Source organism: Drosophila subpulchrella, chromosome 2R, assembly GCF_014743375.2.
Source record: "Drosophila subpulchrella strain 33 F10 #4 breed RU33 chromosome 2R, RU_Dsub_v1.1 Primary Assembly, whole genome shotgun sequence".
Classification (NCBI taxonomy): domain Eukaryota; kingdom Metazoa; phylum Arthropoda; class Insecta; order Diptera; family Drosophilidae; genus Drosophila; species Drosophila subpulchrella.
In genome coordinates, this window is record NC_050611.1 from 3,299,635 (window position 1) to 3,370,996 (window position 71,362).

At 39.6% G+C, this 71,362-nt stretch overlaps 6 protein-coding genes across 8 annotated transcripts in view; 2 read left to right on the plus strand and 4 right to left on the minus strand.

Annotated features, from left to right (window-relative positions):
• Positions 1-1,398: 1,398 nt before the first annotated feature.
• Positions 1,399-6,234, minus strand: LOC119551467. The gene is made up of 2 exons (XM_037860820.1): positions 6,101-6,234; positions 1,399-3,069 (listed from the first exon to the last, which is right to left on the minus strand). The coding sequence occupies exons 1-2, from the start codon at positions 6,102-6,104 to the stop codon at positions 1,676-1,678; spliced, it is 1,398 nt and encodes a 465-aa protein (XP_037716748.1). The 5' UTR covers positions 6,105-6,234; the 3' UTR covers positions 1,399-1,675.
• On the minus strand, positions 4,121-6,237 carry LOC119551468. Of its 2 annotated transcripts, XM_037860821.1 has the most exons (3): positions 6,101-6,222; positions 5,617-5,649; positions 4,121-5,072 (listed from the first exon to the last, which is right to left on the minus strand). In XM_037860821.1, the coding sequence occupies exons 1-3, from the start codon at positions 6,102-6,104 to the stop codon at positions 4,216-4,218; spliced, it is 894 nt and encodes a 297-aa protein (XP_037716749.1). In that variant the 5' UTR covers positions 6,105-6,222; the 3' UTR covers positions 4,121-4,215. The 2 variants fall into 2 exon arrangements, with proteins under 2 accessions (XP_037716749.1, XP_037716750.1); XM_037860822.1 differs by lacking the exon at positions 5,617-5,649 and having other exon boundaries at positions 6,101-6,237.
• Positions 6,238-7,576: 1,339 nt separating this feature from the next.
• On the plus strand, positions 7,577-9,431 carry LOC119550130. Its single transcript, XM_037858626.1, has 4 exons — positions 7,577-7,715; positions 8,004-8,395; positions 8,829-8,990; positions 9,058-9,431. The coding sequence occupies exons 1-4, from the start codon at positions 7,595-7,597 to the stop codon at positions 9,355-9,357; spliced, it is 975 nt and encodes a 324-aa protein (XP_037714554.1). The 5' UTR covers positions 7,577-7,594; the 3' UTR covers positions 9,358-9,431.
• A 13,946-nt stretch (positions 9,432-23,377) lies between these two features.
• LOC119550664 (polycomb group protein Psc) lies at positions 23,378-38,830 on the minus strand. The gene is made up of 5 exons (XM_037859510.1): positions 38,007-38,830; positions 35,300-36,138; positions 32,001-32,091; positions 27,628-27,831; positions 23,378-27,512 (listed from the first exon to the last, which is right to left on the minus strand). Exons 2-5 carry the CDS (start codon positions 36,078-36,080, stop codon positions 23,873-23,875), a joined length of 4,716 nt encoding a protein of 1,571 aa, XP_037715438.1. The 5' UTR covers positions 36,081-36,138; positions 38,007-38,830; the 3' UTR covers positions 23,378-23,872.
• A 21,751-nt stretch (positions 38,831-60,581) lies between these two features.
• On the minus strand, positions 60,582-61,291 carry LOC119549516. Its single transcript, XM_037857628.1, has 4 exons — positions 61,232-61,291; positions 61,020-61,175; positions 60,793-60,960; positions 60,582-60,737 (listed from the first exon to the last, which is right to left on the minus strand). The coding sequence occupies exons 1-4, from the start codon at positions 61,289-61,291 to the stop codon at positions 60,582-60,584; spliced, it is 540 nt and encodes a 179-aa protein (XP_037713556.1).
• Positions 61,292-67,925: 6,634 nt separating this feature from the next.
• The window catches only part of LOC119549874 (protein suppressor 2 of zeste), an 11,401-nt gene continuing 7,964 nt past the window's right edge, over positions 67,926-71,362 (plus strand). Inside the window, exons 1-2 of one of the 2 annotated variants that reach the window (XM_037858173.1) lie at positions 67,926-68,256; positions 70,923-71,145. In XM_037858173.1, coding sequence (XP_037714101.1) covers positions 70,974-71,145 — 172 coding nt within the window. In that variant the 5' untranslated portion in view covers positions 67,926-68,256; positions 70,923-70,973. Of the gene's footprint in view, positions 68,257-68,585; positions 68,661-70,922; positions 71,146-71,362 lie in introns of those variants that run through there. The other variant, XM_037858174.1, reaches the window with a different exon arrangement.

Sequence of the window (71,362 nt, forward strand, 5' to 3'; positions counted from 1 at the left end):
CTGAAATAGGAACATTCATTAAAAAGCTATGACCAAATAATAATCAATGTTTTGCAATTCAATCGAGATTACACACCACTTGCATCAAATCAGTTTTCACTAATAAGAAAATTCTGACGATCCTATCTAAGTTGAAAATTTTCTTAAAAATAGAACGAACATTTATAAATTGAAACAAGGGAGAACGCTATAGTCGAGTACCTCGACTATCAGATACCCGTTACTCAGCTTAAGCGACCAAAGGGAAATGGAGATATGCAAGCAGCAAAGCGAGATTTAAATGCGCCACCTACCGGCGGAAGACAGATTTAAGCGTTGTGTGCGTTAGGGTAGGCGTGACAAATTCATTGTTCAATAGAATAAGTTAGCCGCGCACTTTGCTCTCTCTGAGCGCCGGCAGTGCTTTTCTCTTTGCCGCTAAGTTCGGCCGGCAACTATTTACATACACACACATACACGCGTAAAAACATTTCGCACTGTCTGGCTCTGACGTCATAGCTTTTTTTCTTGGGAGGTTTGTGGGCGTTAGAGTGGGCGTAGAAAAATTTTTTTTGGGTCAATCGATAGGTATGGACAAGACTAATACATTTCAGTTAAAATTTTCTATCTAACATCAAAACTGTAGGAGCCACAGTTTTGGGCGGTTTGTGGGCGTTAGAGTGGGCGTGGCACTCTACTGAAACAAACTTGCGCTGCGTAAGAAGCTCAGGAATCTGCTCGCCAAATCTCAATAGCCTAGCTCTCATAGTTTCCGAGATCTCAGCGTTCATCCGGACAGACGGACAGACGGACAGACGGACAGACGGACAGACGGACAGACGGACAGACGGACAGACGGACATGGCTAGATCGACTCGGCTAGTGATCCTGATCAAGAATATATATACTTTATGGGGTCGGAAACGCTTCCTTCTGCCTGTTACATACTTTCCGACGAATCTAGTATACCCTTTTACTCTACGAGTAACGGGTATAAATATTTGCAATATGCTTGAATCAAGTTGAATTGGCGTTATTAACAGTAGTGTATACCTATCAAAAAGTTGTTTATTAAACTCAGTTTAACTTTTCTCGTCTCACCATTTTGTTTTGATATTGAGAACATTGAACCCAAAATGTACTTACACAGTTTTTAAGACTGAATGTTCTCAATTCAAGAACCATGTTCTTAAATATATGCATGCAAACTTGTGCATGCAAATCTTAGAAATACTTGCATTATTAAGCTACTGTAAAGATAAAAGGTTTTCAAACCCAATATGAAACAGATGATAATATCTAAACGGCAGTTGTTTAATAAATAACATGTAAGTACAAAACGTAAACAATATCGTGAACAACTTAAACAGTGAATAACATATGTGTTTAGTGAAGTAACAAATGTAAAAAGTGCATAAGTGGGGTAATAGATAATAAATAGTTTTATTTACTTAATAACTTTATACAGGAAATTATTTGGTTCTGGCTAGGTTCTTTGGTAATTCCGAGGTAGCTGCACGTGGAAAGTTTTAAAACTTGGATATGTAGATAGCATTTTAAATTGATATTAAATGTAAATATTTAGTAGTTCAGCAGCTTTTAAAGTTAAGTATAATATAGTGTCATTTCGTTGCATGATTTCGTTGAGTTAAGCTGCTTTCGGATTTCATATTAAATACGATGATATAGGTTGTCGTCAATACACCAAGCGGATGGCCTGTTGTCTGTGAAAAATGTCACTCCTAACTAGGACTTCGTAGCTGCTCAGCCGGATCTCTTGACCTCCGAACGGGATTTGTAGGCATCGGTTGTAGGTTTCAATCACGCCGGGAGTGAGACTTCCGCAGTAATGACCCCGTCCAATGAAAAGCGGCTCTCCGCCAGGGGTCCTTCCGGCCACAACTGCTCCGGGTGGAACATTTCCGTCGTAGGACGGCACCCAATGGTATTTGTCCTTGCCCACCAACATCTGGTACGTGGGCTCAACGATCTCACGGCCTCCGTGGGCTATATAGGCACATCCACGGCTGGGAACCGCCTTGCCGGGAACATGGACACCTCGGTAATAGGCTCTGCACACCAACAACTGCTCCATGTTGCTGTCGTGACCTCCAACCACGGCATCTGGGGAGTAATAATATCCCGGTTCAGCTGATACCCAAACGTCATAGTTGTTGCCATAGCCATAGGCATCATATGCCGGAGCACCCGCACATTCAGCCGGAGTATACGAGGAGCATCCTGCTTCGTAGGGATTATAGGTGGAAGCTGGTGTATAAGATGGTCCTACGGGGACGGATACTGCCGTGACCTCTGCGGCCACATAGGAAGGTGCTGGCGCCACGGAAACCTCTGCGGGGGTGAAAGATGCAGGGGGAGGCGGCATCACCAGAACTCCTCCTGCAGGCGGTGTTGGAGTGGGACGAGGCATCACCATCACACCTCCAACCGGAGGCAGAGGATCCGGTGTGGGTGTGTAGGCCGGAGGCCTGTCAGTCAAGGGAAAAGGCATGGCACCCATATCAGGATAGGGATACGGCTTGGCAGCCAGAGGAGGAGCCATCGCCGGCGGAAAAGGTGGTGGCGGCGGGGTGAGCGGGCACTTTTCCGGCTCTTCTAGTGGCGGAGGAGGAGGCAGTTGCCAACCCGGAACCACTCGACGTTCCTCTACAAGAATCTCATAGGAATCAAGGCGACGTTCGGCTCCACGAAAGGCAATGAATAAAGCACGATGGACGGAGGAGATCTTGCCGATGATCAGATGACCCTCGTAATGCCCACGACCTATGTACACCGGTTGGTCCAGCGAAGTGCGACCGCAGAGGACCGCGTTCTCGGGGATCACATGGTCGTAGCACTTGATCCACACCAAGTTCTGGCCGCACAGCACCTCGAAGATGTCCTTGGGCAGGGCCTCGCCCCGCTGCGAAATGAACCCCAGCTGCTTGCTGGGCACCACCTTGCAGACCAACATGTCGCCCTCGTGCTCCGCCCTGCCCACGTAAATCATGGCGCCGTCCTCATCGTTGCCGCCCACCACCGCCTCCTCGGGAAGGGACGAGTAGGCCGAAGATTGCACCCACTTGTAGGCTGAAAAGTAAATGGATATAATTAGTAAGTGTACTAATGTATGTAAAATACTAAATCAAATGCAAATGCAAATCATTAAATTTAAGATTACACAAGTCCATTATATTCAGTAATATTAAAACAAATATTTTAATTAATTTTTAATTATAATAAAAGTTTTTAAGTAAATATACTACTTTTTGACGAAAGCATTAAAACAAACATTCTTCTTTTGGAAATAATTATGTACCAAAAATCAGGTAATAATTGAAAAATTGTTAATTGATAGCTTTTTTTAATAAATGTATGTGTAACCAATCTTCAACGAAACAACATCTTCAACAGCAAAATTGTATCATATGTAGATTGTACACACAGAAAAAAAATTTGTGTGTCAAAATTTTGTAACTTAAGGAATAATGGACTATAGATGGTCTCAAAGATGTATCTGCCATTTTGTAACAAATATAAAATGAACTGAATATCAACTGGTACAGTCTGATATTTGCTATTTTCTTAGAGTTAATAAGAAGATAGGGATATTGTAAGGAAGTGACATAAAATACAAACCGTCTTATCTTAGCTCAAAAATATTGTAAAATTCGATTGACGCAATCATTAATTAGGTAATTGATTAGGTATAAATTATAAATTTTGTAAAATTCGATTGATGCACTCATTATAATCAATCTTCTACGAATCAAAATATAAGCTGTAACAAACCTACATATGGACTGGACTAAACATGGCCTTAAAAATGTGTATTCCATACTAAGGCAAAAGTGTTACATAAACTAAATATTATTTGGTATAAGCTAAAACTGCCTTATTAGAGGTTATAATAAGATAGGGATATTATAAGGAAGTGACATAAATTATAAACCATCTTATCTTAGGTCATAAATTATGTAAAAGTCATATGATACAATCATTAATTAGGTAACTGATTAGGTGTAATACCAATCAATAAGTGTACTTGTAGATTTAGAGTGCACTCTCCACATAAATACATGGGTAATACTACCAGATAGGGGGATTTGTAAAGTTTTGAAGAACACAAAATGTAAACAGATTTCTTGGGTGTTGACAGTCGGTTTATTGGGTGGGATTACAGTTTGATCTGGGCTAAATGCTTATGGTATTTATAGGGATCCGTTCCGTTGGGGCTTATTGCCTGCAGAGGACCTCGTACGAGTTGATGCGGATCTCCCGGCCACCGTAGGGGATATAGAGGCACCGCTGGCTGGCTGAGATCAGACCGGGAGTCAGGCTTCCCTGGTAGTGACCTCGTCCGTAGTACAGGGGCTCTCCGTTGCGGGCGCGACCCGTGGAAACGGCGTTATGGGGAATATGGTGGCCGGCATGGGCCCAGACATATCCGCCGCCGGTGAGCACCTCGTAGCTGTGCTTCTGGAACTCGTAGCCGCCGAAGCAGACGTAGGCGGTTCCCTTGCTCGGCACCACCTTGGCGGGCAGCATTTCGCCCTCGTGCATCGCCCTTCCGGCGTAGATGGGTGTACGATCGGAGTCGTGTCCGGCGATCACTGCTCCCGGAGGCGTATAGCTGGGGGAGGCAGCCATCCACATGTCATGCTGCTGCTTGATGAGCACCTCGTAGGTGTTGATGCGCACCTCCTGACCGCCAAAGGGCACATACAGGCAACCGTGCGAGGGATGAACCTTGCCCACCGACAAGCTACCCGCATGATGTCCTCGTCCCACGTAGAGGGGCTCTCCTGTGCGGGTCGTGCCACTCCTCACCGCATTCGGGGGCACTCCGCCACTGGCACTGGGCACCCAGGCGAATCCGTGGCCCACCAGCACCTCGTAGTGGGTCTTCTGGTGCTCCGCACCGCCGTAGGCCACGTAGGCGCAGCCCTTGCTCGGAACGACCTTGGCCGGAAGGTTCTCGCCCTCGTGAAAGGATCGACCCACATAGATGGGCGTGCGGTCCGAGTCGTGGCCACCGATCACCGCGTAGGGGGGCAGGGGGGAGTGGGGAGACGAGTGCACCCAGGTGTTTTCTGCAAGGAGAGAGGCGGTAAGGCGATAAGCTTGGCACCACGCGATAAGATAACCTATCATTACACAGAGAGAAAACTGCGAGTATAGCTGGGAAAGGCTTTCATTATTCATAACTCATTTAGATACTTGTCAAACAAGTAGTTTACATTTTTTAAATGTATCTGTTATTAACTAGTTGGGATACTAATTTTTCTGGTTAGTTTGCTTTATATGCACTAGTTGTTCTTATTTATCTGTTTGTCAAGTTCGACTAAAAGTATGCAAGAAGACTTTACTTAAGTCCGTATCAAAAGCTAAACACTTAACGTCATTTTAAAATCATTGTATAATTAAAGTAGGATAAAAAGTACATATATGAGATTGAATTACCAGATAAGACTGGAATGATTCATTGTAATTCATACTCTGCTAGCTTTTTCTCTGTGTAGATATATGGCTTGCTGCTCGATTTTTTGATTTGGGTGGTCTGGGGCGGGGATCAAGTGGGATTTGGGGTTCACAGAGGCGTAGGGTTTCACCCTGGGCTCACTGCACTCGTCCTACCAACGGTCAAAATTCCTCCTGGCTGCACGGCGCCTGGAAGAGTGCAAAGAAAGGCGGAGAACCATAAAAGTCACTCAATGCTCTTTGCATGGGGGGGGGGGGGGGGTTCGGTGTCTAGTGCACTGAGAAAAAATAACAAGGCCACCACAATTGGTCACAAATTGTGTATTTTTTCGCCCGTAAATAGGGTTTTTTTGCACACACCAGTACAAAGAAATGAAAAATAATCTTATCATATTTGTGATGATGTGCATTTAGAAAGTTTTTAAAATTTCTGGAAGAATTTTTAGATATTTTAAAGTAATAATTTCGTTTTCATTTGGTTTAGAACCTTTTATAAACACACTTTTTTCAAAATATCTACATGCTTCACCACCACGTACGACTGATTCAATTTGGCCTCGGACTATCTTTATTTTTGCAGGTGAATATTGCAATTTGTGAGATTCTTTTTCGCATTTCAGCGCTTACTCATTCGACTTACCCATTGTGTGTAATTTAATGATAAGGGGTTATTCCACCTGGGAAATTGTATCTGATATATATTCGCTTTCTTTTCCTCCACGAAGCGTCTGCACAGACTGAGGTTGGTCTTTTCACTAAAACGTTGGATCGCAGTAGCCTGGCGTTTAAAAACAGACCTAGGCCGATTTGTCACTGCCTCTTATCGGCGAGCTTTTATCTATCAATTCGTATTTGTATTGAAAAACAAGTGCAATTGATATGCGGTCTATGATATCTCTGTTATTTACTTCCAGTCACGAAAGCTCTATTTCCAGAAAAGCATTCCCTTTATCGGTCGAGAATGAATCATAGCCCCAAACAGGCGGTTCTTTTTGAGGCAAGGAAAACGACACATGTGGACATTGTTACTGTTTATATTGATGTTGGCTCTTAACAGGTGGAACCCCAATTTAATGAACCCATATACAATATGACGCCTGCCAGAAGCGCCGAAAAATCCCCCCGGTGAAATGTCGATAAGGGGCACCAAAAAAATCAACACCTAATGATTTTAGGAAAATACTTACTGATCGAAGGACTCTATTAAGGGATCGTAGAAATTTTATTTGTTATATTGTACAATACTAATTAAAGTTTTAAAGGTTTTCTTAAAAAATTGCATTAAAATTAATAGGACTTATATAGGTAATTCACCATCCATCTTAAGACTGTATATGCTTTTGAATTGTAAGCCTTGTTTTTGATTTTTCTGTGTAGATATATACTTTTCCAATTATTATTTTCTTTGTATATAAGGGCAATAACCTCTTTGTAATACTCATGAAACGGATTGCTTATAATTAAAATTCTTTTTTTAAAATATCATTTCCAACTATATATAAATCTGAGTCAATATGGCGCTGAAGATTGTAATACGGGCAAAGTTCTTTAGTAATTGACTCATTTCGTAAGGAAATGGAGTGTCTTTTTTAGCAACAGATGCACATAAAACTAAAAGTCAGCTGATTTCTGACTACTAAAACCAATATCGATTCATAATCCAAATAACTACCGACATAGTTGGACTTATTTTTGTTCTAGAAGTAAATTCCTTCACTTTGAAGTTGATCCATGGACAGCAACATACGTGTACATATACTTTTTTACGAACTTATTGATCAAGTTTATTTTTGACTGCCGGCGATAAGATTCGTAGGCAACTGCCTATAGATAAAACCAGCAAGGTGTACACAAAGCACAAATATAGGTATAAGATCGATTGAGTAATTGTCGTTGCCCTTCCTGTTAAACACGAAATTTAAATTGTTTTGGCCAGGCTAAATCAACCAAACGCCGGTCTGACACACCTGCCAGTTGGTCGCAATGACGAACCCCTTCTTAAAATGTGAGGATCCCTTTGTGAAACCCACATACATGTACTCATAGTCCAAGCCAGTGTGACTAAGATATCTTATCAAAGTCGGTTAACACTGTCGACTGATAAGAAGGCACAACAGCTTTTAAAGCGCAACCGATGAGGAGCTGGAGAACAGTCGTTAAAGTCAACCCGAACAGAGCGGAGCCACCCAGTTTATATCACTACGTTCCAGACCTAAATCAACCAAGAAACACACACACAAAAAACAACATGGGAGGTGAGAAACTAAGTGAAAAATAGTTAGTGACTAAGGTTATTCCTGCGAAAACTCAGTGCCATAACTAGCAAAGTGTTATAGCGGCCAAGGTGTCATCGATACTCCGCTCACCTGACAACCGAAATCCCTTAGAGCTTTGGAAGCTTTCCATAGATCCGGCGGTATCACCCCCGGCTAGATAACGAAATAGACAGAGTGGGTCTGATTATTGGGGTACAGTTGGGCCTCCTAGTTGAGCTAACTTGTTGTCAAATCTAACCTTGTTCCAAATATTCCACTTGCTTGCAGACTACACCTGGATTAGCACCAACGTTTACGGAGCCCTGCCACCTGGCGCCATCCTTGCTGGCCACGATTCCGACCAGGATCCCATCTATGTGGGTCGCGCCTACCACAATGGCGAGATGCTGCCGGCGAAGGTGGTGCCCGGCAAGCAGCAGGCATACGTTCCCTGGGGCGGCGAGGAGATCAGCAAGCACGACTTCGAGGTCCTCGTCGGCGACCACTACTCCTGGATCCCGGCCAGCGGTGGCTTCGTCCCGCCCCACGCCATCCGTGTGGGCCAGACCGGCGAGGGTGAGCCCCTGTACGTGGGTCGTGGCTACTTCCAGGGCAGCCTCACGCCCGGCAAGGTGCATCCCTCGCACCAGTGCCTGTACATCCCCTACGGCGGAAAGGAGGTAGGTTCAACCCTTAGTTTAATCAGCGGTCGTCAGCAGAAGCAGCGCAAGCGGCCCGCGGGACAGAAAATGGCTCTGCTGACGCTCTGCCACCGCTCTGCATATACATACTGTACTGGCACTCATACTTCTACAAATTTGAGCATTTCATTGTATGCTCTGCTTCTGTTGGCGACCACTGCTTTGAATTTTAAACCTATTTCTTGTTACTAAAAATATCACAGGACAAACAAGTTAGACCATTTAGTTGCGATTTAATACATCATTGCTTTTCTACTACTTCAGACTTCTTCATATTTCTTTATTGCCTTGATTTGATGAGCAATATTATTCTCTTTTATCCTTATGATAATAAATAAACATTTATATTTTCATAATTATGAATACTTTACCTTACGATCCCCAAAATCTAACGATTCCTTTCTAATTTCAGCACCGCCTTGAGGCCTATGAAGTGCTGGTCCAGCCGGAAACTTGGGTGGCCTCTTCCGGACGCGGCATTGTGCCCGGAACAGTGATTGGCGGTCACGACTCTGATGGTGATCAGATCTATGTGGGTCGCGCCTTCCACGAAGGCGATTTGCTGCCAGCCAAGGTAAGTGGCTTAAATGCCAAGGCTTAAGGTCCTGTAAAATACATAAATATCCTCTTTTATCCACCAGGTGATTCCCAGCAAGGGCTGCGCCTATGTTCCCTATGGAGGCGGTGAGGTGGTGAAGTACGACTACGAACTGCTGGCCGGCTACGGATACGGTTGGGTGCACGACAGCCACGGCAATGTGCCCGGCAACGCCGTGCTCTGCGGTCGCACTTCCGACGGAGAGCCCCTCTTCATCGGCCGCGCCCACCACCACGGAAGCCTGACCCCCGGAAAGATCCACCAGTCGCACCACTGCCTCTACATCCCCTTCGGCGGCGAGGAGGTCCGCCTAGACCACTACGAGGTCCTGGTCAAGGGCTAGACTGCCCCCGCTTCGTAGTCCCCCCTACTAATTTATAGCTCATCTTGTTTCATTAAAAATTTCTTCCCACTGAACCTCTATGTCGGCATTTTTCAAGGGAAAAGGTCATTATGTTTATTATATAAATAATAAAGATTTACTCCTGGTCATGGAATTTTTAAATGCTGCTCAGTCCTAACTTAAAACTAAATAGATAGTTTTATAGATCTATCTGGAAGATAGGTATTGATAAACAAAGTCTTAAAAAATGGGGGGCTAGACAGACTTTAGAGTAGGTTTGGCTCATTCGGATAACAAACTTGCTCTGGAACTGAAGCTAAGAAATCCTAATCTGAAATCAGCTCTTATATAGATCGACTCGGCAAGTCATGAATATACAGACTCTACGAGTAACGGGTATAACTATTCTCTGTCTGCTTATAAAGACGTTTTAATACCCAGCTTAAGCTTGAGCAAGCAACAGTATTTAGGTCAACATAATTTTGTTAAATACTTGAAAAAAAGATACAGATAGATACAGAAATTATTGCGTAACATCTTCATAGCCAATATCTTCAAAATAAATACTTCGGTAGTTTTTTACCAACCAGTAATTCTTCCCGGTAATTCGATGGCAGCCAACAATAAGGACATCATGTTGTCTTTACCTGCATTAAGCTGAATGATATCTATGAAAGGATTGGTGATAGCTATCGGTGGTCACGTATATGGGTACATCGAAAGCCACAGCCTCGGCTAGTTTCATCTCGTTGCCAAAAGGTATTTTCAAAAATCCACAGGTAGTGAAGCTCATTGTAACACTTGTCCCGGATAGGAATTCCTTATTATAGGAATAAGATTTCCCGGTGGCAAGACCAACATTTTAGTTTATGCTTCGGAATTAACTAACAAAGCAGTCTTTAAGTTTTTGTGGGACGGTATTAGTGGGTATTAACTTTCCGGTCTGCACGGCGGCAATGCTGACCATCCAGGGCTCCTGTCCTTGCGAATGCCCAGCAGCTGCTGCAGCTTCGAATAAAGCTCTAATGAATGAGGGGTGACTGCGCCCCTTAACCTACGGTCTACCCGTTTGAAAAGTTTCGCGTGATTAGGCGAGATAAAGGTCGAGCAACTGGAACAAAACTATTACATATGTAATTGGTAGGGAATATACAAATATAAATTAATATATCAAGGCTTAACAGCTAATTTAACAGCTAACTGGTTTCTGCTAGCCAAAGGTGTCCTTTCTGGACCTTATTCTTCTGGAATATATTATTGCTCCTTGGTCTTATCCGCGCAGATCTTACAATGTTTTAGCATGTAAGCATCCCAATATTAAATAGAAACTTTGCCTTAAACAAACGCCACAGGCTTAGAAATATTGAAAATCAAGGTTTGCTTTAATTTGTGAATTAGTTTTTTCAATTTATCCTGCGTTGAATATCTCAAACATGCGCCTTCCTTTGTTAAAGAAGTTTTAATATCAAACAAAGTATTGGTGAACTTAAAAAAACGTATATATTTAAGATATTTTAAAGTGTTACTTTCCGCAAAATATAAAACAATTTAAGTCATTAAATAAGGATGTAGATAGAGATGCTACTATACATACGAAACCCAATTTATGACAAATAGGAAGTTCGCGTCAGTCAAAGTTCATTCACCCACTCCACAAACTAAATCACACCGGTCTACTCCCTGTCAGTAATTGTTATTCTTATTGCAAAACTTATCATACATTTAAATTACGCGAGTACAAAAACAACATGAAATAATGATAATAAAGAAATATTAAATTAAAAATTAATATTAACGGTAATGTACAATACTCTGGGGCACCAAGTGGGGAATTAAAAGTTACATTAGGATTTTACGCAAAATAAAAAACGATTGGGGTATCAATTGGCAAGCCAGCACCCTGTGGTTTAGCCGGAATCTTTATATTACATTTCTCTTAAATTAACTAACGCCGGCCAATTCTATCGAAACTGCTACTAACTAGTTTTACTTAATAAATTTGTAACATCCAGATGGAACTGAGGCAGTTTTTCTCGACCAAAAACAAGATTTAAACGCTTGCTTCCGTTAACACCCTGAGTTATGCTTCACTTTGTAGAGCTTTTTCTGAGCTTTCCGATAATTCTCTACATGGGGTGTAGATGCCATGTAAAGATATACCCCGAGGGCCGAATATGTATCTGTTCGTTGTTTCCATGCTGCACACTGTCGCTCTCTCGCTCTCGCACATTCTTTCCCTCTTACTCGCGTTCGACTTCGGTGCTTGACTGCCATAGGTCGGAAAAGAGCAGCTCATTTTATTGGTAGCTGGAAAGCAGGCCCCTCCTCATTCGTGCAACACAATTGGCCTGGCCTTCTGTGGCGTGGCAAGTTCTTCGGCTTGGTGGACGTGGCCAACTGAATGTGGCAGGTTACCAAGACGAGGCGGTATCTATTTTATCAAATTTATTACATTGCATTACATCATACATTATGTGATTGTTTTTGACAATATTAGGAAGGAAAATAACTTAAAACACATTTTTATTGTTATTCATTTAATGAAACCTTTTACAAAATGTTGGCGATGCAAACTGGTTTTTTCAGGCCGCTTACCTGGGCTATGAAAATGCCGTCGCTTTTACCGCTTCCATTTAAACAGGTTATAACTAAGTGGAAAACACTTTAAGACGAGGTTGTATAAGCAATTTAAACTTTAAAAACTTGTAAGCTGGCTGTAGCACACTTTCAAAAAACAAGTCAAAGTTCTGGGAAGAATTGGAGTGAACTGTTTAATATACCCGACCGATCCAAGATCCAGATCCAAACCATTTTTGTCATTAAGAATACAAGTCGAATCATATTAATTACAATTAATAGTATAAAAATGTTATATTCTTGCTTTAATTCTGCACACAATAATACTTTCTTGATTAATTTGACTAATGCAAATAGTTATGTGAATATGAAAAACAAAACTTTAACGTTTAAAGTAGTTCTGTATGTACTTGTTTCACTTTGCTTACCATTTAATAGTTAAACTACTATTAACTCAGGAATAAACAGTAAACTAACTATGACAACCTAAATTACCCTAACTTAACTACCATTTAATAGTTAAACTACTATTAACTCAGGAATAAACAGTAAACTATCTATGACAACCTGAATTACCCTAACGTTACCCTTACTAATATTAACTCAGTCACGTTTAGGATATGTGCATATTTTGGTATTGCTATAGTATACAGTAACATAAATTAACTATGTCAAATAGTTACCCTAAAGTATAGTTCCCTGACAAAAGTATGACACAACGTCTTTTCAAATTGTCTGCGTTGTGTTCTTTATAATTCTCAACTGGGTATAGCACTCCGTTCACCAAGACTACCAATTCAAACACTGAAAAGTTAAGAGTTTGCTTGAAACATTTATTCTTAAATCCTTTAACATACTTCCACACTAGCTGGAAGTCAAGTGCAAGTCACACCTTAAAGAGGTGTAGAAAATCAAAAATTATTCCTTTATTTCACTTATAAATAACTAAGCTATATTGACTTATATTATAATTTTATCAGTTATAAAAAAACTATAAAACGTAGTTTGCTTACTTTATTTTATGGTTTTGATAATCATACACATTGTTATTTAACTACAATCCATATGTTGGGCCCATTCTACTCATACTTTAGTGTATTACGTAAGAGTTACTTTTAACATTTAACTGTTATATTGGTAAATTTGACCAATTAGGCTTTTGTGTGCATGGGTTAACTAAGAAAGACTTGACCAATATACAGTAAGGACTTAGTGAATAGAAATGAAAAGCAAAATTCAAATAATCGTAAAATCCGATCTAAAAGATAAGATTAAATAATCCAATTTAATAATTTTACCTGGCTATGGATTTTAGCCCTTCTTGTTCAACTCGTTTAATTTGAATATCAGACACGACACCCCAAAATCTACGCACCAGCTTTTCCATTCCCTGTCAATTTCAGACTTCGCAGCGACAGAGTCATAATTTTAAAGCCATATATGGAGTTTGGGATGCACGAAGACCCACCCTCGTCACATACCCCTCGGCCAATATAAATTCTTGTAATTTAATTTTGCTATTGCAAAGGAAGCACACTCACATACTCGTAATCCTGCCATCCAAGTGAAGTCCCAGTGAAGAGATATTAAAAGGCAACTCCGATGCTATCGGAGACCCCATTGAAGCCAGCTTCCTTTACTTTTTGCTGCTTTTTTGCCGCCAACCCTCGGAATAACTGTGAAAATGCTCGGAATTCCGGGGCCCAAGCAACAATAACAACGGGGACGGGACGACTATCAGTTTCTGCAGACGAGAGGAATGACAAAATTTCGCCGCTGGGCTGTCACTGTATCTGAACCTCTACTATATCCATACATACATACCTCCATAAACGTATCCGTATCTCGGTATCTGTATCTATTTGCCGGGCACAGCGGTTAGCTGGCAACGAATGAAGCCGTTCTGGAGATGGGGTCTACCAATATGTACGATTTTCATATGCCCACAAGTATATAGGGGAAAAAGTCCTATGTACAACAAAAGGCGATACAATTAGTTGAAAAGCCCAAGTGCGATTCGATGTCGGTCTATCTCTGTGCTGAGCGAAAGGGAGGGTTTTCAGCTCTGCCGACGTCGACGGTACTAGGACGTAGTCTTCTGGGTCTTTTTTGTGTCGTCCAGGGAGGGGGTGAGGGGTCTTCATCCTGCTTTGTTAACGAACGACAGCGCAAAGCGAAAAACTGAAAAATGTACATAAAATGGAAATGAGAGGCTTTTGTTAAACGCTCGGTGATGGGCGTTTCGGTATATAAATCGACACCGAAACCGAAAACCTTTCTCGAATTTAAAACCCCGGCACTCGACGCCTACGTCGATCTGGGCAGCGACGCCAGCGCAGGCAGCGCATGAAGCTGTACACACGAACAAATTGCGACGTTCCCTCAAGACCTATTCGAAATTTTGCTGAGTCTAAGGGGTCCCAACCCAAAAGATTATAAAACCATTTTCTTTTAAGTAAGAAATCTTTAAAAAAGCTTAAGGAAGAGTTCTGATTGATATATATATAATTCTGGATAGGTTTAAAATCTGGATCCATTAAAACCATATGATTTTTGGCCCAAAACCAACGATAATATACATAAATTAATTATTTTTTGGCTCTGTAGTTCCTTACCTTTAGACACAAAATATGATATATGTCAGGCCACCAAATAATTATATTTTTCACAGTGTAGCTAGCTTTCCAGACAATCTTTGACGTAATATCAAAATACTTTAAAAAATAGTGTCATATGATCCAGGCTTTACTAATTTCGTAAAAGTATTCTTAAATATTGGCTTTGGATTATCTGGTACCATTATGATATGACATTAAGTTATCCAATTTCTACAAGTGTAGCCGCAGAGTGAAGATTTCGACTGCGCTTCTTCTAATTAGTTTTCGGAGTCTAAAAATAAGTTTTGTGGAACTACGGGGCAGCGGGTGCGAATGGGGGTTAGAGTGATATAGTACATATTTCTCATCTGCTGCGTGATAATTCAATTAGGAATGTGTGAATCAGCAGCAACAACAAACAGCGCTGCAGCAGCGTTGCAGCGGAAGCGCAGGCGAAAGAGGGAAAGGCAAAAGAGAAAGGGTGGGAGAGAGGGAGAGAGTGTCTTTGCTCAATAGAAAGGCCGGAGCAAAAAGGAATATGCGGAGAGAGAGAGAAAGAGGGGGGGCAGAGGAAAGGAAAACCATCCATGTCCATGTCCATTCCATGTTGCATGCAACCCTGTTCGTTATTTTTTTTTTGTCCAACGTGGATGTGGCAGGAACAGAAAGTTGTTGTTGCCTTTGCTGCTGCTGCCTTTGCCACGGCAACAATTTATGTGCATGTATTTGTGCTGGTACATAAAAATAGCGGTCGAGGCAGCCACGACGCCGGCAGAGCGAAAGCAGCGGCACAGCAGAAGCAGAAGCAGAAGCAGAGGCGGAGAGGCAGACGCAAATACTCTGCGGAGAGGGGGTGGGGTGCTGCAGAGTGGAACGCAGAGAGTCAGAGGAGAGTGAGGAGGAGGGAGAGGGGGTCGAGGGCTCTATGTGCGCAGCTTGTGCGCCTCGAAAATACATATTTCAGCATGAAGCATGGGCATGGGACATTAAGTGCTGGCAGTGGCGCAGGGCAGAGGGGTTCCATTAAGAGGGTTTGGTCTAGAACCTTCTGAGAGACCATAGAATAGAATAACGCTAACTGGATGTTATAAATTTATTTGAATCACTAAATAAATTAATTTAAAAAAAATCATTTTTTAACCATACTACAAAATAAACGTACCAACTATTTTCTTTTTTTTTGTCTTTGAGTTCAATTTTTTTTGTTTTATATTTTTTTTCAATGCCTAATCTACTTAATAATAAGTTTTTTCAAATTTGATATCCCCAAAAAGTAAACTTTTTTTAAAAATTACGTTTCATATCACTTCATAACTTAAAGTAAGAGTTCAATCCCTATACCTTATTTTGAAAGTGATATTTTACCACGAACGTTATGTTCCCCACGCCGCCCTCTTAACCTCGAAACCCCCTGATACCCCGCCCCTGGTCAAGTATCTTGTATCTTGCAGTTTGCTGTGCATACACAGGCACATGCGACTTTGTATGTACAAAATGCCATGTACAGCATTCGGTGTAGGTATGTATGTGCATATGTGGCTGCATGTACGCTTGTAAGTATGTGCTCAAGAGTGCGATAGTGTCGAGGACGTTAACGTTGAAAGGCAGCAACAACAAGAGCAACCAAGAGTTCGGCAACGGTCGCATTACCAATTTAAATTCCCATCCAATGTCCGCACGTAACGTAACGAAATCGGCGGCTGAAAGAGTATTTAATGAGCGTTGCCAGCCCAACGCGATATATTCGTGGGTCTTTGTTGCTGCCCTCAGATATATATGTATCTGTATCTGTACATGGGCTTAGAAGTCTGTGTGCGCTATCAAATTAGGTTCATTTGCTGCCTTTGGCAGTACCGCTGCCGCTTCTTTCTTCTTTCCTTTCCGTGCCACACGCTTTATACACTTTCTGCCGCTCCAGTGGCCAAAAGCACCCTTCTTGCAGCTCCTTGGATCCGGATTCCCGCTCCCCGCCTTGTTGTTCTTGGACGTCAAGTGGGCGGGCGAGCATGTACATATATTGTACATATGTATCTTTGTGTGCGCTGCGAGCGTGCTTATCGCCTATGTAAACCGCACGGCTCACTGGCTGCGCGTTGCTTTCGTTACTGCCTTCGTCACTGCGGTTTCAGGCTTTTTTGTACATACCAAGTACATAGAAAGGCATCGCCTGAGTGGTTCACATAGTCGCCGCAGAACCCCGCCAACCCCTCACCCCTCGCAAAAACAGCCCTTCAAAACGCTGCGGCATGCTGATAATTCAATAAGCAGGGCCCACAAAAAAAAAAGTTCGAGCCCAGGTTGATGAGTCGCTCCTGCGTAAATACAGTCCTACTTCCATGGATGGCATCAAAATCTGAACCTTTTTAGTTTTTATGCAAAAAAAATACTTTTTTTAAGATTTTAACAAGGGTGACCGTTTTTGTTTGTATGAAATTAAAAAAAATCCTTACAGTAAGTGGCAAAACGTGTCATTTTAAACCTTCTTTTGTTAAAAGAAATATAAAAAAAATCCAAAAAAATTGATGGAGAGTAAACTTTTTAATTGGTTTCTTGATTGTTTTTTGAGTTTTGAGTTTTTATTGTTTTTGAGTTTTAATTGTTTATAACTCAGTATTTTATATACGTTGACCTATAGAAGTTGTAGTAAATAATTTAAAGAAATACAATGTATTGGCTTGCAACAAATACATGGTTTCCGTTCTGTATTAAAATATTTTTTTATATTTTTTTTGAAAAGTTATATTTTGAATAAATCATATACATATATAAAAGTGTCTTAAAATACCTAATTTCTGACTCAAGTTTTTGAAAATGTTGATTATTTTAAGTTTAAGAACTGCCCAGCTTTAAGAATTGTGGAGCTAACTTCACTATACTTTTTTTGCAAATTACAGAACATTTGACCTGGTAAAGTTCGGGTTATAGAGGCTGTAAGGTACATAAAACCGCAAGAAAAAGCACAAGTACTTTGTGTACTTTGCCATATTCCTTGCGCTTGTGTGAACTCTCGACCAAACACTCGACATCATTATGGCTAAGGGAACGGGAAAAAACTCACTCATTCAGTCGGCTGAGCAGCGTGCAAATAGCAATGTCATGCAGCTGTCTCAGCATCAGCTTTTTGCACCACACCACACCGCACCACTCGACAAGCCACCCAGCACCCACCCAGCACCCCCCGAGCCACTGAGAGCGCCACCCAGGCGACGGTGGCAACTTCATTTGCAATGCAAACAGAAAAACCTCTCGGCGAGTGGAGCTTCGCTTCAGTTGTGTAATCAACTAATTACAACAGCCACCAAAGCTGGCGCCATTAGGCAACACCCAACACCCCATCACCCCAACCACCCATCACCCCACTCATTTGTCTTGCCAAAGTGACTTTTAAACATTTGCAAGCATTTTGCCAGCGAAAATGAAAGCTAAATCTCCGCCAGTTTGAGACAATTGAGCAGCCCTGCCCCACTCAAATCAATCAATTCTCCGCAGTCTTCAGATCCACTCAATGGTAAGCCCCCGTCCAAGAATAATACTTATTGCTCCCGCAGTTCCCCGAAACGAAACACTGCGAGAAAGTATTTCTGAAAAGCTATCAAACTCAAAAGAAAAAGTTACCAATGGTCAAAAGTTAACCAATCCATGTTTATTTTAAAATGCATGCAGGATTCAATCTAATGTTTTGAATAAATGAAGAACTTTTGATTTCCTACACTAGGATTTCAAAACATATAAGGTATTTCGAAATATTTTCTTAAAAATTTATTGCTAATATTACGAAGAACTTAATAATAACCATACAAAATACTTACAAGTCATGGTACATTTTATTAGGACTGTCTTTGCTTTGATCTTCTCAAATCATTTAGGATCACCTGGAGAACTTTTTAGTATGAACTAAAAAATCGTAACCTTATGATGTTATGTTACCATCTAAATTCTTTTAAAGAAAGTCTCAAGCTATGGTTCTGAAATCTAAAATTAAGTTAACATAAAAGGGGTTCAACATTATAAAAAGTTATAAAATGGAGGGAACACCTTTAATTCGATGCCACAGTTTAGGTCACCCTTATTCCCACAGTGCACTCTCGCAGTTATTATTCCTGTTTCCGGTTCAGGATTTTCGTTGATTTCGCCTTGTCTTGAGTCCACCGAAGAACCCGGCGTCTCCTTGACGCAACGCTCCTTCTGCCCTCCACCGCTGGTAAATTGATACTTTTTTTTCGGTCTTTGGGATTCGCATTTTTTGTCAGGCACGCAAAAAATAAGGCATCAGGGCGCGGTACAACTTGAGACTCGGGCTGCGGACTACGGGACCCTCCATATTCATAATGGAACACTAATTGGATCTTAATTCTGGCATTTTATTTGATTACACGACCGAATTATGAACTGATGAATTGAATTAGCAAGTGACGGCAAACAGATCGAGAAAAGTGTTACCGACATTGACACTTACTAAATAAATTTGCGAAATTATGCAATTTGAATGAAAAACGGGGGATGTTTGGATTATCATCTGGGTAACTGATATCTTTTTCTTTAATAAGCAGGAAGCGGCCAACCGTCGGGTAAATTAATATCAATCTAAACTAACGATTGTCTCATTTTTCTAGTTTTCTCGGCGCAGTTGCTTTGATCAGATGCATATTCTGCGCCAGTACCGCTGGGCAACTGTTTGTGATTAATGGATTCATATGGAATTACACGGGACAACCTGTACTGAACAGTTTGCCTCCGTTTTCCTTATAGCACACATGGAAACGAGCCGAGGGGAAAAGTTGCCCAGAACTGCCTTTAATTGATTTGGAACAAAAGTTTCGGCTTGGAAAAAGTTTAGCCCTCCTACTCCAAAAACTCAGCACGTCCTGTGTCCAATGGCAATTCGTTTTCGGTGCCCTTAAACAGCAATTTATGTGCTTACCATTTGTTACATAATGGCGATAAATTAGACCAACGACAACGACAAGTTCAAGTGCTCACCAGATGAAATTTAATTAGCAATCACACGGCTGTCCGTCGACTCTACAAGTGACTGATGGATGATCGATGTGCCACTTGACTTGTTGATTGAGTTCCCAAAGTCTAGATTCATAGTAGAGCAAAAGCATTATCTTAGGCCTACTGAATTAATTAGGTATATAAGTGGTCAACAACGAAATTACCATTAAACCTTATAAGTATTTAAATTAAAAGGCTAACTACGTTTTCAATCACAAAGTGATGCTAATAATAGGTTTACGATCTTGATTGTAAATGTTCCATATTTCACATGGATTTATAAATGTTGTTTTTAAAATATTCGCATTTGTAAGTCTGTTCTAAAACAAACTATAATTAAAAAACAAAGTAACCATTAAGGTTAATAACACTGTCCAAATTTTTTAGGGTTTTTGATTGTAGACACAGTTTGGTTTTAAAATTCTAAGAAAGTACTCATCGAATCGAGTCAGACCTCATTTGATGTTTCCCTAAGTAAGCTTGCGATTCGATATTAAAGCAATGTCAAGACATGGAATAAAAAAAGGCTATATATTTATTGCAGCTTGCAATTTTCTGTTCATGTCTTCAAAATTACGTAATGTCGACGTACATATTAATTAATTCACCTATCAGCTTTTAATCTAGGTTTTCGGCTAATATATCATTGAGGACTGCACCTTAAATACGAAAGGGCTTAAGAGATATTGCACTTATAAATCGTGTTTTACAAGAAATCTTTAAGTTGGTGTAATGTCCAAGCACGCGCTAAGCCAAAGAAACGAAAAAATGGGGTCTGACTCCTTTCGATGGGTACTTTCAGATTTTGAATTCCAAACTGCGATTACCCTTTTCGTGTTTCACTGTGTAATTTAATGTATGGAATATATTATCTTTTTAAATTAAAAATTTTTCATTTCGTATTAAACTGCTTTCAGGGGTTCTTTATATATAGCACACTAAACACAATAAAACGTTCAATCTGGTCTTAAAAGTAAGATATCATTTTCAATTATGGGCAGCCAAACACACTTCTGAAAAGGAAACTTCATACCAATCTCTTCAGTGTGCGCTAAAATCTCTGCACCACAGTAGTTTAATATTTTCATCAAGCCCATAATCAATATCCTACCACCACTTAAAGCTCCCTTATGCCATTAATCTATCCAAGTGTGAATTTAATTATGCCCTTGGGCCAGGAAAACATTCAGGAACCACAAAGTAAGGCCGGGCTGTCAATGAATTGCGCCAGTTTTCCAATGTCAACGACAAATTGCCGGTGAGGCACTTTAGATGCAGCCGACTGAACTGGATTAATTCATTCAAACAGGGCAGTAAAAGATTTAAGTTAACATCAACAAGTTGAAGGGACCGGAATGTTGTGGGGTGAGAACCTCAAAGTGTCCGGTAGATTTATTGGCTCGGTTTATAAAGACAGCTTTTATTGATGGCAAGCAATCTTATTTTTTCTATTACTATTTGGTTGGAAAACTACAAATTGGCAAAAGCTTTTGAAATCAGAAAAATTATTAATACCTGCTGCGGAATTTTTAAAACTAATAGCGATTTAAGAACTTACTTTTTTCATGGGCTGAGAAAGCGATTGCCGATGTGTCAGAATATACTCGTTATATAAATATGAGTAATATCGCATGTTCATTCGTTACGTCATGATTTTGGAAACTTTCCATTTTTTTAATACATTTTTTGATTTACGCGATATTGGTGTCTCCCGAGATTACCGAGACCTAAAATGATGAATTAGGTATTACTAATTCTTAAATAAGCGGCTGTCCATATATTACGTAATCACTTAAAAGCGTCCACACCTGAAAAAAAAATGTATTGTTTAAGAAATCGATCATTATAAGGGTCGAGAATTGGAAAAGTTATTGCGTAAGCAAATTTTCTTAATAAAAACTCTAAAAAAACGGCTAAGATGATATAAAATCTTAATTTCAACCAATTTTACCGGAAAAGATTCCACCAGATGAAAACTCTTAAATGTTAAATGGTTTGTGTCACAAATAATATACCATTACGGCTGACACAAACAAATATTATTCATTAATCCTAATTATAACCATTTAAATGTGTATGTTAGGACTGACAGAAATTATTCTGCGGATTTTTCTTATAAGTGCTTAGCTTGCGGGTCTTTTCGAGAAAAAAAGCGCTAGTACCAGTTGGGAATTATAAACGCATAAGTTGTTTATTATAGTATAGTATAGTAAAGTCAGTAATTCATTTACCGAAACAACAATACATTCCATGTAGAAGAAAAAAACAACAAAATAATACTTAATGTCCTTTGATTGGTTTCGATAATGTTCATAAATAAAGCTGTTTAGTTCCTGGTAGGGTTTACGATTAGGAAAAATTACCGGGATATATACACAACTATACAACAACAACCATATATGAAAGTTTTAATATTTTTCCTTTTCAACGTAGAATACTTGGAACATTTTCCGAAAATAAACAATGTGAAAAACTGAATAATTTATTATTGCCAAATGATGTGTTAAGCATTCTGTTGTTGCTACTTCCGATTAATCATACATTGGGGAACCATCTGCAGGCATTGGTAAATATTTTGTTACCCTACACGTAAGACCGTTTTATGCATGTGTTCAACCACTCGAGGATGAAGTTATAACTTGTGCGTGGCATTTGGAATGTAATATTCATTATTATTATACCGAAAAGCATATGGGAAGTATCCCACGTGTGAGGACTCGCTACCTGAGGGAAGTGCTGCATTTGTAATTGCCACTGCGTTGCCCACTTTCGCATCTTTAGAGCGGGTACTCGTACTTACCCAAATGATTTATAAATGCTCATTTAATGCGCTAAAAGCCGTTCGTATTAAGCTGGTTTTCATATGGGCCCTGCCCACTTGGGGCGTTTGAATCTGGCTGCGGAAAAGTGGAAATGGAGGTGGAAATTGGGTGGTTCGCTCGTGTGGTTTCTCCTTTTTTGCAGGCGAGAAAAGGTAAACTTTGCGCCAGAGCTTTAATTATTGTAATTGGAGTTTTCGGCTTAAACCGCACAATCGTATAAATTATGGAGGCCAGATGATGATCCCCAAGATAACTTTCCTTTTTGGAATCATACGTTAATTGTTTTCGGAGCAAAGTGGAGCCCGCCTTCGGAAGTTACCGCATACCGCATGTGCTGCATAAATCTCCTGAGGCGGAGAGCAATTTTCACCTAATCTCAACCCCTCTTGAGATATCTGTCTTTCATCCCTTCTCCGAATGCCTCTTATCTTATCACATTCATTATACGAATTAGATTCGAGACGTCGGATTGGTTTTCTTTTGGGATACATTGGTGAAAATTGCCTATTTTTGAAATCGGAAACTTTGCAAAAACCGGCAGAAAAGAAGCAAAAAAAAAAAGGAAAAGGTAAAAGGGCGAAGCAACAACAAAGGCCACAGAATTTCCAATCGTTTTTATTGAATTTTTCAAACGGCGTCGTGAAAATCCAGCCATCCCGTCCGTATTCTCGGGTTCGTGGCTCGCATCCGTGCAGGCGAGAAACCCAATATAATCTTTATTCCCTTTGTCTCCGATGGTTCGAATGGTCGAATGTTCAAAACGTTCGGACATTTTTCATTTTAAAGACATTTTGACATTCTTTTTTTGCCTCCGCTGGCAGACAGACAGTCGGAGGGAATTGGCAGATTAGAAACGCTCGAAACGCAGCGGTCGGTCTGCGGGAAGGTCGACCTCTGACCTTGGCCAGTTGATTAGCATTGGGATCGGGCCATTCCATTGTCCGACTCCGTATCTGTGTGTGCGGAGCCAAGCCAAAGTCATTGGGAATTAGGAAGTGGCAGTAAAAGACGTCAACGTTTTTGGCATAAATTAGATTTCTATTTTTCCGCTTGATTTTACGTAGAAAAGATTATACAAAATGGTATATTACAGCTGGTATTTACACTTAGGTTTAACTTAGCTTACGGAAATGAATAAATATAATTCGTATATCTGCATATATATCGATTCTGAATCGCTGTCTTATCCTCCTTTCTTTTATTTTTTTAATACAATTCAACATCACTGCTTAGATCTAGATATCTGCATGGTTTAATATATATTTACAGAGCGCCGGCTTACTACCAAGGGCAGTTTACACTCGGCTAGATGCGTAACATTTTTTGGGTGAAGAGAATCCACCCCCAGGTGCAGGGGTTGGATTTCGTGCCACCGTAATTAGGGCGAGGAATTGGTTCTGGTCGTGGGCTCTGATAAAGCACCAACGAACGAACGGGTAACGTAAATGAATAACTAAAACAAGGTCTTTAAAAATTAATTAGAGCTACGTGGGGGGTTGCAGCAGCGACTACTCCACTCCTTCACTTGCTCTTGGTGGCCGGTGGCAAGGAGGCGGCAGAGGCTGTTGCCCCGTTGTTGCCGGTGGCCGCCGTCTGTTGCCGTGCACTCGCTCCACTGCTGCCGTTTCCCTTGGTTTGGGGCGCCGTTGCCGCTGCCGCAAGTTTTCCTACAGGCAGGGGTGATGTTTTGGGGCTGGCTGCCGCCGGAGTGGCTCCTGGACTGGGCAACGTCACAGTGGGTAGCATCGGCTTTAGCTCTCCTTCAGCCGGCCCTCCACCTCCTGCTCCACCGGCGACGGCGGCGCTCTTTAGCTTCTGCAGGTAATCGTTGAACACCTCGTTTCCGGCGCGCTGCATCCGCGACAACTGCTCCATGAGATACGCCTGCTGGTAGCCGTACATCGCCGGGGACATGTGACCCATTTGGGCAAAGTTGTACATCATATTCGACTGGTTAGCAGCGGCCGCCGCCTGGGCAGCCTGCGCCGCTTGCACCCTCATCAGGTTCTCCTTGATGAAGTTGGTCAGGTCCAGTTGTCCGGAGGCGACTGCCGCAGCACTGGCACTAGAGGCAATGCTGAGCGGCGCATTCTGGCTGTGCATGACGGGATGGGGCAACATTTTGCCCATTCCTGGCAGGGATGGAGGCGGTGGCGTTGGGTTTTTGGACACCTTTTTACCCTGCTGTGGGTTCTTTTGGGGTGGACTGGGTTTCTGCGGCGCCTGCTGCTGTGATCCTCCGTTCGCTAGCTTCTGCTGACCAGGCTGGTGGCCAGTGGCTCCAGCATTCGGTGACTTCTTGCTAGGCGGCACCTTCTTGCCGGTGGCTGGATTTAGGGGTGGATTGAAACCGAAGGGAGGCGCCAGCGTTGGCAACTTGGGCGCCAACTCAGGCATGGCATTCTGGCGGGGCAGGATGGGCCGGAACTTCTTGGCCGCCGGATCTCCATTCTGGGTGGCCGTTCCCGCATTTGCTCCTCCTTTGGGCGACTTGTTTTCACTGGCCGTTGGTGAATGACTACCCATTTGGGCTGCATTTCGCTTCTCCGGGCTGGGTGTCTTTTTATCACCCTGCGTGGGCGTAAGCACTGGCTTCAAAGGCGTTCCCTTGGCGGCATTGGCAGGAGGTGAGGATTTTGGTGGAGTGATCACACGAGGAGCACTTGGAGGCGGAGGGGTGGCTACTTGGGGCAACTGTGGCGGCGTCATGCGCGACATTAAGTGCTGCGGCGAAGGAATTGCCTTGGATGGCGGCGGAGGTGGCAATTTGGCGGGCTGCGGTCCTTGTCCTGCAGCAGGTGGCGACTGTCGTTTCTGGGCCTCCTTGGCGGCTTGACCCTGATCCTGTGGCTGGTCAGGTAGCTTAACAATCTCAATGTAGTTATTAACCGGACTCTTGTGCTTGGGATGCTGTCCATTGCTGGGTGACGAGGGATCTCCATTGTCCCGAGAGATGGTGATCGAAAGCGAAGAGGGGATATTGATGTTGCAAGAGTTGAGCAGCGACTTGACCTTCACCTGCTGCTTCTCGGGTGCATCTTCATTGGGCAGGTAGAGATTGCCATTCGCATTTCCGTGGCCTCCCGTTTGGGAAGCCGAAGATGAACCTCCTTGAGCTGGATTGGTATTCTGATCGGATTTGGTGGGCGGTGAGGGAAACAGTCCACCAAGAGATCCCCCACTGCCGCCACCTAGCATGTTCTGCAGGTAGCTGCCGGCACCACCGCTACCAGTTCCGGCATTTCCCGTTGGTTTTGGCGTGTACTTGTAGGTGGGCATCGTTGGGATATTGTAGCTGGGCACATACTGCGGCGAGCTGGGCGAGTAGATGGGCGAATTGGGCGTGTACATGGGAGTGCGGCAGCCAGGAGGCGCCTCCTTGCCCTTGGACTTGCTGGAATTGAACAGCGCCAGATTCAGATAGTTGTTGGCACTGTTACTCTTGTTGGGAGCTGACATCTGCGAATTGCTTCCCTGCTTTCCAAGACTTCTGTTACCCTGAGGTGCAGCTGTTCCGTTAGCGGAGATCGCTGGCGAAGGCGGTGGCCCCATCTTTGCGTCGCCTTTGGGTCCATACACATGCGACTTCTGGGCAGGGCTACTGGTACTCTCTCCCGATCCGCTGCCAATCGACTTAATTTCGGTTCCAGCATCCTTGAGCAGGCGATTGACATCATTTGGAATATTGGCAAACGGATTCGGTCGCGAAGCCTTTGGCAGAATGGGCTGATAACGCTTGGCGATAGGCGTCCGGTTGCCAGGAGCTGACATCTGCACTCCGGCATGTTGATGCATTGGCGATGGAGGCGTAGCAAACTGGGAGGAGGGTTGGAGCTTCCGGGGAGCCAACATTGGTGGCTTCGAAGGCGGCGGCATCAGTGGTTTTTCTATCTTGGGAGTCGCCGAAGCTGGAGGATTGCCATTGGTGGCAGGTAGGCGTATCTTAAAGTCCACCGTCGGGAGTGGGGGCGATAGCTTCGGTTTCTTGGACACCGCCTTCACTGGGTCCTTGCTCTTTCTCTTCGAGGAAGCAATCGATTTTGGCGGCATACAGCTGGGCGGTTTCATCAGCACGCTATCGTCCAAATTACCCTTAGATTTTGGTGACGGTAACTTCTGCGAAGCACCCGAGGGCGGGGTAATGGCCCTGCTGTTGGTCATCCTCTCCGGGGATTCAACCTTTACCTTGATGGGCTTCAGAGCAAAGGATTTGAGGAACTCCGACTTGGGATCCTCTAAGAAAGCTCCACTGGTGACCCTTGGACTCAGGGTGCTCACGCCACTTGGACTCAAGATGCGTTCTGTGCGAATGGTCAATGGAGGAACCGTTAATGGGCTGGGACTCTTGCGCTTGCGCTCTCCACTTGAATTGGAACTGGAGCTGCTCGACGACTTGGGACTGCCGTCCTTGTCCTTTTTCTTCGACCTTGACTCCTTCTCGGGCTTGAGGGGCTTCACAATCTCTCTGCGCTCAGGATCAGACATATTGATAATGGTCACGCTGTTCTGCTTGGACAGATCGATCTTCAGCTTGATATTGGGCTCTGAGGGCGAAGAAACGGGCGTAGAGGGGGAGTTCTTCGAGGACGACTTCGAGCTCGTCTGTGGGGAGTGACTCTTCTCGCGCTTCTCCAGCATAGTTCGATTGATCACCAGCTTGAGTGGCTCCGTCGTGGGTGGTGGAGCAGTCGCCTCTTTGACCACCTCTTTCACTACTTCCTTGATGGCCTCCTGCTGCTCCACTTTAATGGAAGTCTGAACCTCTGGCAAGGGCGCTTGTTCCGCCTTCGGAGAAGATGCTTCCACTGCCAGCTGTTGTTCCTGATTCTCCTTCTCGTGCTTCTCCAGCTTCAGTGGTAGCACTCGGCGAGGAGCGGGCTTCACCAGCGGCTGGGGCGACTCATAAACACGGTAGTAAAACCGCATGGGTGCATCCCGCTTCCACGTGTAGATGTACGCAATGTCCATCAGAGTGTAGTAGTCCAGCAGGACGATTGTCTTGACCTTGTACATAATGTCGATGCTAAAGCGCTGGGCATCGATCTCGAACTTGTCGTAGACGAACTTCTTCAGGTGGCTCACTCGGCACATGGCCGGACATTGAAGGTATCGTGGACGCAGTGTGTCCACCAACTCGGACTCGGACTCGATTTTCAGTTCACTGGGGAAGAGAGAAGGGGTAGATATTCATAGATTAGTAAATATGAAATAAGAATGGTATACTCTTAGTATATATTAGCTGTTGCTTAAACTAGTTAAACCATTAAGATACATACCCCAATTCGGCGTATTCCAACGACAGCGACATATCATCCGAGGGACTGAAGATCAGATGTTCCGTGTCATCGCCCCGCTGCTCGGGCGTGGCCAACGCCGCCTCCTGTGGACGATCCTTGTAGAAGGCCCTTTTGCGCATCAGCTCCCGTTCGTAGAGGCCCGGCACGAGCTTGTAGACAATCGCCTGGAGCGTGGTGTCCGATCTGCAAGAGAGGAAAATGACGAGCGGATTAGGAATTGCGAGTCTTAAGGGTTTTCAGGGGTAGAAGACGATGCATCATGCCCAGTGAAATGGAACGCAGACAAAGGCGGCCGGGAAATGGAAAAAGTCACCGTGGATAAGAACGCACACAGAAGCCAAGGAGTCGGGGACCAGGACTTGCGACTTCCTTGGCGCGGAAATGAGGCTTTGTGTGCCTCAGGAGGGAAAGAGAGAGGGACACACCAGCCTGTACAAATTAGGCGGCAGATGCAATTTTCTATTGCTTCAATGGCACGCAACAAATACAAAAACCGTACAAAAAATAAGGGAAGGGACAGACTATGTATATCCCTTGGCATGCGCTGGTGACGATGGTATAGTGGTGATAGTGGTGCTCGGTGATGATGATGGTGGTGGTGGTGGTGTGGTGGTGGTTTCCCCCCAGATACTCACACACCAACTGAGACAGGAACCGAGCAACGCTGGCCCTAAGACGCCTTTGAAAAACATCTACGGCCCCGGGCAGCCAGGCGCTCACTTCAATCATTTCAACCAAAATAACGAAAGACGAAGACCGAAAAAGGTCTTGAATAGAACAAAACAGAGAGATGAAAAGAGGCAGGAGAGGACGGGGGAATTAGGTAAGGGCAAGGCATCGGAGACTCGGGATTACGGGATCTCGGGATCTGGGAATGAAATGGCTCTCATTTACATAACCCCCGGCCATAAATTTTTCGATCATTGCCGAGTGGAAAATGGGCTATCTCTAATCGATCTATTTAGTAGCATCCTTTCACAACCATATTAATTAAACTATGAAATTAGAGATGAGTGATACCAATCGGGGTCCAATTAAAATAATTCCGAGATGCCAAAACATAATAAGTATAAGTAAGTAAGTAAGTATAAGTAAAAGTATAAAATCTTAGTCAATTTTACAATACAACAATGTAAAACTTGTATCCAAAACATAATACATTTTGTATGAATAAAGCCTGAGCTGGGAGCTTTAAACTCCTATGCTGTTTAATTTATAACACTAAGTGAATTCTATTAGATAATGATCTGTTAATTCTTAGCTAAAGTCATAAAGTTTTAAATGGCTTTTTATTGAGCTTTAGTGAATATTGGTATCATAAAAGATTAAATTTGGAACTGAATTTCTAATGTGCGTAGGAAATTCCCCTTATTCAATATGCTCTTTTATCAATGAAATAATGACCAGTTTAATCTATCTAAATAATAATGTCTCAATTAACGTTAAAAATAAATCAGTTTTAAACCGTTTTCTTTCTCATTTCTTTAATAACTCGATCAAACTTCAGCCAGGCCAACTTTTATTCCTCTCAACTGCCACTTTTAGATGCCAGTTGCAAGGATGAAACATTATAAAAAAAAGATATCCAACAGAAGCCAGACTGTTCGGCTGTCGTTCTTTCTCCCTCGCGCGCCTGTCACTCAGCCCAGTTGTTGTAGCTGTTATTATGGTATAGTATAGGATGGGTATGGTATGGCATAGTATAGTATGGAAGTTCCTTTTCCCCAGCTCGCATTGGCATTTGTTGTTGTCAGCTGCTGCCAGTCGTCGTTGTTTTTGGCCGACGGCAAACTCAAGCCGGCGCAAGACCCGCCCGTTAATTATCTCTGCCGCACTTGGATTTGTTTTCGGTTTTCTTGGAAATGCGTGTCGTTGCAGTTTCTTTATATTTCTTTTTTTTCTCGTGCCTTTTTGCAGTTCATATCAGATGATTTTGGGGGCTGTAAAGCAATAAGAACATGGCCGGCCCCTGACACACATACAAAAGAGCTGTTGAAACTTCCAGCTTTTAGTTTATTTCATTTTATTTTTCTTCATTTTTTCACAGCGCTTTTATTTTGTGTTTACCTTTGTAAAGACAAACTGAGCGAGTTTTCTTTTGTGTTCTCACTGTGCCTTTCCCCCAACCCTACCTTTGTGCCTTTCTCCTCCTTTCCTGTTCCTGCTTCTCCGCCTTTCGGTGGGTTAAACAATAAACTTTTGCAATAAATTTAATTGGAGACTCGAGACTACTACTACAATGCCACTAAAAATTCATGGAAAACATGGCCAGCGGCATACAAAGGGCACTTGTTTGTAGAACCCACCAAAATCCCCGCTATATCTTCCGCTCTATATCTACACGGCGAGAAACGAAGATCCTAACTCTTTAATTTCATCTTGGAATTGCTTACATATCACTTCTAAAGACAAACGGGCTTCTTAAATCAAACACTTTTGATCTTTATAATTCCCGGAAAGCCATTGTTCATTGTATTTTAAAAGATCTGAAATAGGAATGTTTGCGAAAGTATTTAAAGTGTTTGCTCTACCAGCATCATAAATATTAAGACACAAAATATTTTGATCAAAAGAACTGAAAATATATGGATAAAGGTAGTTTTTAAGGTATGACTGAATTTTTTGGGATGCCAGTCTATAAAAATTTGGTGCTTTTAAATACATATTTAAATAAAAAAAGAAACTAAGAAAACAAATGATTTGACTTCTAATAGGGTTCTGTTTAAATGTTACGTAATCAAATAGGGGGTTTATGAGCCAAATTATGAAACAAAATATACGTTTTGTTTGAACACTTGATTACGTATTCTTATGGAAGTGCAAAATACATAAAAGTTCGACTTTTGAAGATAAAATTATACAAGACTCAGGTTGTTATTCCATTTCTATAGACCTGTGGCATTTGGATGGTATGCGTAGCTCATCATTTTATCTCCGTGTAACCGGCTCCAATCCATAGGGCACCACTTCACACCATTTGGCCAGCAGAGGCGGCAGCAGCCCGAAAAGGTTCATTCATTCATTCACCTGCTCTTCATTTACTCAGCCCTCTGCCCACGATATCGCCGCTCTTTGAATTTGTATTCATTATCTCTTTGTGTGTGCCAGCGATTACAACGTGCCACTTGATGTGGGGAAGGGGAGTAGTAGGGGTGCCAGCGGGTGGTTTTCTCTATATACAGACTCCCATTAAAGTTGTTCGGGGGCCCAAGGCTTAAATAGATATATTCGCTGGTTCAGCTCTCGGAACATGAAACGTGTTTTTCATTACGCCCAGCGAAATGGAATGGAATGAATTGAAACGTGCCAGACGAGACAGTTAGACATTCCCGAAAATGCCTGGGCTCCGTCAAATAAAGTTAACCACAGGCGAAAACTTTACTCGCAGAGGTGGAAAATGAGAGCAGGCTTTTCTTGGCCCCACACCAAGGGCCAAAGGTTTTTGATCAACTTTTTCGCTCAACTTTGGCGGGGCAAAACCATACCGACGATACCACCGCTACTCATCCACCAAAAATACCAAAAGTTGTGTGGTCCAAGTCGAAGAAGAGGAAGAAACATTTAAGAAGAAACTACTTTGGTTCAGAGTTGCTTTCCCCTGGGGAAAATCAATCTAGAAGCAAACTAAGACAAAATTTCTATAAGCTACAGTGAGTCTCCACGGCCCGTGACGTTTGTGGTCGGGAAAAAGGCGGGAAAATGAAAGGAGCTAATCTTGTACTGATTTTCTGATTATATTAGTCAGCAGACGTCTAACAAAAAGCTCCTTACCTTCTCGAGGAAAACGTCATTCACAATTGGCCCTTTGACACCAAACAAAAGTGGGATTAAGTATTCCATTTAAGGGTGTTTTAATTCCTATTTTATCGAGCTTTAATAAATATGGGTATCATAAAAGATTATGTTTGGGAACTTTCCCTTAATCAATGTTTTGGTTATAAAACACAGATCAAAAAGAAAAGGCAAATTGATTAATGAAAGCTGTGATATTCCAGTGATTCCTTCTTTGAATGCTTTGTACATCAAATATTGAGTGGAACCATTTCGCTAAGAACTTGAATAATTTACTTGGCTCTCTTTTATCAGCCATCGCAGCAGCTTTCCCCATTAAAGATCCATTTGGGCCGTCAGAAAGGTTTGGTCATGCTTTTCCCCCGAGCTGCTCAGCACTTACTTTCAGCCAGACAGCGACGAATCGCAATCTCAAGCACCTGGGCCCCCCTGCAGCCTACGACCTTGCATTATGTATCTATCATCTAATCGCTCGTTGTCAAAGACAGACGATTGCGATGAGCATCCGCAGCTACTGCCGCCACCATACAGATACTTCCAAAGGGCTCTTGCGTACTCACTTGATGTTCGGCTTGGCGTTGTTGATGACCATCTCGCAGCGCGGGCAGAATCGCTCCTTTCGCAGGTGATTAATGAGGCAACTGTGGCAGACTGAAAAAAGAGTACAAGTGGAAAAAACGAGTATAAATTAGAGGGCTTTGGTACGCGAAATAGGCAAATTACGATGCACACTGGCATTCGAAATAAATAAACTCAACAGATTTCGATGATTCGATTTGATGTAGAGCCATCCTGCCACCCCGCAAAATGGCAAGGAAACGCAATCAAACCACCCACGTACCCAAAAGGAGGAAAAAGGACGTTGCAAGGGGAAAACATTAAACCCAAACAGAACAGAAACAGCAACAGAAACAGGGAAACACAGCCTTCAAGGCAAAGTGAGTGCCGTGCCGTGCTGCAAAAAAGTTGTTTTGACTTTAATGTCAATGCCAGTGTCTCTGTCTGCGTGGCTCCCCCTTACTTTTCCACTTTTCCCCAGTTTTCCCTTGGATATCCTGCCCGCTACAACTGTCACCCAACTGCAGACCATGGAGATTCCATTGGGGGGAGGGGGGGTGGTTATATATATAAGGCAGGAGCCGAGGATAGACTACTGGGGGTCGCACAGTCAGTCAGTCCAAGCTGGCCCGCCGCCTGTTACGCTTGTCCGTCAGTTTTGGTCCAATGCCGAAATAATAATAATAAAAAAACACACACACAGAGCGAAATAAAAGGAAAAATTCGCACTGAGGAGGTGAAACGGGGGGTTAGTTGGGCGGTTTTGGGCGTGTGGGGTGGTGGCGTGTGCAAGCCAGCAAAAAAAAATGTTGTTACTGCCCGCCAAATGGCCTCGAATGGGAAGAGCAGCAGCCAGCATTCTGCAAGAGTTGCAGCGGCGTCAAAACACTGAGAGAAATACCTTAGCTTAGCTAACTTTATAGGCTCTTATCCTGAACTAATTATCTGATTTTTTTAATTCCCCTTCTATGAGATTTTAGGAAATAAGGTTTGAAATTCATTAGTTCTTAACTGTCACTAACTTGTATCCATAAAACTGTAATTAAGTCTTATTTTGAGAGCCTCATTAAGGTTAGAGAGATCTAGTTTTATGCTTCATTCAATCTTTTAGTAAATTTTACTACTACTTTCGTTCTGTCACACTTCTACCCTCCCCTAAAGGTAATATCTAAATAAATGATGTCCAGTTTTTGTACTTTCAAGTTACATCTGTCACTCAAACGTTGTATAGTATTTAAATACCATTTTTAAATACCTGAAATTAACTTTTCAATTAATTAAAACCGTTATAACCGTTAGGTACATCTCAAAAACACAAGCCCCTTTTACTAGTTATTTCCACACTTTTATAAAGGTAATACCTAAACAAATTATATACCAGTTTTTGTACTTTTAAGGTACAACTGCCACTAAAGTGTAGTATAGTATTAAAATACCATTTTTAAATACTTAAGAAAAAAAACTTAATATTATTAAAAGAAGTTTTTAAAGTAGTTTTATACATCTCACAACCATAAACCACCATTACTAGTTATTTTTTTAATATCAGTTAGAGGCAGTCTCCCAATAAAAGGTCATAGGGACAAGTTGTGCTCGTTCTCTGCCGCCACACGTACAGTATACATCATTGGTTGGCACACACACATCGATAAGCTGACCTGTGAAAGTTACCCACGCAAAAAAAAACAGTCTCATTGTACTGTATGCCAACCGCTGTTTTATATAATCAAAAAAAAACTTTTCTCATTTTAAGACTGTTTATGAAATCGGAAATTCTCGCAGTGCACCCTGCGAAGGCAGCTGTTGCTGCCACAGTCCGGTTTTCGCTTTGGTTTGCTCTGCGTTGCCTTTGCTTTTGGTTTTGCCTGGGTCTGGGTGCCCAGTTTCGGTCCCAGGTCCGTCCGGTCACCAGTAAACAGTCCGCAGTCCGCAGTCCAGTGTTTGGGGTCCCCACTCCTGTTCGGTTCGGTTTGGTTCGGTTCGTTTGACAGTTAGATGGGACTCCCGGGTGCTCTACATACGTAAGCATGTATCTCTGTGTCTGGGGCCCCCAGTTCGTTTTGTCCCTGCCGGCCAACAGATTTAAATGAGCCTGACCAAATGTATCCAGTGTCCATTATCAACACATTGGTTTGCCAGATTTACGAACGGCAAAAAAATGGGGGAAAAAGCAGGAACAAGGAGCGCTTGAATGGAAAATTAACCTTACGCCGCAAAAGGGGAAACTTTTAATGTCTGAACGAACGGCTCGGCATTCGGGTGATGTATGGCCACATTCGCTAGTTTTATGGCATTTAGTCCCCGCCTGAATGCTAATGTTGTGTTAATATCTGTGTCGTTGATAACGCATCCGGGGTTTTTCAACACGGGGGAGGGGTTGTAGGTTGGAGTTGCAGAGATCATCTCTCGCCCTGCCGCCTCAACAGTTTCTCAATCAATCGAGCTAAGTACTCCGTGGCCGGGACCATTAATGTGCCCACAAACTTATCGCCCGGCAACATCTGCGTGTCGTCTGTGGCCCTGCCCGCCTGCCCCGCCCACTCCTCCCTGGAAACCCTCCCCCTCGCGAAATCCCCCGCCCCCTGAAGCGAACATAACTTATCGCGTCTAGGCAATTTTGCAGACCATCTAGACAGGCGGAGGTTGGGATTTGGATGGGTATTTGGTATTTGCTATTGGCGGTGAGGCTTTCCAGGGGATGGGGGTGGGAATGGAGGGGTGCCCAAGACGGCAGTTGGCATTCTAATTAAGGCAAAGCGATTAGATGCTGCAACTTGGCATCGCCTAATCCCTGGCCATTGAATGGAGTTTACAAGACACAGATTAAGTCCAAGTATCTCGAACTCTATCACAATTACTGGCAAAAATTTAAAGGATATTGTAGTTATGAAACTAGTTTAAGTTGCGACAGACTGACTAGATTATATATTACATTATTATTATATCTTCATTCTGTTGTTGAGAGGTGCAGCCCCATTTAACTGTATTTTTTAAAGTGTCACATGCCCATTAAAATAGAAAATCTTGATTTTATACCACCCATTCTGTAATGGTATAGTAACTTCAATTCATTAAAGACTATGATCTATCAGCTTAGCTTTTCAAGAGTTTCTTTTTAAAACTATTGATGTGAAAGGATTTCGGCGCTAAGGATAACGATTTCATTCCAGTAATAGGGTAGTTGGAAATAGAAACTTTGAGAGGTTGGAGTAAAGTAGAAAGAATTGTATGGACTTTGTAACGTAGAGGTCATTGACTTGGCAAGTTAGGCTACCCCCGTTGGATAAGGAGATGTACTTACAGGAGTGCAGACACTCGACGATGGTGGTGGCATTGATCAGATATCCCTGGCACAGGTGACAGATGATGTGCGGATTGACGGCCGTTAAGAGGACGGGGCGTGGCCTTGAAGTTGTGGCCAAATCGGAAGTCGTTGTCGCCGTTGAAGACGCCGCTGCCTGTTGCTCCTCCTCCGTCTTCTCCTCGTCGGCGGAGGTGCTGGCATCCTCTGATGGGGCTCTCCTGGTCGTGGACCAAGAAGATGATGATGATGAGGTGGAGGAGGAGGACGAAGACGAGGAGGAGGAGGCGGCGGTCTCAAGGGATTCCGCTCCCGGAGGCGTTGATTCCTTCTTGATGCTGTTTTCTAATATTGTTTTTGCTGCTTTGCCGGTGGCAAGTGTTGTTGCAGCCGTTGTAGCAGTTGCTAATGTGTTTTCACTTTTTACTTTAATGCTGCAGGCAGCAAAAAGTTGCTGCTTTAGTTGCTGTTGCTTTTGCATTTTATCAGCATTAGTTGTTCCCGCTGCTGTTGTTGTTGCTGTTGTTTTCTGAGACAAAGCCAGCTTTTTGCTTGAATTGTTGCCATTGCTATTTGCATTGCTGACAACGCTTTTGGCCACCTTAGTTGCTGTTGTTGTCGCTGTTTCTGTTGCTGCTGTTGTTGTTGCCTTTGCCAACGTTGACAACTGCGACTTTTGTTGTGTATGGGCCATTGTTGTTGTTGTTGCTGCTGTTGCTTCAGTTACTTTTGTTGTTGTTGCTGCTGTTGGCGATATTGCTTTCGACTCTGGCGTCATCATAGTAAATAATACTCTCGCGCTGCTAAAATTCGCTTTTGTTTTTCGCACAAGCGTCAATCTGCAAAATAGATAATGGAACAAGTTGAAATTAAATGCGAATAAAGCGCATGGAAAACGGAAAATGGAAAATGAAAAGCGACTTCAGGCGGAGAGTGTGCTGAAGATTATAAATAAATCAGCGGCTGAGCGCGGAAAGCAATAAGCTGAAGCTATATCGCTTCTTTGGTGGTGGGGAAAAGCTTAAAGCTTCGCTCCCCGCACTCTAAACATTTTACAAAAGAATAATGGGGCAAGGGAAATGTAGGTTTTCTGGGAAAACTTGTAGAGTTAATGAACTCGGTGGGATCGTATTTTGTGTAGCGCAATCTTTTCTTTTGCATGTCGCTTGGTGAATTTGGTTATATACAGTAGGAATGAAGACTGATAAAACTTAAACAAAGATCATCGTAAGATACAGATCTATAGAATTGGCCTATAAGAAAATATTGTAAATAATAAATTAACTGCAAAATTCTTTTGGAATTGCAAAGTGTCTGTATTTAAAGGAATCCCTTCAAATAATAGTAGCATTTAACAAAACAAATTAAACACTGTTTGGTAAAATGATTTTAGTTTTTAATTTAATTTTTTTATTAGTTAAAAACTTTTGACGAAGTGTTTTATTAATAAAAACTACATATTTTATTTACATTTCTTTACAGAAATAAAAATGTTAGTTTAGTTGCTGATCAAACCCAAACAAATCAAAAACACATTAAAAACAGCCTTGGAATCCGGAATTAAGGCTTTTGGGACTCGAGCAGCAGACTGAAAGGAGTCGCCGGGCATAAAGCAATCTGCCAGCTATTATTTGCAATCAGTCGATGGATGCGGGGGCCCTCGATAATGGATGCTGTAGTTGCCATGGGAATGCCTACGTCGAATACGAATATATTGAAATGCACAGCACTCGGGGGAGCGAAAAGGGGGAGAAAGAGTTGCAGGGGTGTTTTGTTTTATTACGGAGCCGAGTGGAGTTTTAACCAGATGCCAAGTACATCCAAAGAGGGGGCGGTTCAGGGGGGTCGGGGGGCGTAAAAATGTATATTTCAAACAATTTCAAGTTGTTTTTGCATCAACGCGCCAGTAAAAAGTCAAGGTACGTACGGCAAACTTTTCCGAAAAACTTTTCAACTCTCTGGAGTTGTATGCATGAAAAAAATGAAAATGAACATGGTAATGGAATATGAATGAATGAGTATGCGAGAGGGCGAAAAAGAGCCGCTAGCAGGGTCTTTAAATCCTTTTTTACATCACTTTTAAGTGTTGTGCGAAAAGAGAGAACCCTTCTGTTTGCCCTTACCCTTTTTTTGAACCCATTCCCATGGTTAAAGATCTCAGGGATTCCCGCGCGCAAAAAAAAAATGTGAGTGAGTACCAACATGAAAAGGATAACACCAAAAAAAAAAAAAGCAGCGGAATTTCTCATTTGAGTGCGGTGTGCGTGAATGTGTGTGTGTGGGATGGAGGGCTGAGTAGGGATGCGAAGGGAAGTAGAAAGAAGGGAAACGCGAGACTGTGACAATGGACAACAACAACAAGCAGGCAGCCAGCGAAAATTCGGAGAATGCAGAGTCGAGACTGCGGCTTTATCTCCTCTTTCACAAGCACACACACGCACACTCGCACATAACTTTCATTCAAAGAAAATACATAACATAAACATAAAACGAAAACGTTGCAAAATGAAATAGCAGTAAAAATCAGTCACACACACACTCTCGAAGATTCTCATGCTCCCCTTTTAGTCAATTGTTGTGTGTCCAATCGAAATTCTCACTTGTTGGGGCCAACAAAGAGGGGGCCATAAAAGGGGAGAGAAAAGAGAGCGAGGAGAGCGCAACAGCTGCCGGTCGAGGGCAGTGTTGGTAAACGCCTGTCATTTACCTCGGAATCCAATTTTTAATCCACTAATAATCCAGCCAGTTAATTGGCATCGCGGTGGTCGCCTTGTATACATATATAATCCAATGGCAGGGTAATAATCCAAGTAAATAATCCACAGAGTATCGGAGCATCAGCGTTTTGAGTCAGCGTTTTCGCTCCTCTTTCCCTCTCTCTTCACCGTACTTCACTTTATTTCTTATTTTATTTTTACTTCTTCACTTCTCAAACTGCAGGCAAGCCACACAAACACGCGCTGGCACTTTCGGCTGCTCTGCTTTCGTGGGCACCTTTATTGTGTATTATGCTTTGCTCTATGTTTCTGCGCGCACACACACACACGCGCGCGCTTCGTACATAAGGCAGCAGACGTTGTTGTTGTTATTGCTGCCTCGGCATTTGGTCACACAAAGGAAATTCACTTTCAAATTTTCCTTTTTATTTGTAATATTATTTTCAAGCTTTAGCTTTTGGCTTGCTGTTGTAATATAAACACACGTTTTATGCTCGGTTATTTTCAGTGGTCGCTTCACTCTGTTTGATTAGCGATAAAAGTAAGAAAGTCGACAAACCGACCGCACACGTCCGTTCGCTTTGAGTATTTTTTTCCGACTGACGACCACGCTGCTTTTCGTTTATGTACTCTGCTCGCGTCGGTCGCTATTTACTCTCTCGCACTCGCACACACGCTTATATGCTGCCCAGGCAGGTAGCCAACTGCTCTGGGCGAGTATCTTTGTTTTTTTTTTCGTTCGCACACCGATCGGCCGTCTCGCTCTCGCCGGCCTCTCACTGGACAGTTTGTTGGCTATCTTGCTCGCACGTACTCGGCTCTTTTGTTGCTCTCGTTGCGGGGCGTCGCTCTCGCTCGTTATCTCTCGCTTGCTCGCTCTTTTTCTTCCGCACAGCGTCGGCGAACCGCTCTCGTTGAACGCAAATTTTGAAATGAAGCACACGCTCTGGCTGGCTCTGTTTTTCGGTCGCCACTTCGTCGCTGCCTGCGTTGGCGTCGACGTCGGCGACGGCGTTGGCGTTTGGCTCTTTTCTTTTTTCTGCTTTGCCAGCCGTTTCTTTGTTCGTGGCTGTATGTACAAATGGATCGGAAGAGGGGAGGAGGAAGAGAGAAAGAGGAAAAAGGGCTGTACATAAATGGCAGAGGTTTTATGACTCTTGCGGGCTCTTATCCATATACAAACACCGTGAAGTACATAAGACCATGTGCAAACAAGGTAGAATGAGCGCCCGTGCAATCGCAACTTGCAATTTCCGTCAGCAATCGTCAGAAATCGCATATCTGCACGTAGGCGTACGGCTATATCTGCACCCCTCTCGCTCTCTCGCACATTATTGCCTCCAAATTGGATCTGCTGTTGCTGGCTTTTCCTTTGCCTTTGCCTCTTCCTTTTTGCCCCCCACAAACAGCAGCAACAACAAAAACAATGAGGGCGCAAAAGAGCTCTCCAATCAGTGGCGGCCAGCAACAATAAAAACAGCAACTTCGTTTCCGTCTTGGCGAATTAACCGTTAGACGTTGGGGCTTACGTAACGTAACAATGCAGATCTAACGGCTAAATGACGAGTAGGAAAACGAACCGTGACTTTCCATGCAAATTAGTGGAATAATGAGTGTGTACGTGGGAGGAAAATGAGATCGTTCTGTGTATCTTTTGCTTAAAAGATTCTTCCACATTTAAGGAACTTGCAAGAAGTTTATTTAAAAGCAGTAAACAAAAATCACTTTCTTTCCAATGCTACATTTTTGTGCCATGTGTCCTTTTTTTACGATTTTTGTAATTATTTGACTTTCGATGCAACTCTAAGATCCGCTTTCTCGACCGCTTGTTAAACTAAAAATAGGCTTTGAAGTTTAAACTATAAAAACTTATAGAAACTTAGAGATTAACGTTATTTTTTAATTTTAACATACGCCCCTGATGCTATTTGTCTTATTTAAAATTCAGGTATGTAGGTTTTCAGCTACGTTGCAAATGTTTCAAGTTTGTTAAGGCGTAAGCAGCTCCATAAATACTCTAGGTTATGTATATTAATCTGTTGTACTTGTGTAGAAATAATCGTTAAAAATAGAGGTATTAAATACTACGAGAATACTGAAAAGTGGGGCTTGAGTCTGAAGTGAAATTGGGAAAAAGGCAATGGCTGCTTAAGAATACGACTTTACTGGTATACTTTTGCAGACTAAAAGTCACAGTCCAGACCAAAGCTATTGTTAAATGATTAAAGATTACTTGTATCTCAAAGAAACCGCGGTTATATTTTGTGGTTTCTGGATATGTTGTTCATAAGAATAACATATGAAAGATATGGAAGAAGTCGCCTTGTTATCAAGAAGTTCACCAGCTAACCAGCTGAAAAAGTAGCGGTTTACCCTATTCGCGGTGGCCTCAGATAAAAACAGACTAAACGCAAGTAATCCTTTGACGACATCTTTCGAAAATGGTTCCTGAAGAATTTGAAGATTTTTTAGTTGTAGTAAAAAAACACATATTTTATGAACATTTCGCTTTTTATGATTTCTTAAATAATAATTTAGAAATGACGTCTTATCCTTAAAAGACAGGGTGTGAAAATGTTATTAAATTAATATTAAATGCAATTATATCAAAATGCTTATTAAGATACGTCACTCTTCTAGTAACTAATATATGTCAAATTTATCTTAGACAACGCCTTCTTTTTAATAATTTGTTCCTCAAAAACAACTAGGAAGACCTAAAACAAGAAGTTGTTCTTTTCCTGAATGACAAAACTGGCAATGATAAAACAAAAAAGTTAGCAAACCAACAAAGTTTACACTTCCTCAAAAATTTGTTCCTAAGACTGCTAGCTGTGCCACTGTTACAGACGCTACTTGTTTTCGTTTTTTCAAACAAACAAACATTCTCGCAAAAAAACCCAAAATATGGTTGCGAAGGAATCTGATAACGATCCATTTTTCAGGAGTTTTGAATTGAACTTCATGACTCATTCAAACAATCCAATGCGATAAGTTGGCAGGCTTATGAATCAGAAACAAAATGTGATAATAAAATTGAATGAGTAATACCTTTAAGAGGATGGAATTTGTCTACTTATGATGTGATTTATACTGCATGATTAAATGAACTGTATGGTTTATTGGGAATTTTCAAAAGATTCTTAATATTTTTGGTTATTAGAATATGACCAAAACATGATACTTTTTTAAAAGATTTTTTAATAAATAAATAAGAGAAATGAGATCTATTTCAAAATGACTTAGCGCTACTGGTTTTATCTTTAGTTTGCACAAAGAAAATACAAGTTTTAGGTTAACAAAATGGGATAAAAAAGTTTTGAAAGCAGTAAATTTGTTTTACTTTTGAAATTGTCTTAATCTGTTTTTGTTTTAGGTCTCCAATTTCTCTGTGTACAAGTATAAAACCCAAAACGTTTGGTACTTTCCCAGATTTGAGGAAACCGTAAACAGAGTATGACATATTGGACTCTAGGGAAAGTTTTAAGGTTCAGAAAAAACTTATCTTTACGCGGCTTAAAGTTCGATCTAATATTAAACAAAACTTTGAAAGTAAAGTTTAATATTAAAACAAGACAATCCCTTATTAATATGTTTTGTTACCTTTTTTAAGATGTAGTCTTTTTTCTTTTATAATGCGTTAAGTCTTAACAAAACGATTTCTGATTTCAGCCACGATTACCTTTACATAAGTTACCGATAACATTTAGTAAGTCACTGATACCTTCAAAGGTTTATGTACATATGTATGTAAATGGAAACTAAAGTCTTTTTGAATGGGTTTTTAAGTCGATGGTTCAGGGAGTACAGAAAATAACTTATAAAGGTTTAAGTTTGTGAAGGAACAAGTAATTATATAACACTAAGACGTTAGAAGAATGTGCTAAAAACTTTTCTTGAAAAAAATTAGGAAACTAAATATAATCCAGCCCTGTTAAGCGCATCCATATTGGGATCGATAATATATCCTTAAAAGGTACTTTTTCTTCCAATAGTGGTCGTTAAATCCAATTAGCCGATCTTTCTGTACCTCCCCTCCACCATATGCCCCAGGCAGGGTGAAGAATTCGGACTCCCCGCAGATTTTTATTACACGCATTGAATGTCCCGCGGTATTAGCCAGTTTCTCCGTTTCCAGCCACATCAGGTGTATCAATTCCATGCGCCATCAGCTATCCGCCTCTCTGGGCAATTAGAACCACTCGAGCTGATGCTAATCCCCGAGCGAAATCATCAGGCGTGTGCCCGTCATCAGGCGAATGTAGATACATGTGTGTGGATGATATCCGGATTCTGGATAGCCGGAGCAGATTGGCCTTGCGGGCGGACGCCATCTTAAGTCGGCCGTCATCAGCGGCTGATTGAGCTCATCCTGTCCACTGGACGACACTGGTCTTTGCCACTCCACCAGGCAGAACCGTAAATTATTGATTGGCTTTAATGCCCGGCAATAGATTGCCCCAACTGGTTTTAACAGCTTAATTGAGACCCCATGAAGCAATAAATGCGATAAAGCGACGGACTTGCACTCGGATTCGGACTTGAAGTCCAAGTCGTGGCAACTGGGGAAAGAGAAACTACAGTCTGACCAGCTAGGCCTGAACTATTTGTAATTAGAAATACAAACAGTCGAGGAGGGTTTCTATTTATCATCATTACATAAGCCCTTAACCTCAAAATTGTAATTTAAATAAAACCATCAGTTGGTTATCAAATCGAATTTATGTTTCTGATAATGATCTTAACGTACTTCACCCAAAATGTTACCTTACCAACACTTTCGGGCTAAGTCTAAAATAAATTATTTAAGTTTTAGAGATAATTTTAAAAGCCAAACCATTTCAGTTTTTAAATAAACTATCTTTTATAAACTTATTTACAGGGGAACGTTGTGTAAACACAATAGTACATAGATCATGTGCCCAGCTTAAAAATAGTTTTTAAATAAATCAATTTTTATACAGGTAGTTACAATTTTTAAAAATTCTTCAATGTAAGTCTTCTTCATGTAAGTCACTGTGTCTATGTTTCTTATATGAAAACTACAGGTACCATTTTAAACAACGCTAATCAAAACTAGCCGACGTTTTAGATGCAAAAACAGGGTTGACACCTTTTAAAAAGTAAGTCGCTTGATACGAATTTTGTTCCTTTTTATAATAACGTTTTGTATTACTATTTAAACTTGTTAACCTTGTTTTTTGTGCTTAAAACGTGGCCTTTTACAGATTAATTTTCTGTGTATATTATTAAAAACTTTAAATAATATTCAGTTTTAGAATTTGTAGTATCTTAGAGTTATTTATGATTGCAAATGGGAAAACTACTGTATTGACTGTATTGTGCAAATATTACGTAATAACAGCTGCGAAGGTTTTTGAACACCAATGAAAGGGTAAAACAGATTTTTCCTAGTATCTGGATGTCCAAAGTGGGATCTACCGGTCCGTGCTGCTGAAGCTCTACTGTAGTCTTGAGCCGCTGAGTGAAAAGGCGATGGAACCAAAAGCAAGCCAAGCAAAAGTCGTGTCCACAGCGGCAGCAACAACAACAACTAAAACGGGGCGACTGCAAGGGGAACAACAACAACAATAGCAAAAGGCAAGATTGGGGCAACAACAGCAACTCCGGTAGCAGCATCCCAAGTGAATGGGGGGCATTTAAGTTTAATTTGTGTGCCGCCGTCGTCGCCACTCGTTCGTTTCCCTCTCTCTCTCTCTCTCTCTCTCCGCGCTCTTCCTCCTTCGTCTCCTCTCCTCCTTTTTCGTAAAACGAATCCCCACAAGCATTGAGATTCGTATTCGTTGTTGTTGTCGTGCATTCAGGGCGCATGCCGAAAGCAAAAGCAACAACTCGCAGCCACGTACATACACTTACCTATGTACATATATACATACGCACGCATCTATCTATCCGCCAGTTGAGTTTTCCCAATACGCAGTGCTCTGACGTCACGAGCATCAACAGCAGCATCGTCATAATCATCATGTTCATCATCGCATCGCAATTGCCACAAAAGCAAAAGCAAAGCAACAGCAGATGTTTATGTGCCATCGGTAAAGAGAGAGAGGGAGGGAGAGTGTGTGTGTGCGGTGGAGAGTAAGTATGTGAAAAGGTGCATCTGTGTGTGCTAGCAAACGGCAAATAGTGCAAACAGGGTTGTCAACTCACTTGTTCTTTTTATCGAAATGCGGGCTCCACATTTACTTCTTTTAAGGTTGCACAGATTACAGATATCACTAAATAAAAGTAAACATAAAAAAGACAGCTACTTGTATATTGTGACCTAAAATATTTTAGTAAGAAGGTTTAATCTTAAAAGAGAGAATTAGTATTGAATTTTTCTTGATCCGAATCTTTAACAGACTACGAAAATAAAATATAATTTAAAAAAATATATCTCATACCCCTATCTAATCGCGCCACTCGACAACCCTGCCATTTGTTATTGCCTTGCTTTGCTTTTATCTACGCGCACACAGGCCAACAGTCGAGTCAGAATTTCTGCTGCTTTCGTCGCTGCGAGCATAATAATGAGTTTTCTCGCCTCCGCTTCGCCACCACTTTCCTCGCACACCGAGTTTTCCCGGTCGGAAAACGGGGGATGGGATGGGATACGGAACGGCATAAGCAGAAGGGAAGAAGGAATAGGGACAGCATAATGCGAAATAATGTTGGAATTATAAAGTGAGGTTGCCAGAGATGCCAGTTAGATATACAAACGGCCAAACGGAACGGGCCACATGCAGTACATACACACACTTACATACATATGTACGTACAATAGCAAACTGGTTGCCAGCGAGGGCACGAAGATGTGTGGAATGGAGAAGGGCAAAATAACGCCGGCAGAGCGAAGCCATATGCGAACGAGAGAGCGGTGAAGAGAGGGAGAGAAACAACCAAGCATAAGGCGAAAAGCAAGCAAAGCGAAACTCCGAAACATACATACATTTGTTGTAGTTGTATGTATGTTTGCACGAGGGTCTCTGGCGCCTGCGAAGAGTGGAAGAGGGAGAGCGACCAAGAGAGCAGCAGCGAATGCGGGCAACAAAGCGGAAAGTAGCGCAAAGCGGAGGGCCCGATAAATAAGACCGAAATATTCGAGACTGGGAGGCCAAAAGGTTGGGTAACGCCAGCGCCAGCAGCGACGCCAACTGCGATGCCGGCAGCGGCAGCGGCGTTTTCATGCTGAGCGCTGTGTGAAAACAAAAGGTAGCCGCCGCTGTTTTTGTTGTTGCCCGCCCTGCCGGACCCCGTCCCTCAATTAATCAAAAATATTTAGGTTCATATTTAATTATTTGATTAACTGCTACCGAGTTCCATTCATTCCAGCTGTCCTGTTGCCTTTTCTTTCAGTGTTAAAGAAGCCAAAACAACCAGTTTGCAGTTTTAAAGGTGAAATTTAAATATTTACTTCCTTGTTTAAAATAATATATTGGAAAGATTTTCAGATGACGAAAAATTCATATTTCAGATAAAAGGTAGTCATTGATTCCAGCGACCTTTAACCTTTTCTTCAGTAGTACAGCAGCCAAAACATACAGTTTTCAATTTTTAATAATGTCAGAGGGCGTAAAAATTAATACTTCAGATAAAATTATATTTTAAATCTTAATGGTTTTTATTATTAAACTCAAAAACGGCTTACAATGGTAAAAATATGTTAAAGTTATCAAAAAAAGTATATTTCACGGAACATGTTCATGCTGCAAAGATGACCTTTGAGTCCGTCATCCTACAAATCTTAAAACTGAGCATTGAAAAAAGCTCAACAAAAATGAATATAAGAAATATTCGTATTTTACTATGGTGAGTAATCCAAGTTTAACTTCTTTTGATAATGAAATACGAAAAAAAAAGAGTTATCTTTTTTAATACAAATTTGTATTCAGAATTATTTACGAAAAGTGTTAAAAGTACCCTCTCATTTGGCTATTCTTTTTATAAAACTGTGTTTCTCTTAGTAATGTCTCATATAACAAAGTTTAAACTGGCTTTGTGTGAAAGAATTCTGAGCAAAAACTTGTAATTAGTGTTATAATTTTGACTGCTATTTCAAATACCTATTTAAGAATTAAAGAGAACCATTTTAAATAATGAAAGTAATAAAAAAAATAAAGTCAAAAATGGATTAGAGCATATGATGCATGTGCATGTTTTTAAGTCTTATAATACTTTTAAGATTATATTTTCAGAAAAGATTAAAGGGTTCTAAGTAAGAAAATCTATTAAAATTTTCAATCGATCTTTCAATATTTGTTCAAGTCAGTCTTGAAGAAACTCGACTGTATTTACCTTGCCCGTCCATTTACCCCATACCCACACAACTCAAAAATATATATAAGTCGCCAAAGTTGAACAGAAAAAGTTACCTAAAAACTTGAACAAGCCGAGCCAAAGTTCACTCCAAGTCGTGCAACTTTTTTATGTTCACGCCGATTTTATGCGATGTCTTTGCCAGAAAGAGGAAACGGCTTGGGTTGAGGGGGAAAACCCGGGGGTTTTTGGGGATACGACGCAACACGTAAAGGAAATCCGGCAGCGGATCAATGAGAACGGTTCGGAACTTTGAAGATGGCAGGCGGGCACAGGCCGTGAGGCGAAGGAATCAGCCCATTTCACAGTTGAAAACGGATTTGAACGCACTTAAAGATGCAAAATCAATTTGCCGGATTTGACAGCGGCATGTTAACCTTCGCGGGAACTGAAAGTCCCGACCAAGAATAAGAGCACGATGATGAACTTCCCGGCAAAAGGCTTATTGAATTACTCGCAATACTTCCTTGGCATTGATTCACGTGTTTATGTGCGGAGCAACTTCAAAGCGAGTGTATCGGAATAAACAAATCAATGCTACAGCTTATTTCAGACAAACTTCAGAAAACGTAGGGGCGCTAGCCCTCGAAAGATATCGGGTTTTTAAACTAACATCATTTGTCATTTGTTTCGGTTTCATGACTTCGTCATATTCATAAGTTTTTGTTTACCATCCATTAACGCTTTCTGTTTGTCAATCTGGGAAAAGGTTATTTACTCAAAGGTTTCAAGTTGCCTAAGCCGATGAAGTATTTATTGTATTAATATTAAAAAAATATATATTAATTTTTTTGTTTGGACTAAAATTGAAATAGAACAAGCTAAACGAGAAAAAAAGCTCATTTCGGCAATCTAATAGAGAAACCGTATATAGCAATTGTTCCTATAAACTTGTTCTTACATAAGAAATTTGAAATTCTGAAATCTTAAAAAATATAAAAGAATATGATCAAAAACAACGACCCAATTCATATAATTTTCCTATGGGCTAAAAAAACAATTTTATTCAAAATTCTGAAATTGTAAGAATGACCTGTACGCTAAAGTAGAACGGAACATGATCAAAGGAGTATGATTCTAATACCTTTTTCCTATGATATAGAAGACCATATAACGAAGATTTTTGGGAAAGTTTGAAACTGAGAGAATAGTTTACTTAAAAACGGACGGACAGTCACAGCATTTTCGTCTGCATGTACACTAAAAGTGGATTTTAAACAACGAAAATGTATTGGAACGTTGCCTTTAACGCCTACTTTTCGATTAACATGTGGACGAGAAACTAACGAACCAGCTTGTCCCAGTTTTCACATTTGAGTGTGTTACTCAAATTCGATTTGCACAAATGTTATAGATTAGTCGGCTTAGATGATATTTTCTTAGAGAAAAGTATGTAATTAATTTTCCTATTTCTATAACAATTCAAATTACTTTTAGTCTAGAAATAAATAGGTCAAGAAAAAGCTTTCAATCAAGCAAAAAACAAGGAAGTGCATCGACTATATGATACCCGTTACTCAGCTAAAGGGAGCAAAAGGGAGATGGATATATAGAAGCAGCAAAGCGAGATTCTAAAACGCCTTCTAAACGCGATTCCAATATATGATAATGTGAGCGGCAGATATGTAGATTCAGGCGCTATGGGCGTTTGAGGGCGTTAGAGTGGGCGTGACAAACTTTTTCAGGTCAATCGATAGGTATTGACGAGAACAATATATTTCAGGTACAATTTTTATTCTAGCATCAAAATTGTAGGCGTCACAATTTTTGGCGGTTTGTGGGCGTTGCATTTTTTTTAGGTCAATCGATAGGTTTTACGAAACCAATATATTTCAGTTAAAATTTTTTCTAGTATTAAAACTGTTGGACCCGTTGAATTGAGCGGTTTGTGGTCGTTAGAGTGAGGGTGGCACAGTGTCGTAACTTGCGCAGCGTATGAAGCTAAGAAATTTAAATCTAAAACCGCAACTCTCTAACTTATAGTTTCCGAGATAGTAGCGTTCATAATGGACGATTTTTTAAGTTTATGGGCGGCTTGTGGGTGCCACAGTGGGCGTGGCAACATTTGTGTACCCGTTGCTCGTAGAGTAAAAGGGTATACTAGATTCGTCGGAAAGTATAAAGTATATATGTTCTTGATCCGCATCACTAGCCGAGTCGATCTAGCCATGTCCATCTGTCCGTATGAACGCGGAGGTCTCGGAAACTATAAGAGCTTAAATTTTGGGATTTGGCATCTGGTTTTTTGGTCTTCCTGCGCAGCTTCAGTTTGTTTCAGCGGAGTGCCACGCCCACTCTAATGCCCACAATCGCACATAACGCTTAAACTCATCTAGCGGCCAAATTTTTTAATATTTTGTAAAAATTTAAATGAAATTGTGTGTTTATTATCAATACCTATCTACATGACAAAAATTATTCAAATTGGAACATTCATTAAAAATAAATAACCAAACAATAAATTCTCTTGTTTTTAGTACAATCTATATAAATGTAGGTATTTACGAGATCAATACATTTCATCTCACAAATTTTTTATGGTCGGCTTGTGGGCGTTAAAGTGGACGTGTTTGCTTAACAAACTTGCGCTGCGTACGAAAATAAGGAATCCATATCTGAAATATTAACTTTCTTGCTCTTATACTTCACACGGACAGACGGACATGGCTAGATCGACTCGGCTAGTGATCCTGATCAAGAATATATATACTTTATGGGGTCGAAAAAGCTTCATTTTACCTTTCACATACATACTTTTCCCCGAAAACAATAAACCCCTATACTCTACGAGTAATGGGTATAATAAGTCCCTCAAGTAACTATGAAGGACAATGAAACTCTCTGACAACAGCAGATTTCCGTTCTCAACGAGAATCAAAAGACATTGAATGTAAGAGGATTATTTCAATTACATGCTTTGAATATATGCCTAAGGGTTAAACATAAAAAATCAGGGAGAATTTGAAAAGGGGGTGGTTTAGGGCCTGGTGAAAATAAAAGCTAAATTTGTTCATTTTTGCCTATTAAAAGGAATCTTTACAAAATGAAATCCGTGAATAGATGATAATAAAAGTTTTAAAAGTGTATAAATCTCAATAAACTTTGTGGCTCGCAATCAACTAAAAAACGTCTAACTTTACTATTTATCGAGTACGAAAGCTATCATCGGCAAGAATAAGTTATAATATACTTGCACATTCATGAATTAAAACTTGACTTAATACAATAAATATGAAAAAATTAACAGTGAAGACAATGAGAACATCTTTAAAAACATTTACATTTTAAAGGAGTGCAGTTTATAGTGACGAACGATTTGTTTTTTGAATGTCTATTTTCCAAAATTAATATTTTTTAAAAGTTTTAAAGTAGAACGTTGCTGACATCTTTTGAGCATATTCCTGCAAAAGTTCCATGGTAAAATGCCAGCCAATCAATACTTTTTTGACTTTTAAAAGTTGTAGGGTAAGGTGACGAACTGATGAATACAAACTAAACCGCAATGCAGATGTGAAAATTATTTACTTTTCCTTCAAAAAAGGTTGAAAATGTACTATAATATTAAACTGAACATTTAAAAAAAAATGTGTACTTCAGTTCTGAGTTTAAAGAGAAAAAACTAAGTTGTTCAATTTCTGATTTTTGAAAATCTACAACGGAAATTCTTTTTTTCGTTATCAGCTGTAGAAAAGAAACAAATAACGATACAATGCCAACAAACACCGAAAAATAATTAAATCTGCATATCCTACAAAAAGTTCGTCACAAGGTGCTGTTGGAAGTTTGATGGTATCAATTTAAGAAAGCGGAAAATAAAAAAACAAAAAGTACTTACTTGTATTTATCTGACTTGGTTTTCCACAAATCTTTGCACTGCTGAAACACATATAAATTGAACAGATATTTTAATTTTTGATCCACTTTTTTAGTCAGAATTATCTCACGAACAAATTACGCGATCTCTTAATCGACTACAATTATTTGGAATTTTTGATGTGACGTCACATATGAGATTTGACGAGTTCGTCACCTTACCCTACACTTCCCTACTTATTTCATCATAATGTCCCTTTGGTATATAAAATATATTCGCCCAATAAGCAAGATGTTTTGTCTTAATCAGATTTGAAAGCCATCATGTAAATATATTTCTAGCTATGACTTTTACCCTGAAAAAAAATAATTCTGCCAAGTTTTATCCTATCGTTCCTATGGGAGCTGTATATATATTCTATAAATATAGATTTAAGTGGAACCATGGTTTATCTGCAAATAAAATGTACGTCGAAACATACCAAATCATTATACACCTTCAAATTTTTCGGTTGTTTCTTAACGATAAATTTTGTTAGGGTCTGTTGTTAATTAATATAAATAATAATATATAATAAAATATTGGTTGCACTTTTGAAATTTACGAATGAATTGATAAGACTGGATATACATTTAAAAATTATAAAAGAAAACATTAAATCAAAGCAGGCGATACGACTGTTTTTAGGTTCTGTACAGGCTATGTTTTGTACCCAAATTAAGAATTTATTTATAAGGAATGTTTTTATGTGCGCCATTATGGGAAAACAAGTCCGAAGGCCGCACCCACTCCGTTAACTTATCATTAGCCGGGCAAAAAGCCACTCGGACTGGGACTGAATGCTGATCAAGGCGGAATCGAGTCACTGGGCATTTTATATTGAAAGTTTGGCCCATAATTATGCAAATTTTCGGCGACGGTCGCAAAAAGCCCGACAGAAGGCCTGTTTGTTGCTCGAGCAATTTAAATCCACTTTAATTGGAATTTTAAAGTTAACAGCGTCAGAGATTAAGCTGCAGCAACAAACAACAATTTGAGCTCTTAAATTGCAAATTTCGCAATATCCCCGGGGAAGGAAAGGCCGGCCAAAAGTTGGGGAGAAAAGTCGCTCCAGTCCGTGTCCGTTGCTCTGTTTTTCACCCTGCCTCATCCTTGTTATCCTGGCATATTTCAATTTCCACCCGCCAAAACCAAACCCCTGCTTAAAATTCTTCCGAACATCGCTGGCATAAACTAATTAGTGACATAATTTCAAAAAGTCGCGACTGGTTTTTTTGGGACCGGGACCCGGGACCGGTCTCCCAAGTTAAGGGGTGTGACAAATCCCGCAGGTTGTCAAAGGCGAACCAAATTATATTACACAATAATTATGAAAAATTGCTTTGTCATTACACGGATCTACAAGTTCCGCTCGATAATGGTTGGAAACAGAGCCATTGCCAGGGGAGTAATTGCTTTGTTTAAGGTATAACAAATCCGTACTTTAAGTAACTCATTTATTTGCCACTAAATATTCAGGATTTTACGGTCTTTTTATTCAATTTTAAGATGCTTCGAAAAAAGGTTTAGAACCGTCGTTTATCGGAAACGCTTGGCAAATTAAGATTGGCAGATGTCGGACGTCGGAGGAAATTAAATATACGTTTTCGACTGCTTGTTGGCCAACAGTTAAAGCTTTCAGCTCGAGTAGTTAGACATCTGGCATTTAAAAAATAAAAGAAACTGAAACAGTATTATTGATGGTCGTTTAAAAGGCTTTAACAGGCTCAACAAATACATATTTAGTTTACAGTTATTTCAAAAAGTACTATAGTTAATGTTATCGTACTAAAAACCTAACTTTGTGTTCTAACACTTGACACTTTGTGTTTGTAAACTTAGTAAAGGTTTTTGCTACAGGTTCCAATATATCCTAATCTCTCCCAAAGAAGTTTCGTTTAAATTGAAATCTTTAAAAATCAAAGAGTTGATTTATATTCATAAATGTTACTAAAGGTTATGAAAAACTGTTTTTTTGTTGGCTCCAACCGTCCCCAAAACCCTATCAGATGTTTTTAACACCCCAGAATAGGTTATACCTTTAAATTAATAATTGAAAAAGCTAAAAAAACGTATGCCCTCGTAAACAAATTAAAATTTTGCCCAAAGTGATTTCTGTGTCTTCCTCTCGGGACTCTCTTATTTTATCTATATTTCGTAGGAAGACATGTCTTTATCACCACCGATTAAAAACACTGGTCTCATGCACGGGATCCCCTAATTGCACGCAAGTTTTACGAAAAATACGGGGATCAAACGATCCCCCAATCAGTTAAAACTTTACGAATAATATATTATTAAAAAGTGTGCAGCTTAAAATTTGTCTTAAATACCCACTTATTACAAAATAGGTAGTAAACAGAGAAAATTCTAACGTTCTCATCTGAGTTGAAAATGTTCTTATAAATAGAATGTAATTTTTAAATTGAAAGTGTTTTTATTTTGCTTGAATCAAGTTATATCTATATCAAGTATATCTCAACAAATAAACTATTAGTCGTAAACGTAGTAAACGTAATTTAACTTTTCTCTTCTCACCATTTCGTTCTAATATTGAGAACATTGATACCAAAATGTACTTACACGGTTTTTAAGAACGAATGTTCTCAATTCAAGAACATTGTTCTTGGATATTTCTCTCTGTGTAGGTTCATTGCTTGTACTGTTAATTATAAAATAGCTAAGTTTGGATGGAAGTCTGCCTAATGCAAAAAATCTTCTAATATTTAAAAGGACTTCTATGGTAGATGAACAAACGACATTCTTGTAAAACCTGACATAAACAAGAGTAAAAAATGTAAAGTTAATAGCTTGTATCTTCAACAAATGACTTACATTATCATAAAGACCTGAATAAATTAGGCTTATTTTATTGGTATTTTCAGACTATTGTAGTAAACATTGTAGTCAGTCATTTAAAGCAGTCATCGTAAGTTAAAACTAAATATACCGATAAAAAGTGATTGCAAAGGCCATTAAAATGGCAGACAAAAAGCATAAATGCCCAGATATTGCTTAGCCAACCCAAATTCAAAGTGTTACGTAAGCTGCATTTGCCTCAAAGCGGACTATCCGCTTGGAAAATATTTGGAATAGCTCAATTCGATATAATAAATAGATGGCCGATTGTCATAAGATTATCGCAGTTCGGTTCTCGGCGATTAATTAATCATGCGCCAGGTATCGTTTTGTTGTTGTTGCCTTGTCTCAATAAAACATCGTGTGATAAATCGAAACAAATTATAATTGGACAAAAGCGGATAGCGCACACACACACACACGTGCACGAAGCGAATCGAAACGAAAAAGGAGAAAAAAAAAGGAAAAAGAAAAAACAACGACAAGAGCTGAATGTTAAACTACACCCACGTACACACAAGTGTAGCCGTAAAATGAGCCTCAGCAGTTTCCCAATCAAAATGTAAATATTCCCCGACAGTTCCTCGGTCGCCGGGGGGTGGGGTGGGGTGGTGCTGGGCGAGGGGGTTGGCCGGCCTGCAATCCAAAAGTAAATGCTGCGTGTGTGTGTGGGAGCGCACTTTTGGCGAAGCAAATGCAAAAAGCAGAAGAAGCAACAGAAACAGAAACAGAAACAGCCACAGCAAAAGCAAAAGCAACGCCATGTTTGCGCACGACGCGACGCCGCTGCCGACGTCGGCAGAAAATATGCCAATACCAAAGCCAGGCACCCCGCCCCCCGCCCCAAGCAACAACCACCCTACCCTTCCCCCTCCCCTCTGCCCGGCCGACACGTCACGCAAAGCGAAATGAGGAAAACATCGCACCCAGTTGGAAATGGAAGTACACAATAAAATATCCGATAGTATTATTATTTTATCTAGTAAATTATTGTGTAACCATTTGGTTGGATCCATTTATTTATTTTATAATAAAGAGGAAAGGATTAAAGGATTAACTACAACTTTAAATGTACCCAGAACACATTTGTTATACTTGTATTTAAAATACACAACTCTTTTATATCGGTTTGTAAAATATATTACATTATATATAAAATAAAACAAAATATTACCCCCTATGTTACTATTAGTTTTGTAAACTTTACAATCATCTGAAATAAATAAAATAAAATATTACATTTAAAAGACATATAAAAATTAATTCAGTTAAAATATAATTTAAATACATAAGCTGTTTTTTATTGTAAGGCTGTTCATCTAATAATTATATTTCTGGATCAATGAATACGAGTTAAGCCTTTTTAAAATGTAATGTTTAATATTTGCCAGTTTGTATTTGCCATTGCATACCTTCTAGGGATCACATACCAATTGCAAAATTGTGTACGATAACCGGATGTCATTCCCAAATCACTAGTTTTTACCTATATGAGAAAGGTTGCTAAAGTGGTTCTTGATATTGAGTGGATTTATATTTGATAACCATTTTTTGCTTCTGCTCGAACTTTGTAGATGGATTTAATAATGGGCTTTATGAAGTACTTTTGGCCTACGAGAGACCCAATTGTTTAATAGGAAATTAGATGTCAGAATCAACATATAAATCACAGGTAAGTTATTAAAATTGTATTGTTAAAGTGATACTGAAAAATGCAATGCACTTAATGTAAATTATTATACGGAAAAGAGTATAATTTCTTATCAATTTTTTTATCCGCTTACTTGCTTGCCTTAAGCACTCACAAAATGTCAAGATAGAGTAACATAATAAACCGGATTAGCAGTTTCTCGAATATAACCCCCAAATTGGGCACGGGGCACGGTGTTTTCGTGCTTGTGCTATGCTGTGCCCGTGCTGAGCTGAGCTGTGCTGTGCTGCGGATGGCATGCTGGCGCTGTAAATGGAACGATGAACGAGTGGCAAGAGCCAGGGCAACAACAAAAATCATGCAAACACAGGCGAGTATACAATGAACACAACATCGGTGTGCCAGTGTGAGTGTGTATCTGTGTAGCGACGACGGCTGTTGTTTTTGCCTTTCGGTATCTTGCACTCGAGCCTCGAGACTCGACTCGGATTCGAAATCGGAATAAGCACAAGCGCTATACCCCGCATTATCGTGTACCGCAAGTGCTCATTACGAATTCACGGCGAGAAAAAAAAGAAAAATAACCCAAGCCGAAGAGAAAAACTTGGCAGATTTTTTCGAGGGTTAGTACGAAAAATATATGTTTTCAGTGCGGTTCACAGATTTGCTCGCAATGCAAATCTTTCATCTTTCATACCCTTAATAAAATCCCCTTATTCGACTCCAGTTTCCGTTTATCTCCCTCTCTCGCTCGCACACATGAGCGGCCAAATGAATTATGCTCCCTTTTTTTTCATAAATGTCACTTTGAGCATACATTTGCCGACTAATTGCGGCAGGGTGGGTTGCCGAGTGGGCGGGCAGAAAGTAATTGCTATAAGGCCGCGTAATAAGTGCACCTGTCAAAATTATTTCGATTGGGACAAGGGTTTCTAAGGCAAAGTAATAGGAAGTACTCTCCTATGGTTAAGTACCAAAATGCATAATCTTTTGGCCTTTGAAATAATAACCAAATTGTATTTGTAGACATCGAAATCGGTCGATCCTAAGACTAGTACTCATTTCAATCAAAAAACCTAATGGAGAAAATGTATGCCTTGAGGTTCTAGGACCACGCATGTTTATTTCACCGAAGAGCCACGCCCACTCGCTGTCTAACGCCCACGTTTTTGAATATTTTAAATATCTATCTTCATGCCAAAAAATGTCAAAATCTGACTGCCCATTAAAAAGTTATAAGCAAATAAAAAAACGTCGCTAGGTGGCGCTGATGCGTGGTGTAAAATATTTTAAATGTTGTATACCGACTTTTATTTTTTAAGTTACTTATAAGCTTTGATATAAAATTAAACAACTTTTTTATGTGTGCCACAGAGAACTGTATAATTTAGCTTTCTCTCGAAAAAGGAATCAACACTAGGTGGCGCTGTTGCGGGGTGTAAAATATTGTTAGTGCTGAGCTGAATTTTGTTTTTTTTTAAGTTCAAAGCTTTGATATAAAACTAAAATACTTTTTTATGTGTGCCACAGAAAATTGTAGTAATTTAGCTGTCTCTTGAAAAATCTTTAAGTCTGCCATTATATTTAAGCTGTAGTACGATCTTTTAAACATCTGGTGCTTAAAACTGTGTGCCTCCAGCTAACAAGTAATCTTTAGGTAGCTTTCTTTCTAAATACACATGTTACCATCCAAATTTGTGTGTTTTTTGGGTACACGTTCCATTAATTTTGACGTAAACTCTATCAGCATTGAATTGTATTTGGACTTAATTGAAACCCATTCGGTATTTGTTTCCGATTGTAAATTACTTTCTAAGCTCCCGCAAGGTCAATGAATCACCCATAACCCCTTTATCGAGCCCATGCAACCGTAAATGCAATTAGTATCTGGCCACCCAACGCTCGCCCACCTAACTTCCGTGTATTTGCGTTTGTACTTGGTAACCGCACGTACAAAACCACAGAGCAGTTGCAACATTAATTATTCATTTTGCCACAGGATTCTAAAGGATTCGCCCGCAGCCACATCGTGTGTCTGCTGTTCCACGTGGGTAGGTGTAGGTGCAAGTGCAGTTCACTTTTTGGGACAGCATTTATAATCGCTTCCCATACACACTGCCGAGGCGTACTGAAATGAGTTTATTAAAATTATGATACAGAGAGAAGGGTCAAGCAGTGTCAAACGTACTTAAAAAGGTCGGAAATGCTTAATTTATTTCAGGGAATACACAAGTAGCAAATATAGTATGCTGCCATTACTTGTCCATTTAAACCTTGTATTATATAATTAAGTCAGATCATTTATTTCCGCTTCTTTAAACATCTCTAATCAATACATTTTGTAGTCCCATCACCTACGTATATGTATAAATACATACCTACACTCAGGGAAAAACACCGTGCTAAAAACAAGTACAAACAGCCTTGACTTAAGAAAAATTGCATGCTTAACATTTAAGAACGTTCGTGCTCAAAAAATTCTCATATTGAGCACTTTTTGGAATTTTAATGTCTGCCAACTCTAATAATTCCCAACTGTTTATTCTGTTTATTCATAAATTAGACAGTGTTAATGCCCGTAAGCGGCAAGTCGTAAGTAAACTTAAAATATTAATATTGTTTATATATATCTCGTTTATTTTGTTTCAGTTTCCAATACTTATTTCTCTTAATAGCATAAAAAAACTCATGTTAATTTCATAATATTTATATAGTGATTTAAGAATTATTCCTCCTTAAATCATGCCTGCAACTTTCTTACTTTATTATTAAATCTTGTTTTTAGTCCAAATATGAATTGATTTAAGAATTATTCATACTTGATTGAAGACCGAAAGGTTCTTAAATCTAGTATTTTCGGTCTTGAAAATTCGTGCTCGAAAGTAGTATTTTGTTCTCGCGTTCTGTATTTTCCATGCTTGGCGAAGTTTTGACACCAAAAACACTAGGTTCAAGTACGAAATACTTGATTTTTTTTTTCTGAGTATATACAATACAGTTGCACTTCTTTTTCCCAATAAAATTGGGGAAGTTCTACTGTAGTAATCACAATGGAACATCAGTAAATCAGTATTCCAATCAATATATTTCTGAGGATCTGTGGTAGCTGCGAGTTAAAAAGTTGTAAATGTATTATTTCCCAGAGTTCAATTGACTCGTGATGTTGACTAGAAAGCGATATTTTTTAATTGCCTGCCATTTATTTGTTTTGAAATTGGTCGTTAAGGTAGAGAGTTCTATACCTATACAAAAACATACGGTTATGCTCTATTTTTCCGAATATCAAAGGCGAAACTGTGGATAAGGAGTTCTGAAATTTCCAATATTGTCTTCTGAAGTCTGCGAACAGGACCTTGAAATACTTTTTTGTAAAAGTAAAACTCTATAAAACTCCGGTAACCGATGTTCCCACAACGTATGTTAATATTTTTATAAACCACTTATAATAAAGAAATTACTAAAATATACTTTTAAGCATGACCTTATGGCGGACAGGGTTTCAACAGAGGTGGGACACCACCGAATGACTAATATCCTACCTTTTCCGGAAGAGAAATACAACCATAAACAAAAGGAACTAAATTGCCTGTGACATTATCCAAGCTGTAATTCAAATATGTATTTTACTTTTATTAAAGTGATTTGAAACAAGAAAAAACGATATAGTCGATGCTTCGACTATCAGATACCCATTACTCTGTTTCAAATTACAAATAGTAGCGGTACTACTGACCATGTCAATTCCTGTTTTACTTAGTTCGTCATCACTTTTAAAATAACAATGGTTTGGTACGACTCTCAGCACTTAAACCAGTGGCGGATCCAGAGACGATTCTTGGGGGGGGAAACTGAACTTATTCTTCGATTTGGGGTTCATACTTATTATTGCGAGAGAAATACAGTACAAATTATAAAACAAAAATTATCCATCCCAATTTTTAGGTAAACAAAGTGGTTATATTTGAAAAGTCAACCATATGCATGCATTACAGAGTGCATGCATTTTCAGGAACTGTGGTTCCAAGGGGGGGGGAAATTTCCCTATTTCCCCCCCCGTGGATCCGCCACTGCTTAAACAGGTGTTGGTCAATAAAATCAGTTTCAATTTAAACATTTACAACATTTTTTAACATGTGGGCATTATACAGGTTAAAGCGTTATTGGCCTTAGAGTGGGCTTAGCACACTGCTGATCTTAAGAATCTACATGCTTAATCCCAACTTTCTAGTTTTCATAGATTCCGAGACCTCAGCGTTCATAAGGACGGACAGACAGACAGACGGACATGGTTTGATCGACTCATCTATTGATCCTGATCTTGAGTGTATATACTTTACATTGTCAGAAAAGCTTCCTCTTACCCGTTACATACTTTCCGACGAATCTACTATACCCTTTTACTCTACGTGAAACGGGTATGAAAAGGAACAAAAAAGGTATATCCAAAAACACCGGTACCACAAGTTTTCCAACCTCGCTCCCGAAGAAAAATTGCCATTTAATTATTCAGTAGAATTGATCGAAAGCCTTGGAACAAATCCGACGTAAACTCAACGCTAAGCAATATCTAAACATAGGGACACCGCATCATTTGCATACATATATGCAAACATTTGCCATCTAATTGGTAAGCGACTAAATAAATAATATAAGTAAATTTCAAAAAGGTTGTCGCTAAAAAGATCTTGTAAATCTGCGAGTGTATCATTTTTATTAAATATATCAACAAGAAATCCGAAATTTAACACCTTTTCTCAAAATACCAGATTAGATTCAATTTGAGTGTGCAATTTTTGTATAAGGATTGGATTGTAGTAAATGAATTAATTTTTATTGTGATCATCCTATAAAAAAAGTTACATAACTATTTATATAGTAAATATGTATATATAAAATACATATAAAAAAAAGTAAAATTATAAATTAACAACTTATAGTAACGTCGCAGTGGCATAGTAATTTGTTAGAAGTATTGAAAAGGTAATTATTAAATTAAACGGCTTTCACCTGTCTTCCACATAGGCGGTGCTACAGAAATTGCCTTACGCTTAAAGTGATTGTGGAAATAGCTATTTATTTTATTATAGAAATAAAGTAGCTAAACAAATATAAGTACCCTGGACTTTCGAACGGCACTACCACTACTAGAACCTGTGGACGGCATTACACGTAGTGACGAATTGCAAAGGGGATGTAAAACTACTATATGGGCAACTCCGCGGAGTCTCTTTCCTAACTTTATATTGTGTAATATAGCTGCATTATTTGGTTGAACTTTTCGTTTTCGAGATATCTGTAAAAACAAGACAAAACGCTACGGTCGATTCCAGTGACAATCAAATACTCGTTACTTAGCTAAGAGGAGTGCGATGGAGATGGAGATATGCAGCAAAGCGACTGCTCACAATTCGGATGGTCCGATTTCGACTAGACAGGTTTTAGCGTGATCGTATGGGCGTTTGTGGGCGTTAGAGTGGGCGTGGCACCCTGCTGAAATAAAATGCAATGTCTCAAAACCTCAAGAATCTGCATGCCAAATCCCAATTTTCTAGCTTTTATGTTTTCGAGATCTTAGCGTTCATACGGACGGACAGACAGGCGGACGTGGCTAGATCGACTCTGCTAGTGCTCTTGAATATATATACTTTATAGGACAGGAAACGCTTCCTTCCACCTTTTACATTCTTTCCGACGAATCTAGTATACCCTTTCAATCTACGAGTAACGGTTATAAAAACTGACGTGCTCGCTCGGAACAGAAATTCATTGGAGCGCCACGTCCACTCTAACGCCCACAAACGCTTAAAACGCTAAATCTGACTGTCTGTTAAGCACATTTTTTAATATTTTATACTGGTGCATTACAATAGTAATTTATAATTTTTACGAAAGTGAATAATTTATACTAAACACAGCTCGTAAAACATCATAGGCTATCCAGTGCATTTTTACCATGTAGTTTCCATTCGGAAAAGGCAAAACAGTAGTCATTTGATGATTTACATACTCTGCTGTAAGCTTTTCCACTACAAGGTCATGCTGAAAGGGGTTATATTTAAAAGTAAGAAGGTATGTGGCTTTCAGATTTACTTACGTTATAAGGACAAGAGTGGTTCATATTGGAAGCGCTTTTAAACAAATTATAAAAAAACGTATATACCGGTTTCGATTTCGGGTTCTTATAGTAGCCACAGACATCTACAGTTATATTGTAGAGAAAGGGCTTATACCCATTCAACCGTTGAAAAAGGGCAATATTCACCTAAGCAGGATTTTAAAAGTTAAATTAATTATTGAAAAGTTTATTATGTATGTACATACCTTTATCCTGGATACGGGAACTTTAAAGAGGTTTACCTTTAACGAAATGTATTTGAATGTCCGGTTCTTAGATTTGAGACGACAATACTCGAAATCCGAGAAATCCTTATCTACTGATTCACACTTCATGTTCGTAAACTCAATTAAAGAATGAACCTGCAAAGAAGACATTAAAAGAATTATTTCTTTTGATTATTCTAATTATTATCTACTTCTCTGATTAAAAAAAAGTTTACAAGAAATACAACGATAAAATTAAGTTTTATATTCATCTTTCAGGGTTGACGTATCCACGAGAACTAATTTCGTTTTTAAACTAAACAGCTTGTAGCTGTTAAAAAGCCGTTGGGAAGCTAATGTTGCCTAAAAAAAGCACTAAAATATAAATACCTCAATTAGTTTCCTCGATCAGACCCATATTTAGATTATACTTTTATATGCGTTGTGATCAAGCATAATTACCTGTTGACGAGGTACACAAAATAAACACTCTTTGGTTGAGTTGACCCATATAATAGTAAAAAGGGTAGATGGGCCGTAACGCATCGATTGGAGTTTAAAAATACATTTTCATAGTTATAACTATACTCAACCTATAAAAAATATTTTGAAATTTTTTTATATAGAGATTAATATAAGAATTAAATAGCTACTGCATTTTTTTCAGTTGCAACCATTTTTTCTTTAGAGGTGTGGCTTTCAAATGACTTCAATATCCGGGCTGTGTTACAAATATATTTATTTCTTTCTTAAAATTTATTTTCTATTTGAAATCACGTGAATAAGTTTAAAAAATAAATCGGGGGTGCCGCTGAAGTAGCTTATCGTTGATAACTTTTATGATCTTTTTATGAAGCCGAGGTAAGGAGTCATGACAATCGCACCATCAACTTACAAAAGATCTGATTTATAATTTTTTGACTTAATAAATACACTTTCTCAAATGTGTTCATTCTGCCCGCTTCAGAAAAATATTTAAGCATTCAAGTATACAATGCATATTCTATTTCTCTAAATATGGAATGTTTGGTTCGTTTGGACCCTTATTTTAATATTATACATGTCTCTGTTCTTTGTCAGTTTTTATGATAGACGCTTTACAGTCACAAAATGGTTCAAAAATTCCACAATTTCAAAGTTTGCCGAGTTTTAGCTCACAATGTACTTAATGCAGCCTATTTATTTATTCGCCAATACTAAAGGGCGACCTAATAGTTGTAAAATAAAACATATATCACCTAAATTGGTAAATCCCAACTCTAAATATAATCAAAAACATGGAAATACAATGCAAATTTTCCTGAAAAAGTTATTAAAAAAACTTAGCCAAACAAAAATGAGTTTCTCTTTTTTTTGTGATCTAGGGTTCCAACTCTACCAGGAACTACCATCATCCTTCTTGGGGTAGTTTCGAAATATTATTATGTAAGCTAGTGTAATCAGATCAAATTCCCATTAACACTTTTACACAATATTAACAAATTGGGCGCTAGACACGTTTTGAAGTTGCGCTGCGCAAGAACCTCTAGAATCTGCATGTCAAATCCCAACTTTATAGCTTTTTGAGGTTCCGAAATCTCAGCGTTCATACGAACGCACAAACGGACGGACATTGCTAACTCGACTTGGCTAGAGATCCTGATCAAGAATATATGTACATATATACTTTATAGGATAGGATGTTACATACTTTCCGATGAATCTCACATACCCTTTTACTTAACGAGTAACGGATATACAAATTTCCCTTTAAGTCTTCCAGATTAGATATCAATATTATTTTCTATATTGGGGTGTTATTATATAATTCCTAATTTGCGTATAAGTGCTGTATTTTAGACAAAAATAGTTTGTGAATAGCTGGTTAATAGCGCCGAACTTAATAGCCCTTATTTAAAATCGAAATTAGTTCTCGTGTATTTTTACCTCCACCCTGAAAGCTAAATAGAACACTACAATTTGGTCATTACCTTATTGTCGCTTAATAGCGCCAATCATAAAAGCTGTGATACACAAAGTTGTAATGCAAAGCTCATAAAAATTAAAAATCAATTTAAAAAAATTAAAGCCGTTTTATACACAGAGAAAAGAACGGAACAATACCCGTTTGATATTGTCTCAATTTGTACATGTCGCTTCTTTCATATCAAAATAATACGTATTTATATTATTACGATACGGGTTCATATCAACGTTTGTGGTTGATATGATATTGGTATGAATACATAAAAAATTTACATGTAACATCAAAAAGTCTTCGATAAAAGTATGACTGTGAGTTCTTATTTTTTGTGTATTTATGGTATTTAGTATGATATTAAATATATTTTTTGACAGAATTTCCGCGGTCACTGTGACACTCGATTTTATTTTGCAAATGTTAGTATCCCAAATTAAATTGGATTAACTTTATGTTTGTCTAATTCGAATTTATTTACTTCTTTACACTGTAATGTGATCTTCTAGTAAACTGCTATTGATCTGTCTGAGCCGGACTGCTCACACTACACTAAGAAAAGATATTGCAGGAGAGGATGCAAAGCTGGGAAAGTTGACGTCCACCACTTCGCTTGGAGTTATCTATTGAGGGCAGTATTGCGCTATGCAACCTGCATGAAGGGTCGGAGCTCAGAGTTATCGGCCATACATGGTAATAGACCCAAAGCTTATTGAAAACAAGTAATTTATTTGAGTCTATAGGGGTTTTCATATTTATTTGTATACACTGATAAAAAAATGGAATAGTACATTTAAATATCCGCATATTGAATCCAAAATTTCATATTTCGTATTTAAATTTAATACAAAAAACTTTGTATTAAATACGAAACATATTAAATTGCATAGTTTAATACTAAAATATTTAAATCAAAGAAGAGCATATTTAATTTAAATATGTTTATATTTATTTTAAAAAATATTATATTTATCGTTAATATTTTCAGAATTAAAAAAATCCGTATTTAAATTAAAAATGTTTCATATTAATTTTGAGTATTCAAATTATTTTATTTTAAAGTTTTTAATATTTAAAATAAAAATGTTTGTAATAATAATATTGAAAGTGACAATTTGAAAGGGTTTTTCAATGTTTATATCAAATAAAAACACCTAAAGAAGATATCTTTTATATTTACGTACAAATTAATTAATTAAAATGTATTTTATTTGTATTATCACATTTAAATATGTTTCATATTTAAATATTAGTTTCTGCCATGTCCGTTTTTAAGTACTATAATATTTAAAATAAATATTTTAATTTTATGCTGAATCTTTTACAAAAAGATTTATTTCATAAACTGTATACTCATGTATGTATGTATATACATCTGTTCAGACCGAACATTATACATTTTTAAAAACAAATTGATATACATCAAAGTAAATTGACATACATACATATGTATGTAAATGGGCCGAAAACAAACGAAGGCGCTAAGATCATTTTTGGCGGTTTTTTTTGTTCTATTTTACACACATTCTTTCGCGCTTGCTTTGATCAATGACTCTTCTTCTTGATAACTAAACGACGCGTGTCATTGAAAAGTTGCAGCCGAAGAAGTTGGACGTGTCGGGCCTTTACATAAGTGAAGTTGGCATACAAATATAAAATTCAAATTGATCGCGCTATCAAAAAATCATGTGAAGTTTCTTTAAATAAATAAGTGTGTATGTGGGCAGCAACATTCAAAGCCAAAAAGGATATTTCTCGCGGCTTGTCTTTTTCTTTTAACTGTATTCGGCCATACATATGTATGTATGTACAATTGATTCCGTTCTTCAACACAGCACGACGCTTGCCATTTCATAATTGCAGCCAAAGAAGTAGGATGTGTCGGAGCTTTGTTAAAGTGATAATAGCCTAAAAATAAATATGTGCATATGTATAAAAGTTAAATTAAAATTATCAAAAATATTTTACCCGTACTGCGTTTTCGTAGAATATAACAAATAAGCGCTCGCCGTTACACGCATACATATACATACATACATATGCACATAGTGGATAAACAGAAATCGAACTAAAGTGAAGTTTGTATTAAATATTAAGTGGATTAAAATTTTCGGTTCTCAGAAACGTATGTACATACGTACATTCAAGTGCAGCTACACACACATACATATACCACAGCGTGCGTTTACCGTTGCTTGGTCGCCAACAAAGTTGAGCGTGCCCTAGCGAACACACACATGTACATTTACTGCAACACATCTACCCACACACAGCGTGCGTTGACAGTTCCTGGCAAAGTCATGGGTAAGTAAAACGTAGAAATACATAAATACATTTGTAAAGTAATAATACTGCAAAGTAGGTTTTATAATAATTAATAACTTCTTTCTATTTCATTCCTCGCAAATATACAAATTCCAGAACGAAGCGTATAAAACTGTATAAAATCTTAGAGATTCCTACTGCTAGATTTCGACGAAATTTGTACATGGCTGACAAAACGGAATTAATGAGGGAGATCTCTGACTGGAATCTCGTCATCAAAATATGAAATAAAACCTATGAAGCTGAGTTTTTGAAAGCATGGCCAAAATATGGTGATTCGCGGGCGCCGGAATTGGTAATTTATAATTTTAGTCAGACTACATTCAGATTTTGTCTTTTTATTTATTTTTGTGTGCTCTTTTGTTGATTTTTTTCAGATCCAAATCTTTAGCCAAAGCAGAGACTTTTGGTAATTCATATTTTGATTGATCTCTTTAAAATGAAATCTATAATTTTCTTTTTTATCTTTCTATTTATTTCACAGATAACTTACAAAACTAATTAATGTTTAGCTATTAAGATTGGTAAAACTCTGACTGTTTAAAGTACTGTATTTCGTTTATGAATTGACAACTGTGTATGTAGTCTGTAATGATAAATGTGTTGTATACAGATCTCTGAAAAATAAATATAAGTGTAACTGTATTATATGTACCTTCCAGCAAGCCGTTATGAAAAAGAAATGTTTAAATAAAATCGAAAAATAAAAAATTAAAATTGTGTACAAATTTTTTTAAGTGTACCAAAAATATTTGAATACCTACATATTTAATATTACAATTGCCAAATTTTGAATAAATATGTCTAGTATTGAATCTTAATACGACTTATATTGAATTTTAATATGTCGGTTATTTATTTAACTATTAAAATTTTAGAATTTAATATGGTTTCTGTTTATATTAAACACATGTAGTATTTAATTCAAATTTTAAAAATTTTAAATCAAATAGTCATTGTATTAAATATAAATATGCATTGTATTTAATTTAAATATGGCTTATATTTAACTTAAATATTTAAAATATTAAAATCTATTCCGAAAATATTTAAATTTAATATGGAAAAAAAGGTTAATATGCGCATATTTAAATTTAATAAAAACCGCAATGGATGAAAATCAAAGCGAAAAATATTTGGGTTGAATATGAAATATTTGGATTTACTACGTTTTTTTTATCAGTGTACAAAAAGCAAAATGAAAAAACAAAACTGATTAGTATTGATATTACAAACATATCAATCTGATATGAAAAATTACAAATTGATATGAAAGTACTGGTATTGAAAATCCCAACATTTTGTCACAAATTTGAAATGTGCAGCATATCAATCTGTTATACAAAATACCATACTGAAAATATGATATAGCACGTAAGGCACCAAAATTTATATGAAAAAATAACCGATTGATGACCAGTTTGGGTATTTTTTTATTTCTCCGTGTTGCTTCAATTATCTGACTTTAAAGGTGAGTTGTAGACGGCAGTCCTCGTAGTGACTTTACTAATTTCTTAAAACGTTTCGATTACAATTCCCAACTCTGTCTACCGGTTCGTGCACCAAGACTCCCAAATCTCTGAAATGATGATAAGACCTTACTCAAAACATATATTCTGTTAAGTCTGTAACATACTTTAGCATTTGCTGGAAGTCAAGAACAAGGCACACCTCTATAAGGTGTGATGAACTTAATTTTGGAAACTGTTTTTTTTTTATTTTATAATAAATAGTTACATATCTATTGTATAGGATCCCTTACGCTAAGGTATATGTACTATGAGGTATAAGGTATATACTAAGGTATATATTGTTCAATTTGAGCAAAGAAATTGTTGTGAATTAGTTTGAAAAAAAGTTATGAGTGTAAATATGTATATTAACCTTTGCTGATATGTCTTAAATGGGGCGTCACATCACGGACTTCTTATCATCGTTTATCTTCGTCACTCGACCCAACGTGATACTCGCCCATAATTTGTCCCCTTTTTGTTTTTACGTACAGGCGAGCATGAAAAATTGTGTGTGAAACGTGCTGGAAATTATTCAAGGACAATGCCAAAATCTTTTGAAATGCAAATTTTGCGTCGCCGCTTTTTGCTTTTCCTCCTTTTTGCCATTTTCCCCCTTTTCTTAGGCGGAAAATCAAGTGGCGGCGGCAAATGAAGCGAGCGAACGCACTTTGCATATGGCCAAAAACAGGTTCGTCGCGGATTCCAACAAAATGAAATGCCAGCGCAGGCCAAAAAGGAGAAAAAGCAAAAAATCAGCGAAAACGGGCATTTTTGCGTTAATTATAAACGCCAAGGCCAATACACGGGCACACTACATACATACGAATATGTGCGTTAATCTCTCTCATTTGACAGTTGGATTCAATTAGGAACGCCGCCACCCACACAGTCGCACTGTGGGCCCAATTCGAGGGAGTGCAACGGAGATGGCCTGCTGTTGCCGAGCGCCCTCGCGCCATCCTGCTCGCGCAGCGCTGCGGTAGGCCAGTGGTTGACTTTTCTCTCGGCTCTTTTCGTGCGGCTCTCTCGTGTCCGCCTCGTGTCGCTCTTTCTCTCTCGCGGTCATGCGTACAAGAGAGCGAGCCGCGCGTTTTGGGCAGCGACAGCGCCAGCAGGTCTAATCAGAATCAGTCTGTGGAGACTTTTCGAGACGAGCACTTTGTGAAACGGAGAATAAACATTTTTCGCGGCGCGAGCTCAAAACATTGAGAGAGGGAGAGGGCGCGAGAGTGTGCGACAGAGAGGCAGCGAAAATCTGTGCGTGTACGAGAAATCGATAACAGCAGCTGAAGTGTCGGAAGAAGCAGAGGAGGAGGAAAAGCAGCGGAGTAATCGAAAGCGCGTGTGTGTGGGTGTCGGCAAATGGATTTAGTTTAATGGAAAATCCAGGAGGAAAATGCCACAGAGGAAAAATCTTCGAGTAACAACGCAATTGCATTGAGTACGTATGCGGGAAAATTAAAAAAAAACACGAAAATTTCCCTCTGTGTGTGTGTGTATGGGTGAAAATTTTGTAAACACAAATGCCTTGGTGTGCGTGCGTGTTATTCTCGCCGCGTATTGGAATTTTCGTCGTGCGGCGAAAACGACGGCTAGCGGCGAAATTGCGCCCGCGCAAAAGTAGAAAGTTTGTTTGTCGTCGTCGTCGGCTCTCTCGCCGCGGCGAATAGATACAAATTTGTGTGTGTCGTGTGCTCTCGCTTTGACGGCGAATTGGGCGCAAGTGGCAGTTGGGATTTCTCGAATTGGATTTCAGTTGAACTCTGGACGCGGCGCGGAAAAATCGTTCCCAGTGTTACGATATTACATTTTCGTACATTTTCGTCCATGTTTTCGTCTTTTTTTGTGAGTCTCTTCTTCGTGTCAGCTTGTTGCGTGTGTGTGTGTGTGGGGAGAGAGAGAGAGTGGGAAAGAAAGTGTGACTGTGTGTGTAACCACCCTGCGGGCGCTCGTGCCGGCCTAACTGTAATTGTTGTTATTGCCGACACTTTCAAGCTGCGACCATGTGTGTGTGTGTGTGTGTTTAAGTGCGCGCCTTTTACGAAATTGCGGCGTATAAACAGAAAGCGGGCTAAAGAAAATCAAGAAAAGCGCTCGCCAGCGACGTCATCAATTTCACAGCGTCATCAAATGTTGGACTGTCATTTTCCAGCTGAGTGGGCGTCGGCCCACCCACACAAGCCACCCACTTTTCAGCCCGCCTTAGTTTTAGCTCAAGCCGCTCGGCCTTTTGTTTTTGTTTTGTTTGCTTTTTTGTTTTGCTAGCACAGCCTCCGTTCTTCTGCCTCCCACCTCCCATCTGCCCCCCTCCTTTCGCTCTTCCCTTTGCGTGCCATTTTCGCGTGAGCGGCAAACGAAAAGCATCAAAAGGCACCGGAGACAAAAAATGGGCGAGCGATGCGACTTTTGGTTGCGCTATGCAAGTGGGCGGCTTTTTTGGGGTGGCTGTGGGATTAATAGGTGGTCTTATTTGCGAAGTACTTGGTTGAATAATGAATAATGCATGCCGTAATGCGTTATATTGACAATTTTAAAATCTCAAGTTTCCTGTCAGCTATAAATAGAGTTTTAGATAGACTGAAATCGAAAATAAGTCCATTTTCATTTTGAATATAAGGTAGAATATCTACAGTAATACATGTCGTTTTATATTTCGGAAGTGATTAGAGTACTTTGTCATTTACAAGCAAACTTGTCTTGCTTTATATAATTTGAAGTCCTTAGAATTTATAGGAACACAGAGATAAGAAGGAACAAGAGATAATTAAGGACATCCTTAATTTATTTGAAAAACACTTAAATTTAAAAAAGGATTAAGTACCATATTTTTCATTTTAGTTTTTCCGTCTATCAGTTTCGTACGGAATATAAATTCAATCTCTAAGAATTTCGAAATATATGTCTTTTTATAAAACATCCTTAGAATATTACGTTTGGAACGTAGTTCCAATGCAAAGTAGTAGTAGCATACGCTTAAAATGTTAAATACAACGTACTTCAATACAAATCCCGTCTAGTGTATTTACTGGCACTAACATATTTAACTAGGAAAGCAACATAATAGTATCTTAATATACCTTAAAACCCTCTTAAAATCTAGAATAGGAACTTAATTAAATAAAATAGGAATAGTTTTAAAACTTACCAAGAAAGTACACCCAAAATTTGGAAAACAATTTCCTAATGCAATATCCTAAAAACCTTCTATGAGCTCCACAAGCTTTTCCGATACGAGGTCTCCGAACAACCTGCTGATCCACAATGCCCTGAACTTTGCCCTGAACTCTCGGCTGCCTGCCATCAACTCGTAATCATCGTCAGGGCATCGCCATAATGATGAAAATTCAGTTTCCACTGGTGTGCAGGGCACAAAAGCGTAATTTTCGTAGTTTTATGGGGAAAAGTGGGGGGTTGGGGTTCCGAAGAGCCGAGGAGAAGGGGCGCCAAGCTAAAACTAGCTTCAAGTACACCGTCGAGTGCACATCGCATCGTTTTCTGTGCTTTTCTCTCGGCTCTCCTCGGCTTCTCTCGGCTAGGTGCCCTCTGTGGCACGAAGGGCGCCCGAAAGACCAAAGACCCCACCTCCCAAAAACCCCCTTCCCACCCGCCCACAAACTTGCTACATTTGTGTTCTTTTTTTTTTCTTTTTTCATATTTTTGTAAGCTTGCAGCACATTGTTCCGATTCATGGATATGGATGGCTGCCTTACTAGTCTAAAGTTTTCTGTATTGTGCGAGTGTGCTGACGTTGCCATATCTTTTGGGACAAGATACAGATACACGGTTGATATATCTGCCTCTGTGGCATTTTTGTTGACGAGCGACAACCACAAATGTCGACAACAATGATGATGATGGTGGTGATGATGGTGCTGTGATGATGGTTAGGCGATGGGATTGCGGGCTGTCTGCTGGTTCTCACAGTTGTGTGTCTTTTTCCTACTTTTTGTTTGGCCATTGTGGCCCGCTCTCTTCTACCCTTTGTCATCGTTATGAGGAGACCCTAACAGTTGATTAGCCATCATCAGTTGTCACTTGTCACTTGTTGAGCACATGCCATACATGGAAATGCCGCCCCTTAACCCCAATCTTGGTTTCCCTTTCCAGGACCACAAAAAAGAGGCTACTAAAAGTAAGGATTGAGGAATAGGCAGCAATATGCACCTGAAAATCACGCACAAATCGGTGGAACCGGAGGTACCACACTCGGATATGGGTTCCGCATCCCCAGCATCTCGGGATGTGCGGCAGTTCCACGATCTGATAACCTGCCGACTTTGTCGCGGTTACATGATCGATCCAACCACAGTGGACTTTTGCTACCACACCTGTAAGTGATTCGAAACTCTATAAAACTCTGACATATCCATACAAGTAGGATAAAACTTCTTTAAACAAGTCTTAAACTAGATGTTGTGCATGTGTTTTTCAATTCATCTCAGTTAGTTTAATAAATAAACAATAGATTTGATCATAAAAAGTTTTATTTATAAGTCCTTTATCACTCAGAATTTTTCCTGTTTAGATTGTAAAGTTTTCTGAGTTTT

Bases quoted from the DNA above. Each gene is read 5' to 3' on its own strand.
- LOC119551468 (XM_037860821.1), bottom strand. The intron at 5,073-5,616 runs GTAGGACGAGTG...CTCTCCTTGCAG, and splicing joins AGGAGGAATTTTGACCGTTG to AAAACACCTGGGTGCACTCG.
- LOC119550130 (XM_037858626.1), top strand. From the start codon at position 7,595: ATGAGGAGCTGGAGAACAGTCGTTAAAGTCAACCCGAACAGAGCGGAG. The intron at 8,396-8,828 runs GTAGGTTCAACC...TTCTAATTTCAG, and splicing joins TCCCCTACGGCGGAAAGGAG to CACCGCCTTGAGGCCTATGA. The intron at 8,991-9,057 runs GTAAGTGGCTTA...TTTATCCACCAG, and splicing joins GCGATTTGCTGCCAGCCAAG to GTGATTCCCAGCAAGGGCTG.
- LOC119550664 (XM_037859510.1), bottom strand. From the start codon at position 36,080: ATGATGACGCCAGAGTCGAAAGCAATATCGCCAACAGCAGCAACAACA. The intron at 27,832-32,000 runs GTGAGTACGCAA...CCTCTCTTGCAG, and splicing joins AACGCCAAGCCGAACATCAA to ATCGGACACCACGCTCCAGG. The intron at 27,513-27,627 runs GTATGTATCTTA...TCTCTTCCCCAG, and splicing joins TTGGAATACGCCGAATTGGG to TGAACTGAAAATCGAGTCCG.
- LOC119549516 (XM_037857628.1), bottom strand. From the start codon at position 61,291: ATGAATATAAAACTTAATTTTATCGTTGTATTTCTTGTAAACTTTTTT. The intron at 61,176-61,231 runs GTAGATAATAAT...TCTTCTTTGCAG, and splicing joins ACTTTTTTTTAATCAGAGAA to GTTCATTCTTTAATTGAGTT. The intron at 60,961-61,019 runs GTATGTACATAC...AATCCTGCTTAG, and splicing joins TTCCCGTATCCAGGATAAAG to GTGAATATTGCCCTTTTTCA.